General features: G+C 42.9%; 5 protein-coding genes across 12 annotated transcripts in view; 3 read left to right on the forward strand and 2 right to left on the reverse strand.

Moving 5' to 3' along the window:
* The window catches only part of ctdspla (CTD (carboxy-terminal domain, RNA polymerase II, polypeptide A) small phosphatase-like a), a 40644-nt gene extending 40293 nt beyond the window's left edge, over positions 1-351 (reverse strand). The window contains exon 1 of one of the 3 annotated variants that reach the window (XM_012816288.3): positions 1-351. This exon is cut by the window's left edge and continues 392 nt beyond it. The gene's annotated coding sequence lies outside the window, so the exon portion shown is untranslated. The other 2 variants (XM_012816290.3, XM_012816289.3) reach the window with 2 other exon arrangements.
* A 5007-nt stretch (positions 352-5358) lies between these two features.
* Positions 5359-15431, forward strand: gars1 (glycyl-tRNA synthetase 1). Its single transcript, XM_012816265.3, has 17 exons — positions 5359-5641; positions 6190-6291; positions 6550-6652; positions 7915-8056; positions 8583-8671; positions 9562-9638; positions 9865-10010; positions 10339-10488; positions 10812-10974; positions 12098-12262; positions 12560-12667; positions 13085-13230; positions 13478-13563; positions 13668-13777; positions 13899-13992; positions 14308-14498; positions 14875-15431. Exons 1-17 carry the CDS (start codon positions 5399-5401, stop codon positions 14998-15000), a joined length of 2241 nt encoding a protein of 746 aa, XP_012671719.1. The 5' UTR covers positions 5359-5398; the 3' UTR covers positions 15001-15431.
* A 2165-nt stretch (positions 15432-17596) lies between these two features.
* hhatlb (hedgehog acyltransferase like, b) lies at positions 17597-25823 on the forward strand. Of its 4 annotated transcripts, none has more exons than XM_031583528.2 (12): positions 17597-17705; positions 19093-19200; positions 20548-20615; positions 20739-20852; positions 21736-21930; positions 22489-22698; positions 23230-23401; positions 23691-23835; positions 23961-23996; positions 24146-24347; positions 24620-24761; positions 25077-25823. In XM_031583528.2, exons 2-12 carry the CDS (start codon positions 19095-19097, stop codon positions 25280-25282), a joined length of 1596 nt encoding a protein of 531 aa, XP_031439388.1. In that variant the 5' UTR covers positions 17597-17705; positions 19093-19094; the 3' UTR covers positions 25283-25823. The 4 variants fall into 4 exon arrangements, with proteins under 4 accessions (XP_031439388.1, XP_031439386.1, XP_031439387.1 ...); XM_031583526.2 differs by having other exon boundaries at positions 17598-17705; positions 19056-19200; XM_031583527.2 differs by lacking the exon at positions 17597-17705 and adding an exon at positions 17909-18179.
* Positions 25824-27141: 1318 nt separating this feature from the next.
* On the forward strand, positions 27142-31442 carry klhl40b (kelch-like family member 40b). Its single transcript, XM_012816283.3, has 6 exons — positions 27142-28619; positions 29094-29254; positions 29583-29690; positions 29828-30013; positions 30514-30663; positions 30841-31442. Exons 1-6 carry the CDS (start codon positions 27477-27479, stop codon positions 30950-30952), a joined length of 1860 nt encoding a protein of 619 aa, XP_012671737.1. The 5' UTR covers positions 27142-27476; the 3' UTR covers positions 30953-31442.
* A 156-nt stretch (positions 31443-31598) lies between these two features.
* zbtb47b (zinc finger and BTB domain containing 47b) lies at positions 31599-60564 on the reverse strand. Of its 3 annotated transcripts, none has more exons than XM_031583522.2 (7): positions 60541-60564; positions 41969-43240; positions 41453-41644; positions 40404-40551; positions 39188-39303; positions 38167-38311; positions 31599-37658 (listed from the first exon to the last, which is right to left on the reverse strand). In XM_031583522.2, exons 1-7 carry the CDS (start codon positions 60544-60546, stop codon positions 37228-37230), a joined length of 2310 nt encoding a protein of 769 aa, XP_031439382.1. In that variant the 5' UTR covers positions 60547-60564; the 3' UTR covers positions 31599-37227. The 3 variants fall into 3 exon arrangements, with proteins under 3 accessions (XP_031439382.1, XP_031439383.1, XP_031439384.1); XM_031583523.2 differs by lacking the exon at positions 60541-60564 and adding an exon at positions 58677-58878; XM_031583524.1 differs by lacking the exon at positions 60541-60564 and adding an exon at positions 51594-51679.
* Between the last annotated feature and the right edge of the window lie 5742 nt (positions 60565-66306).

Here is a 66306-nt window from a genome sequence, read left to right on the forward strand (position 1 = left end):
AGCCTCCGCCTCGGTCGATGCATCAATGCTAGGTCAAGGCGCTCGATAATGTTATCTTTCTTTTCGATTTTTATTGTCTTGTCAAATATTGTGTTTTTGCTGTGTCCTGTTTTCCCAATAGAGATGCACGCGTCCAAAATTTCTGCTCCACTCCAAAGTAGGGTAGCCTACCTTGGAAAGCGCTGTACGGCAGGCTTGAACTCGTCAACTAGAGCAGTCTCCTACCCTACGCGAAATGGACTACTGCTGCTGTGTTGAGCGAGCGTTAACTGCCCCTGTAAGAAAACGGATGGTTTGTGGTAGCTGGTCCGATGCTTTTGCGAGGGCTCCAAAGGTACCACAGTATACAGTGACTACTGTAGACAGCAAGCCGAACACGTTGAATCTTAGTGGTGTTGTTGACTGTTATTATGAAACGACACAAGGTTTTATGTACATGAACATACACTCAGGGCTTAAATAATAGTTGCCCTGGTGGGAAAATTGAGCGCCATAAACAGTGTTGTATGTTGTGGGCCTACAGTAATGTATGAAATACATTCATTTATTGTAAATTAAATTCTCAGTGGCTACTGAGATACTGTTAGTATTTCTACACCAATTTGCATTTCAGGTGGTTCTGAAATAAGTATAATATAAGTAGAGGTAATTAATATAGCCTACCATTGTCCTAGATGGCCAAAGCAATTCTAAACACATTTTACAAATTCCCTTAGTTTTTTCCATAGTTACATACAAAAAGTGATTGTTTTCATTTAATATTTTGAAGAGTAAACAAACAAGTGATATGATCTTGCTGAGACAAGTGACCCTAGAAGACAATTACTTTTCATATAAAACTTACTCTAACAATATACAAATTGACAATGATTGACAGAGTAGTCATTTTAGTTTGGCTGGAAGGTCAGGTCTATTCTGTGCAATATCAGCTTAATTTTATTGTAGCCTGCTTCTGATACCAAGCTTGCAGAGTTTGTCATCTGGCATCCAGGACTTCTTCACAGGTTACAGGAGGGCCCTTAGGCGATGTGTTAACAATGTGGGTCACTGCTGTTCCTGAGCTTAACCTGATGAGTACTTTCGTGGCAGACACTATTGGGTTTCCCAACCAATTCACAATCTTGTTACCCCACTTTAGAAACCGTTTCAGATTTCTGTCAAGACTCTCCACCTGACCCAGGGAGACTGAGTATAATTTAAGATTGCAGGGCAAGGGTAAGAACAAAGACAAAAGTCCCCTACAGTATAGCATGGCAAAGTATTTCTCGATTTCATGCTCATATTCCCCAAAATGTCTTGGATAATTTATAACTTGAATATATTTCTTCTAATTGATTTTTTTTAATCTATAAGGGTAAATTAGAGATAAAGTTTGTTCTTTCTTGCTATTTAATTTCAAAAGAGAACAGAAGCAAAGTACCCAGTGGGTGGCTTCTCATCTGTTGTTATTGAGCAGCTCTGCAGAGGCAGGAGAAAGGAAAATGCTGTTTTCTTATTACTCTGAGGAATTGTGCTTTATTGGATTTTTCTGAATGTCACATTAGTTTCCATCAGCCTTTTAAGGTTCAAAAATGAATATGAGCTGGGGGGTCTTGCGTAAGCCTGCTTTTATATTAGCTCATACAATATGGGGTTTTATTTAAATGATCGTATTTCCTGCAGTGGTGAAGGACTTTCAGCAAACCATGCCCAATAGAATGTTTTCGTATTGAAAAAATAGGAAACATTTTTATATATTTCCTCACTCCAGCTATTCTTGCTAGCCTTTAACCTGAAATACATGGGCTGACCAACATTCTATTTAAGAAGTTTGAAGGTCATTAGTTTGCAAAACAAAATGATTAGTGAACTTGATGAAATACAAACAAGCTAACTCTGTCTCTATGTTTTTACAAAAAAAACCTACAACCAGATCTGTAAAAGGAGAGCAGGTTTTTCCCCCCTGCATGGTTCCCACACAAAGACTTTGCCATTAATAAGTCATATAAATAATGCATAAAACATGACAACACCCAGTAAAGCAGTAATATATATATACACACGTAAAAATGGCAGGCAACGCACTGGTATGAGCCACAACCACCATCAAAAAAGGGATAACAAATGTTAAAACTGGTATGAAGCAAAAGAAAAACATTTAAACCGCTGATGTTTAGCAGTAGTCAGGGGCAAGCTTTAAAGGTACAGAATGTCGTAATAGTCTGTCTGAGCACGGTCAATTTTTTTTTTTTTAGAAACTTCACAGCTGCGGACTTGTGGGTGCCTTTCCAATCCCCTTGTCCCCTAAAAATAAGGCTCACATTGACACGGTGCACACTCAAATGAAAAATAAACATAGACAACGTGACCCGCTCCTGGAAAGGGGGAAGAAAAATATTACATAACACTTCCAACTGGGCCTCCCCCTCGGTTTTTATAGCCACATGTTTGTGGTACTTTGGATATCACTGTCAGGCATTTTTCCTCACAGCATATAAATCACTGTCAAGTCTGAGCCCCCAACGAATGTGCTGGCTGTTTGATCAGCGTAATCACATCATCATTCTAGAGTGTGGCCTGGGGTCGCGGCTTTGTTGTGGGTATGACAGCCAACGCTGAGAAGAACCTCCACTGCCTGTGGATTTTTACTTTGATGTCTTTTCTGTAAGGGTTGTGAGCTTCCTCTCTCTCTCTCTCTCTCTCTCTCTCTCTCTCTTTCACAACAAGGGAGTTCCCAAAACACAAAACATCTATAAAAACACACCCCAAAGAACGCTGAGACTATAAAATCATTATGCAGACTGCTGGAGAGCCATTTTGTAATTGATCCAGTGACAGCAATAAGTCCAATGGATTTTGCTGCGGTTTAGGTTGAAAGACAGAAAACACTGCGACAGAAAGCCATGGAATAGTCACTTTAGGGTGGTATCCACTTACACTTTTTCCTAGAACCAATGCATTCTACACTGGCATGCTGATGCACATATCTGGTTGACACTATGTGGCTGGGCAGTAGTTTTCCCCTCTATTAAGAGATCATATAGCAACTGTCAGAGATATGTATACATTCTCTCTCATATATATATATATTATTCATTCATACATATATTATTCAAATCTATCTTTATTTAAATTCTTTGTTTACACTGAGGTATGAAAGAGAGCTTTTTTGTTTTACCATTTTTGTGCAGGCTAAAGTATCATAATATATAATAAGTGTAATTTGCATTATTACGAATAAAGATGAAATTGATGAAAATGCAATTCTGTTTTTCATTGCTCTGCCACTGACTGAACTAAGATGAGGTGTGTTTGTCTGGGATGGAATTAAACTCTTTGTTTGTACTGCCATCTTGTGGTGGAGAAACATAGAAAAATACCATCACGTGTAAATATAGTCAGTTTTCAGTGCATGTTATAACATTTGAATTCATTTATTATGGATCGATATCATGACATCAAGGGTTTGTATGAAAGCTTGAATTACTGATTACACATCTGAGCAATTACATTTTTAAAAAGCATATTGAGCTATGCTGTTTTGAATGACATAAACCCAAGGCTTTGAATGAAACAATATTACTTCCTGTGAAAGTTCTAAAACCCATAAATGGTGATGTCATGCACTTTAGAATGATGACCTGCCTTTCATATGATCACATTCTACTTTGCAGTAGCACCATGGAAACGGGTTCTACTTTGTGCAATAAACATTCCAAAGTTTCAAAACTCACTTTGCTTTGTGGAGTGCAGTTGCTGTTTGAATTTGCTTGTGATTTATTTAGCTAATTTCTGCTCCAAATGGCTTTGAAGTGCCTCACCATCCTAGCGTGGGTGTGTGCTCTGTACTCTCTCATATCTGGGCTCATTGACTGGGATGTTGCAGTGCCCCCAATGGTGCCTAAGCAATGGGAAAGCACTCCAAGCGTTTCAGTTGACGCATTTAGTGCCCTGGGTCAACTCGCCCTGCAAATCACCACCAAGCAGTCTGCTGGATATGATGTTCAGAAAAGAGTCAGAGTCGCCCCTGTGAAACCCACAGCGGCTGAGCCCAGCATCACAGAGATCATACTTATCAGGAGAGGACCGGGCAAGCAGGTGAAGGTGCTGGTGCTGGAGGAAGTATACAGAGAAAATATCCTGGGACAACGCTTTCCACGTTTCACTGTGAAACAGAATGCCAAGGATGCCTTTAGGAGATCCAGAGTCAGCTTGCCCATCTGTGATGGACCCTGCAGCCCGGACCCCGAGCTGGAGAAAGAGGAGAAAGTGTCACTCCGAAGAAGAGGAGTGAGAAATGCTGTGGAGATGGAGACAGAGAGGACCGGCTTCGTCACTTGGGCTTTCTCTTTTCAGAGGCTCTGTTTGCTGGTGGTCATAGGGATCCTGGCCAGAATCACTATTGGGATGCTACTACAGGTAAAATCAACACTCACAGCCATGTTGTAAAAATAAGCCTGATTTAAGTCAGTTAAACCGGTATAGTCTTGGGTTTAAATTCCATGATCCTGTGTAAAAACTAAATATGTGAGTCATTGTTGCTGATGTTTTTATCGCATATGCCTCCCTCTTCTCACAGAAAACAGAAGCACTAGATGATGACTCCAAGGCTGAGGGAGAGAAAGGCAAGCTTAATTTGCCAGACCCCTGCCTCACCATCAGTCAAACCCAATACATGCCCAATCCTCATGCACCCACCACTAACAAAACAAGGAAGAAGAGCAGGGGACGCTAAGCTTCAGTTGCTGTCCATCAGTGTTGTTTTACAAGATTGTGTTTTGTGTAATTAATCAAAGTATGTGGTTTAGTGACTTTTAGGAGGTTCTTCTCTTTTGGAGGTTTACCATTTACTCTGAGTTAATTTACCCAGGTTTTCACTGAATAGGGAAACCCCCTTGTGTATTTTTTATTATTGTTCATAAACTTGTCATTTTACACTTGATAAACATTATTTTGTCCAAAATTGTTTCAAGAGTTTCTTTTTTTCTGAGAGGAAAAATAGAAGAGCAACAATAAATCATGAAGATATGTGTGAAATATTTTTTCTATAACACTCAACACTCATGGGTGCACAAGATGTTGCGAAAAATGCTGTTGAGCAACACTCCCATCTGATGGTCAGAGTGAAAAAATACATGTATGTGCACCGTTTTCTTTCAACCAGTAAATAGTTATAAGATAGACATCAAGTATAACATGTTATACATTTAAAAAAGATATCATATTATAATATTATAAACTATATGACAAGGGATCCTCAAATCACCACTGTTGTCATATTTAGGATATCAGTTGCTTTCACATGCTGCACTTGTCTTTGTCGAAAGTGCGAATCTCTACCTGACCATCAACTTACTTAGTACCAGAGATTTCATCATTCAGTTCCGCGCTTACATTTGTGGGAGCTTCTAGTCAGTCCATGCTTCGGAGAGCAGCATCAGCACTGCTGAAAACCAGCACTGAGCTTACCACCCTCCTCTCTGTGCCTCCTACCCCGAAGCCCCTCTTTAGTTTCCTTCTTATCAGGCCGTTCTCCCTCTCGGTCTGCTTGCGTAAGAAGAAGAAGCAGAATAGTCTTTGGTTGCAGTTGTCTGAAGGACAAAAGATGGATAGTAATATCGAAGAGGTGCTGGCTCCCTTGAGGCAATCTGTGAAGGAACAGGTAACATTAACGTTATCTACCTCTAAAAATCATGCTTGTTTGTCAGTCCGTATGGGAAATTCAACCATGGTATAGCTTCATAACTTCATTCATTTTTGTTAGCACAGTCTGAGCATGTGAAGACTGTTGGCTGCTATAGATGACAGCAGCGACAGACGTGACGTGAGAACTCCGCAACGATAGCTAGTTCTTTACAGCTAGCTATCAATGTGTGTTTTATAGTGGGTCCGCTATATAACATTATTTTAATCATCGTGTCTCAGTGTACAGGCGTTCTAGCATTTAACAGAAAAAGGGAAGCTCGCATAACTCCAGCTTGTACTCGTTTCCATGTTTTGCGAGTTGAGGTCTGCTTGTGCCACGTTTGAGCGAGCTACTGCTGAACCTCTCAGTTTTGCAAACTGATGGTCAGGGTGGAGACACCGCACTCTGTTATTTGAAGCCTCGTCTGGAAAGCTTGAGCAGCACAGCGCCAGTGGGACTGCTTTGAGAAAAAAAATGCATTGTCACACTTCACTTGAAAATATTTATTTGTCTTCCACTCTCAGGGCGAATTGGTTCGTCAGATGAAGGCCGATGGGGTTCCTGATGTGGATGTTGCCAAAGCAGTGGCGGAATTGAAGGCGCGGAAAAGAACCCTGGAAGCCAAGGTTAGGGTTCATAAGATACAAACTGATAAACTACAGTGCCTCTCCCATCACCATAAAATGAGTAATGGGCTTTGGCCACTTTCACTTTCACTCTGACTTCGACACCCTGCTTGTCTCTTTACCCTTACCCTGACCCTAGTATATAGACAGACATTTCATAGCCTGTTTATGGTACATGGTTTCGTATCAAACTACACTATCTGACAACAAAATAGTCTAAATGTAGGTCATGGTTGTGCTTCTGTGCTGTGATTGCAGGAACTTTCCCTTCAGCCCAAAGATGATATTGTGGACAGAACAAAGATGGAAGATACTCTGAAGAGGCGTTTCTTTTATGACCAGGCTTTCTCCATCTATGGTGGTAAGCTAGAGTGATACATATGTTAACGACATCCACCAGTAACATCTGGTAACTGGTAACCAGTATACTGATGGTGCAGTCGTTTTAAGGATCTTCAAATTGCTTTTTGAGGGTCTACATTTCACTCTGCTGATATTCTGTGTCTCTTGAACATGTTTGCGGGTTGTCAGGACCTGCCAATTGTTAGGGGGAAATAACTGAAAAGGTCTAGAGCAGTGTTTCTCAAACTTTTTCAGGCCAAGGACCACTTAGCCAATAAAAAAAAAACTCCCGGACCGTCTAACTAAATAGTATATCCCCGGAACAACAGGCCTCCTACCCAGACCTGGCACCAGACAATTGTTAGCGGCACGTGAATTTCGCGGGTGGGCACTCGGTAGGCTAGTTATAGATATGACAATGTGCTAGGCAAAGCATCTGGAATCCTGCTCCATGCGTGACTTGGTTAAGTTACAAACTATAGTTCGCTCACAGCCTCATACTCCCATCACACACTCAGACACGCCAATGTATCACTAAACACCAATAAACACAACGATGCGCATACCGACCACACGACCGCAGTAATTCACTACCAACTGTAGGCTAGCCGACTGGCATTAATATAGCCATCCTAGTAGTCAACTTTTCATAATTACGAGTTGTCATTATCCAACGTCACACAACACAGAATAAAGTTATCATCTTGCTGTCTCCGCAGCGGGAGAAAAAAAACGCTGTTTGAATGCAGCTCCGCGGCGGGAGTGACCCTTCTCCTTGTCTGTGTCAGAGGCATTCTCATTTAATTTATTTTTCATTGTCCCTGTCTTAAGCCACCAATCCATGACCTTCTTAATAGATTAGGCTTCTACTGACTGTGTTCTCTTCGTTCTGAGTTGTATGTTAGAAATGTCGCAATAATTTACTTGTGGCCGTCGCTGACCACTACGGGGCACTTGCGGACCACTCTTTGAGAACGACTGGTTTAGAGTGTGAGAATCCACTTAACTCTTCTGTTGAGGCACATGTGTGTCGGAAGAGTGAACATGAAGTTTTCATATTGAAGACTCCAGTGCCTGGAGTGGATGTTTATATGGAACTTTTAAGTGAAATTTTCCATGCTAAATAGCATTTATTTCCTTCTAACATTTACTTAATATAGCAATGAAGGTCTTCATTTCTGACTGTAATGAAGTTAGTAAGTGTAGCGATAAGGTCCTTATATTTCTGTTGAAATTAATCATTTTTCTTGTGTGTGTGTGTTTGTGTGCACGCATGCCCAGGTGTAAGTGGGCTGTATGACTTTGGGCCCGTCGGCTGTGCTCTGAAGAACAACATCCTGCAGGCATGGAGGCAACACTTCATCCAGGAGGAGCAGATCCTGGAGATCGACTGCACCATGCTCACCCCCGAGACTGTCCTCAAGTAGGTCATTCAGCCACTGTTTGTACTGCATCTATCCACACCTCTGCTTTTCTATACCGTCTAACACCTTGCCCCCGCCTCTTTATCTACTGGGGAAAAGATAAATAAACATTCATCCCTATTCCTAGACACTTGTGCTCCATCAGTACTTCCACTTGCTGTGTTAGGGCATCATTTCTTTTCAATAAGGCTTACTGTGTTAATAACGTGGTGTGAGTCTGCCAGGGCGTAGTTCTTCGTGGGCAAGATTTGGTGTCCCTGGATAAGACCATTTGTCTTCTGAAGAAGTTTCTGTAGTTATTTAAGGTTGGTCTGAGCCTGGGTTGGAGACCCGGTGCCTGGTGGTTGCCTAAAGGGAGCTTATCCTTGGGTTTAGATAGTTGCAGGCCAATACTTATCTCTCTGATCTTTAGCAAGAATGTTGCATTACCAGGTAGCTTCCATAGCTTGGTTTTTTGGTTCTGGTAATGCTGGAATTTTCACTCTGAAAGCAAACACTTCTTAAGTGTGGTTGTTTCTTGAACAGGACCTCTGGGCACGTGGACAAGTTTGCTGACTACATGGTGAAGGACGTCAAGAATGGGGAGTGCTTCCGTGCTGACCATCTTCTGAAAGGTAGTCCCATAGTCCAGCAGCCTTCTTTGATTTTTTTTCATTCCCTCTATCGCATTCTTCTCCTCTTTCTGTCTTTCCTCTCCAGGCATCATCTCCCACACTATTCTCTTCTTCTCTCTCCTCCCTTTACCTATATTCCTTCAATCATTTCTCTCCTTTTCACTTTCTCCTCTTATGTGTTCTCCTCACATATCCCCTTATAGGCCTCTGAGGTAGTGTGCTTGTTATGCCTCTGAGGTAGTGTGCTTGCTAGGCCTCTGAGCTAGTGTGCTTGTTATGCCTCTGAGGTAGTGTGCTTGCTAGGCCTCTGAGGTAGTGTGCTTGCTAGGCCTCTGAGGTAGTGTGCTTGCTAGGCCTCTGAGGTAGTGTGCTTGCTAGGCCTCTGAGGTAGTGTGCTTGTTATGCCTCAGAGGTAGTGTGCTTGCTAGGCCTCTGTTGTGCTTTATGGTTTCTAGGCACACTCATGTTATATTTGGCTATCGCTGCAGTGCCTGAGGGGAGGGGGAAGTATTTGGATCACAGAGGGCTTTACTGAGACGCCTGTACAAATGTTAGACAAAGAATACAAGTCTACAGATTCCCATTCAGTGTTGGGAGAGTTTTTGTCCTTTGGACAAAAGTTCAGAAGTAAAACCCATAAAATATGGTGTTATCTGTGGAAAAATGATATGCCTTGGATTTAAGGTGTCTTGGAGATAATTGGGGGTCAGAGGCTGGGTAGAACGGGTATTTCAGGTACATCTATGTATAGGAGCACCTGTGAAGCCCACATTAATGATTGATGTTCGTAGCGGTTCATTGTTTTAGTTTGTATGTGGACACCTGTGCACATAACCGGATAAGAAGAATGGGAATCAAGGAAGTAATGCTCTCTGTTTCACTAATCGCAGCGCATCTCCAGAAGCTGATGTCTGACAAGAAATGTGCTGCAGAGAAGAAGGCTGAAATGGATGATGTCATCACCCAGGTCTGGATGTTCTCAAACCTTACAAGCTTAGTTGTGATTGTGTAATATTCACAATGGAGGCCTAGGTTGAATGCGTTTCTATATGCGTGTCATATTGAAGTCGACTGTTTTAGAAAGCAACGCTAGGTTAGACCCCACTCATAAACATTATATAAACTGTAAAAGTAATGTATATGTTTGTTAATTTGTTTTAAAATAATTATTGTGTGTGTTTTGTGTTGTATAGATGGACAATTACACTCAGCAGGAGTTGACAGATCTGTTTGTCAAATACAACGTGAAGTCTCCGATCACAGGAAATGACCTCACACCTCCAATGTTATTCAATCTGATGTTCCAGACCTCTATTGGCCCTGGAGGAAACATGACCGGGTGAGAAATGGTGCACAAAGACCATAAAGATCAAATCTCCCAGCTCCAAATCATTTACCTAATAATAGCAAATAAACAGAAGTCTGCAAGTTTAGTTTGCAAGTTTAGTCAAGTAGCCTTGAACTAGCTCATGAACTAAGGCGATTCATTTCATGTTTCTGGGATTCTGGTAAAGAGATCCAGATGGTTCTACCAGTGTACTCGGGAGGACTTTCACTTTCTAACATGGATTATAGACTGGGGTCCTTAAACAATGACTTGGATGAACTGAAGAGCACACCTGTAATTCTCATGGTTGATTTTTTTTTTTTTTTTTTTTCTTTCCCAGCTACTTGAGGCCAGAAACTGCTCAGGGAATCTTCCTCAACTTCAAGCGTCTGCTGGAGTTTAACCAGGGCAAGCTACCGTTCGCTGCTGCTCAGATCGGAAACTCTTTCAGGAATGAGATCTCGCCTCGCTCTGGCCTCATCCGAGTCAGGTGTGTGAAATCGGACCTGGTTCTTGAGTTGACCCGTCTTCTCTTAATTACATTCAGAACCCGATGAGTTTGGATCTGTGACACACTGACACACATCACTTTTCTGTCATCCATTTAGCGGATAATTAAGTAACGGTTGTAACTAGCCATCTGAGCGACATTTTGCATGTTTAGTCTTGAGAGAAAAATCCCAGCAACACTGCAAGTGAATTCATAACTGCCTAATTGGGGTAAATTATCGATTCTGTACTGTCTTGCATCAGCAATTCCAGCGCTTTTATTTAAAGTGTGTGTGTGTACTCGTATCCTCTTGTGTCTCACAGAGAGTTTACCATGGCCGAGATTGAGCACTTTGTCGACCCAAATGAAAAGGTTCACCCCAAGTTCTCCAACGTGGCAGACCTGAATATCTTGCTGTACTCGTCCAAGGCACAGACCAGTGGGCAGTCTGCCTCTGTGATGAATCTGGGGGAAGCCGTGAAGCAGGTGAGGGGAGAAGGGTTAAGTGAGAGGGTAGTTATGTCTCGTCGTGGGGTAGATGGCCCCATAAATAAAACGTAATTAATTGAAGCTATCTATCTGCGGTAAGATGTATTACTGTAATTTCCTATTAACTGAAGTTTATACATTGATTTTGTAGAATTTCTGCAGCCCTGTCGTTAATACTCGGTGCAGCCTATAAATGCGAATGCATTTATTTTTCCAACTGGTAGTTGGTCACAAATAGATAGATAACACATTTTCATTCACACTCTGACTCACACTCACAATATGAACTGAATATGGTGTTTTGTTAATATGAAGCTGCACAGGCACACAGAGGGTTTGTACCTATCATAGCTTTTTAACTATCCTAGTTATCTCTAGCTTAGGGAACCATCTTAAGCGTTGGGAGCTGCTAGCATGTGTTAATATGTGTGAAAAGGGACTTGTGTTAATGAAGCTGTGCAGAAACCCTCAGGGGTCCTACCTTAATTGAGGAGACTGTTACATCAGCTAGATAACTAGCTATCATTTCATGCAAATTTTTGCTCGAAATGCCCATCCCTACTTCATAGCCGACAACTTTTAAATGGCTTGTGGCGCTCGAACCACAACTACATGGCGATTTTAGTTTTACATGACGTTGAATAAACTGCGGTGTGGTCAATACACAGGTTTGTTTTTATAAACTTGCATAAAATACTGTAGTGCGGTTTATATTTGATGCGTTTAATAGACTGGCAAATCCGGTATCTAGTGTGGGGCACTGGCCCTCTGCTTGTTGCTGACTATTGAAGTTACAATGGGAAATCTAATCCCTGTTGTGTGTCCGAGCTGTTAGCACAGCATAATCAAAGGGCCATTATGCCACACTATAGTGCCCAGATTAATATTCGCTTTACAAGTGGATACTTTCTCATGTCCATGTCCTGGCATGTGCAGTGTGTACAAACTCTGGCAATTTTCCCAGAAATGGCTTTATTTATCTGAAATATGGGTTTTGCTGCTTGTTCAAGCTTTTATTTACACTCTCTCTCTCTCACTCAATCACTTTTGCTCTCTCACTCTCTCTCTCACTCACTCAATCACCCTTGCTCTCCCTTCCCTCCTTCCTCCACCGCCGTAGGGAGTGATCAACAACTCCGTCCTGGGCTACTTCATCGGGAGGATCTACCTCTACCTGACCAAAGTGGGCGTGGCCAGTGATAAGCTACGCTTCCGTCAGCACATGGACAACGAGATGGCCCACTACGCCTGTGACTGCTGGGATGCCGAGACCAAAACCTCTTACGTGCGTCCTGCTCCTTGCCATCCCTCGCTCGCTAGCTAGCAAGTGTTTTACTGGGCTGCTCATAAAAGCACCTTTCCCTCAGGCATGCAGTACACAATTAATTATGACACTTGGAAAGATTTTAAGTCAAATAATTTAGTTAGTAGGTTTTCACGATTCCAATTGATGATCTAACACCCTTAGCTCAGAGGGGCTTATACTTGGCTTTTATATTAGAAACCTCTTCAAGAGCACATCCCAGATTTGAGCCTGTAAAAGACCGTTCACACTAGATTTTGATTTGTTATTCTTCCTCAGGGCTGGATTGAGATTGTGGGCTGTGCTGACCGCTCTTGCTTTGACCTGACATGTCACGCAAAAGCGACTAAGGTCTCCCTGGCAGCTGAGAAACCACTGAAGGAACCCATATCCTTTCACACACCCAGGAACTGTACTGATCGCCAGTCAGCCTTTGGCTGGTGTCGGAAGTGGTCTTGGCTCAGACAGGACTAAGTAATGTAATGCCAAGACCAGTTCACATATCTGACCGTCTGAAAGGCCTTTTTTTCAAAGGCTTTAATGTGCTTGGAGCCCACAATGTAGCAGCAATGTGTTTCAGCATTCTGCAACAGAAACATAACTTTGAATGCTACAAGAAGAAATGACATCAGTATGTATTTTCCCATCATGCGTGTTCACATCTGATGCCTTTTAGGAGGTATTTTCCCCCCACAGACTCCACTGTAAACATGAAGGTAAAGATGAGGTTTATTTCTAAGTGACACAACTTGTAGTCAGTTCTCTGCCTAAGTTCTCTGTCAATTAGCCTTAACCGCATTGCACAAAGTTGTAAATGTCGTCCAGTTTGAGCCAAATAAGGCAGCCATTGGCAAAGCCTACAAGAAGGAAGCCAAGTTGGCCATGGAGTACCTGGCCGCCTGCGATGAGTGCTACATCACAGACCAGGAAAAGCTGCTCAGTGAGAATGGGTGAGTAGCTGAGCGTGGCCATCAGCCAGTTACCGGGTAGATTTATCCAGGACTATGTAAAGAAATACAGTGAATAGGGTGTGAATGCCCACCTCTGCAGAGACGGTACTCTCAAAGAACTCCATGTCTGACCCGAGGGGTTTGCCCGCATCATGCCAGCTGCAGCGCTCTAGAAGTGGAACACCATGACATGACATGACATGACATCAGTAGCTCTAACAGAATGCCACTTATTGCCTCGTTTTAGTGAGTTTACCGTCGAGACGGAGGGAAAGACTTTCAAAATCACCAAGGACATGGTTGCCATCAAGAGGTTCCAGAAGACCCTGCATGGTAAGGACATGTACCATATGAGGCTTAATCATTGGCAAATATCTTGATTGATGACAGCGCAGTTTTGTGAACACATTTTAACTATACGTATTGTGTTTTCTTAGTGGAAGAGGTCGTTCCCAATGTCATTGAGCCGTCCTTTGGCATCGGCCGAATCATGTACTCCATCTTCGAGCACACATTCCACACCAGAGGTGGCGACGAACAAAGAACAGTAAGCCCACCCACCAGAACACATATGTATCTCTCTCTCTCTCTCTCTCTCACCCACACTAGGGGTTGACTAGTAGGCCATAATAGTTGTGTAATAATGGATTGTGTTCTCTGATATTCAGTATTTCAGTTTTCCTGCCACTGTGGCTCCCTACAAATGCTCCGTCCTTCCACTCAGCCAAAATCAGGAATTCGTGCCGTTTGTCCGGGAATTATGTGAGTGGACCGTTTGTGATCATAAACATCAAGCACTGTCACTCTCACACACACACACAGTGCATAAGCTATGCACATTGGATTTAAATGTGAATTGAAACTTGCCAATTTGCTAGTCAAGTTTTTCTCCACATTTATTCATTGAGCAGACCCAACTGATTTATAATAGTTCTGTATCATATCAGTATGTAGGCTCCATGTTATTTAAGCCCTTTGGTGTTTTCAGCACCTTGCTTTACTGACTGAGCTTTAGTAGCACCCGTTGAGCAACAGCGCCATCTTGTGTCTTCTAACCCTCTCCTCTCCATCTTGCAGCTGAAGCCTTGACCAAAAACGGCGTGTCCTACAAGGTGGACGACTCCGCAGGGTCGATCGGTAGGCGCTACGCCAGGACGGACGAAATCGGCGTGGCCTTCGGCATCACCATCGACTTCGATACGGTTAACAAGACGCCCCACACCGCCACGCTGAGAGACAGGGACTCAATGAGGCAGATCAGAGCAGAGGTGAGTCACCCATCCGCCTCAAGAGTCTATGGTGGGAGGCAGCAGCTGAGTCATGAGTCAGCAGCTGAGTCATGAGTCACCCCTCCGCCTCAAGAGTCTATGGTGGGAGTCAGCAGCTGAGTCATGAGTCAGCAGCTGAGTCAGCGCAAACAGCCCTCAATAGCTATCAGTGGGCCTGAGGATTTTTAGTTGGTACTTACTTACAGTAAGCTAGCTGTTTTTGTTTTGGACTCCAAATGCATATGGGATGGGGCCATTTTAAGGTGACACACGGGTTGCCTATTGTTTTATATAGTCGCTAATTCATTAGAGTCAATATTATGTCAAAAAAAAAAATATGCAGATTTATTGACACGATACTTCTTCTCTGCCATAGGTGAGCGAGCTGCCCAACATCATCCGTGACCTCGCCAATGGGGCGACCACATGGGTGGAGATAGAGAGAAAGTACCCCATTTTCGAGGGTCAGGAGACGAGCAAGAAGGACACGACGGAGGAGTAGAGTGCCCCCGCCCTTTCTCATCTGCCGCCCCTCCAAACCCCCACCCCATCACTCCCCCTATGGACAGTTTTACACTTGCCTCAATAGGAACAATTTTACTGCAACTGTAATGTACAAAAAAAAACGATCAAGAATGCACCATTTGTTCTACACGAATTGCAACCACTTGAAAAATCAATCACAAAATGAAACAACATGTAAGCTTGTTATTCTCAGTCTGTAACTGAAGCAGACATTTATATCTGTAGTCCCTCTCCCTGTTGCACATATGCAAAGGTTTGACATTTAACTGGGGGGGGAAAAAGGGAGAAAGCGACTAATTTGGTTGCCATGGTGTGAGGAAAAAGTGGTTTTCGCCATTCCAACTTCTGGGCAGATAAAATTATGTTATGGAAAGCATCTTCGGTTCAATAAATGGAGCCAGCACTTTCTGAGCTTGTATGATTTTTTTTTTTTTGCTTTAACAAAGGAACATCGTGATGGAAGCTCACCCACATTATGCAACATGTTATGTTTTTATAACATGACACTCATATACATAACATATAGATCATGTTTTATGATATACAACTTTTATTTGTGGCCCCTTGTGAAAGCTGAAACTGGTTAAAGAAATGAAAGGGCTTCTGCACTGATATCCCACATGGGAAAGTGCATAAATGGATGAACTGTAAAATCTACCACAAGGTGGCATAGGTTTCCCAAAACAGTCCATGAGAAGAAAAAAAACGATGTTTGAGTGTGTCTCTTGTTAGATGTTCATGTTAAATAACCCCTTGAGACTGCACATTGGTCAGCTGTTATTGAACAATTAATTATTTTAAAGTTAAGGTTAACAGTGTCATTGAAGTTTATGGATCAAGTCTTGCTGATGCTCAACACATGAATTATCTTGGAAATTTACAGAATGATCCATTATATAAAAACTGGTAGGGTTCAATACCAATCAAAAGATTTGTTCAGCTATACTACATATAAAAAAATCATCAACATGTGAACTTATACCCCACCCATTTTCCTGAAGTTTAAAGGTGATGCATGGGGCAACTTTTTGAGCAATGTTGCAGGGCAATCACATGACTGGTTCCTAATGTTCTGATTGGATGATTGTGACCAAGTTGCCTACTGTTGATTAGAGTTCTCCAGATATCAATGGAAAAGTGCCCAAACTACATCGCTCTGCCACGTTGCTCAAAAAGGGGTCCTGTGCATCGTGATCTTAACACTGCTTCTTTTAGGCTGGTGTGAATACAGAGAATGGTGAAAAAAGCCAGTACCTGAATGCAAGGTAGACTGATATATTTGACTAATTTCATGTTAAACAGGATTAACAGGAGTGGAGAGTCCCCTGGGCTAATTCCAGGCTAACTCCAGACTGATAAGATGCGCATTATCTGCTGTACACCAGGTGTGCTGAGGCTAGACAGAAGCATACCCAGCAGAACAGAATCTGATACTGAAGGAAATCTTAAACAGATGCCAAATCAGCAGCTCCACAAGCAAAAATGAGTTCTCAATAGCCACCTAATGAATTAAGGGGAACCACTCTGGACAGTGTTTGTGAATGTATGTGAAGATCCGGGAGCTGAAAACAAACACACTCCCCGGTGACTTTTATTTAGTCAGGCAAAGCGTCTCCTTAGCAACAGGCTCTCTAATGAGGAACCCTTGTGGATTTACCGCTAGGCTGGTTGAGAGTGAGAGTGCCATGGCCCATAAAAAGTAAGACAAATCTTAAACTGAGTGCCTCATGACAACATTTAATTGTGGAGATGGTTTATTTTAAATACAAAGTCAACTTTAGAGATTGAATGGTAAAATGTGGCCTTAAGTATTGAAGACATTGCCTCTCACAGTGTCACGCTATGGTAGGCATTTTCAGCAACCTTGTTTTTCAAAGGCTGTCATTTTGTAACCTTGTGTCATGGATGGGTGTATATACAAACTGCACACCTTTTAACACCCCACTGCACTGTCTTGTCAGCTCTGCAATCTGAAGCAGATAGGATCACCTCTATCTGATGTATAGTCTGAACCAACTTTCCCCTACCCCATGGCTTTATTTCAGCATCTCAGGCAATTCAACTTTAGAAGTGATGTGCAGTTCAAATATTTGAGCAGAATAATTTCATATCCATCAGTGTCTGTTTTAACTTGATATGCCTGTCACCAGCAGGTCCAAAGATTATTCCATTTATGAGGCCTGCACTATGGATGGCCAGTGTTGAGCCCCTGCCAAGAATGACTACATGATTAGACACTCCAGAAACAGATCTGGCAAAGCTTGAAGAGAGAGAGAGAGAGCAAGGATGAGATAGCTTTGATAAAGTTTAATTAAATGTTTTGACAAGCATACACTATTGTGATGAAGGATCACCAATTGCAGCTGTTCGTCATAAAATAACTTTATGGAGGCTGAGAAAAAATGAATATGTACATTTTGAGTCTTGACATCTATTAAATCAAGCAACAAAACCATTTTTGTTTTGTGCTCAGATTATTTTTTTCTGGTAAATTCAAGCACCAAACTTTCTCGGTGAAATGGTCGCAGGTAAATGTCTGCACCTGATACTGATACTTCCCATTGGATAACACCCTGGACCGCTTTCTCTCTGTGTTCTGGCTTCAGCCAAGCAAATGAACAAAGCCACCGTTCTTCAGACATCAGCAGCTCTCCCTGGGAACTGGCCTTGCGCATATTTCAGGTAAACCGGAATAATCTTATTCTAAAATGTAAATACATTTATAAGAAATAACTTTACCATTTAAATAGTTACTTTTTAATTTGCATTTAGCATAGTTTCCCTACGTCACTGGATTAATGTCAATAACTAAAAACTGAAAATAACTAAGATGAGTGATCTTAACTACCTTTTACAGCACAGTTGAACGTGCCATCTTTGTTTGGGAAAGCTACAATTGCGTGGCATGCGTTTTGCTTCTGACTTGGAAACAAAGGATCCGCCCCCCATGTGCATGCCGCCTGTCAAAATTATAAATACATCCCCAGTTCACCTTTTACTGTTCGCAACTGCCCTATCGGCAGTTGTTGCGTTCCACTCGTCGCCCCAGCCTTGCCAACGGATGCAAAAAGAACCACTAGCTCCCTTTGTTTTAAAAAACTAATTTCAGAGGGATCGCTGACTCACTGGGTTTACAACTGCATTGCCACGCTCAAGGTTAGTGCAACAGGTGTTCCAAGGTTCCTTCGACAGCCATATCCTTATGGTGCATGACCCTTAACATTTATTCATCACTAACATCAAAGGGCGAAGCGCTGGAGATGGGTCTACAATATTACGTTTTTTATAAGATATTATTTAAGTATCAAGGCATATTCGTCTCTCTAACAGCGTTTGTTTTCTGTAAAACAGAAAAACGCAAATGTTTAAAAACATCTAACATGAACTAAACTGGAACCAGTTAGTTTGCATAATGCACAATCACAGTCATTGTCAATCACAATCAGATTCAAAATGGGTATGTGATTGGCAAGCACAGGCTGCAAAACCCCCAAAGACTTTAAGCTTCTAATCAGTGGAAGTGTGTACTTTCACCCTATCTTTACCAGATAATAGTGCCATGCATAACCAACCATTGATAAAGTCTCCTGTGGTGATTTTCTGAAGTGGAATGTCTTTGGCTGTATCAAGTAACATTAGTTGTATAATTATTCATAAACAACTTAACAACACAGTAAGTGTATTGGGAAAACCTTAGTCCCAGCCAAAGTTTTGTAATAGATTTCAGAACTGAATCAGAACTTCAAAGTCCTAAACTTCACATTATCTTAGTCTTATCAACACTGTAGAACTGCTGGAGTGACCTACCATAAAAACAGTAGTTCACAGGTTTAGAAAACTGCCTAGCAAACATTTAGCTGCTACCCAACTCAATGTCTATGATGGAGACACACATGGTTGTCCATCATTATAATGCATGTAGTATTATTTCAGTGACACTTGTCAGTGAATGTTTTAAGCATTACTAACTGAGATTTCACCGATTTGTGCTTGAATGTTAAAGTCAAAGTGCTATGTATACTGCCTCTGTAGGTACTTCACGTGTGGTGGTTGGTGGTTGTCTTTGCAGTAATGGGGGTCAAGGCTGCCCTTCCGAAGTACGAGCTCTACTTCTACAATGTTGTGCTCTACATGGCAATGCTGTGGGCTGCAAGCTGGATCTATGACGTGTCCAGCAGTGAGTATACATAGCCAGGGTTGGAAAGGTTTATTTTGAAATGCAATAGGTTCATTTCGTTATCCTGTCAAAAATGTAATCAGTAATGTCACTATTTTAATTACTTTGTCAAAGTAATGTAAGTTATTACATTTGATTACTTTTTGATTGGCAGACGAGAGGCAGTGCAAACAAGAGAACCAATCAAAAACAACGCTCAAAATGTACTGCCAAATGAATGGAGGCTGTCTAAATGGCGTAGATATGCAAAGCAGCAGAATTAATGTTAAATGCTACATAGAACCTTTAAAGCTTTTAACTAAAAAAATATATATTCAGATGCAACCCCTTTGTGATCAGTAACTGTAATGGATTACAATTACATTTATTTTGTAATCGCATTACATAACTCTGTTACATGTAACTAGTTACTCCCCAACCCTGTACGAGTGCACACACACACACACACACACACACACACACACACATACACACACTCTTTCCTCTCACTCTGTCCCTCTCTCTCTCTCTCTCTTTTGCTTTCTCTCATTCCCTCTAAGGCAAACACTAGGAATGACTGAAATTGTTGTAGGACAGGATTGTTGCATAGCTGACTATCAGGTTCCACCTAGACCACTCAGCATGACCCGTCTGACCTCTCCGTCCTCGTCGTCGTCGGAAATCGTTTGCTTTGTGCAGAATGAGAATGGTCTCCGTTTCTATCCATTTATAAACCTCTCTCATGGCAGTTTATTTTTGGGCCATGGGGGGGGGTGTGGAGGGGCTACTGTATTGTCTCAGTGGAAGGGCAGAGGTGGGGGCGTTCCACTGGGCCAGAGCCAGAAGAGCAGCTATGCGGACCATGTAGCACGGATCAGGTGTCTGTATTAATATCAGAGAGGGGAGAGAGAAATAGGGCCACTTGGGTGTGCTTTTATGAGTCACCCCCATAACAAGAGCTACAGCAAAATGTATGGCATTCTCAAGGGCACAAGGGAAAACAAACAATCAAACACGCACACAAACAACAGCAGAAAAAATGCCATGCTGACACTTGCATAAATACATGGTCAAACATGATATCCGTTTTTGTCAATCGTCCGAGCAACAAATATTTAATGGCCAGGTGGAATGGTTGAATGGATTTGTAATTAATTAATATTTTTTATTTTGTAGTAGTCTCCTTTGTACGTCGCTTTGTATAAAAGCGTCTGCTAAATGACTAAATGTAAATTTACTTTAACTTTCTAAGAAGTTAGATGAATGGTGATTCCAGAATGTACATGTAATATGCCAGAGAACAGGAATCAGGAAGATGTTGCATGAATGAAAAGCATCCATATATGTACTGTGATTTACATTCCGCAGCAAACGTCAACCGCAAAGCCTTCAAACCCAGCGTGAAGCCAGGATGGTACTATGTCGGTCGGAAAATGGTGAGAACTGTCTCTCATCAACAACAGTCAAATTCACACACTTTCAGCACACTTTCATGAGTGACAAACCAGTTAAGATGCCCACTTCTACTGTGTTTGTTTGTTTGGTCCCTTTAAATCCAGGACACTGCAGACTCTGAATGGGTGATGTGGTTCTCCATGTTTTGGGAGCACATTCTCTTCGCCCTGTCTGGCCACATCATTTTCGCCAAGATCAGCTCTCTGCTGGCCGCACAGGTGTGTCCACTGTGTTTCAGAGGGACATCTACGTCCACACGGACGTCATGTAGATCTGTATCTGATTGGAGGCCTGTGTTCTCCTCATATACTTGGTCAGAAGAAATGCTGTATAATTGGGCGTTATGGGAATCTGGTATTATAATGCTTCATGAGTAAACATATATTGTTCCTTAAGATGGTAGATCCTATTCACTTGTTGTGAGCAATAATATGCAAGTCAAAAGAATAGAAATGGTAAATATTATGGTTCCTGAGATTTTTTTGGGAATTTATTTACGGAAACTTAGATTTCCTTAAAGCCTGCCATAGTAGCTTTTAACTTAGTCAGTGATTTGAGGGGAGATGACAGGTGTTAGAAAGACAGGATGCTATGTTTAGACAGACATGGGGACTGTGTTTGACTGTATTGGCTGGCCCGTATCCACGGCAGCTGAGAATCTAAATGTACTGTATCTTTCCAGAGGTCTAATTCATGAGTAACTTACTCGATTGAATTGTAATACACAATAAGTTTCACAACAAGGCAACTCAGCAAACCTAGTCAGTGCACTTGTTTAACATCTCTGCTACTGAAAATAGCTTTCACTTCAAAAATGGTGAACATATAGGAAATCTATCAGAAATAAGTGAGTTCAGTTCGCAGATCCCCTTCAGTTGGTAATGATAAGAGTTTAGTATAAAGAGTTTGATAAGCTCTCTCAGTGCACAGATTCCCTTCATTTGACACAATGATAAAAATTGACATAAACCTTTGCTAATTGGCTGACCTTAACTGAATTTTGAACTTAACGACAGTTCTGAATTTAAATGAGCTCACTAGCACATTACGGTGCCTCTGTAACATGTAGTCCGTTCTCACTCTGCCTCTCCTCTCCCACAGTACAGGTCCTTGGTGTTCATGGTGTACGGCATGCTGGCCGTCTTCACCAGCATGGGCTGGGCCTACCTCACGCTGATCCTGTCCCACTGCGTGCTGCTCTACAGCATCTCCCTGGTCAAGCTCCGCTGGCTCTGTTTCACCGCCGGACTCGCCACACTGGCTACCTTCAAAATGGAGCCCTTCCTGTCCTGGCAGGTGTGTGTGGAAGAGATGCCAGTGTGTCAGGGAGAGTGTTTGTTTGTGTGTGGATGTGGAGGTTTTGTTGTTTGCGTTGCTTGTCTGGCTGAACAAGCTAATGTCTTGCGTGTGCTGATTTCTGTGCTAGAGGACCCACTGTTGAGCAATCAATGTTGACACAATGTTGACTTTTTAGTATGTTGGTCCAGGGAGGCATTATTTACAGAGATTATATGGATGATTTGACTGTTGAGTCTATCCGCAAACATTCTGCACAGCCTTCACTTGGTGCATCACTTGAACCAACGACACAAACTGTGCCGATAATCTCCATGTATTTTTCCACAGGCCACCCTGATGGTACTGTACATATTTCACTCGAGTGACTATATGATGAATATACATGAGTAAATATAAACCATGAGGAACAGAGACAAAGCCACTATTGCCCCCTTAATCACTATTGCCCCTTGACATGATTTTTGACCAGGATTTTTCTAATTTCACCTAACCTTCTTCTATGAAAGTACAATGCAAATACCCTGCACCAACCCTGTTACTATTGATGCACTGAAGGGAGGCTTTGTGACGGGGAACTTTGAGCTTCGCCACGTCTTTTTCTATGGTGGTTGTGGCTTCACCATCATGAGGTGCATGAGTTTCGCCCTGGAGAACTGCGAGAGGAGGGAGGGCAACTTCAGCTTCCTGGAGCTGCTCAAGTACAACTTCTACTTCCCCTTCTTCTACTTCGGACCCATCATGACTTTCGATAAGTTCTTCGTCCAGGTGAGGAGGCCGAAGACAAGAATCTACGGGACTAGGGCCCCTTGGGTCCAATTCCAGTGGGCCAGGGCCATAATCCATCAGTTATAATAGAACATAACTATGTGTACAGACTGCTTTGACACCTGGCTTAGTACCTAGTCTCTAAACAGTACTAAAACTACAGTGGTATGACTTATCAGTGAGACTTATCAGTGAGACTTATCAGTGAGACTGCGGCTCAGCAGCGACTGTGTAATATTCCATCCCAGTTATTCGTTATTTTAAGAGGATTGGACCAGACGGATCCATAGAGTCCATGATCCCCCGGGCCTGAAAATAATGAAGGACTCCAGCTGTAATAATTTTGGTCAAGCAGTTTGTCACCTTTGATAAAATCATGGCAATAAATATGAATATCTTACATGTTTTAAGATTTATTCAGGCTGGATAATGCCCCTAACCATAGACCTGACTGTGTGGTGATCCATCTGTGGCCGGTGCAGTGTGTGGTCTCTGATTGTGAAAACGGTGTGTTCCTCCTGCCCCCTACAGGCCAACAACCCCAATCGCACCAGGAAGGAGAGCGAGATGTGGAACATCTCTCTACAGGCCCTCCTCAACCTGGCGGTCATCTTGGTGGTGGACGTTCTCTTCCACTTCATGTACATCCTGACCATACCCGCCGACGCCAAGCTCCTCAAGCAGCTCTCCGACTGGGCTCTAAGTATGTGTCATCTTTACATTTACAGAACACTGGGGGGGGGGGGGGGCTGTGAAGTTATCCTTCTTTACCATTGGCTTTTATAAAGTTTACTTATTACCTGTGTGTATGTAATGTAGCTAATGTGTTTATATTTACACTAATGTGAAATATGAAGTTGTCTTTTTTCATATCTTATTTCTCTTCTGTTCTGTTTATGGATTTGTGTGTATATGCATAATTTACAAATTTAAGGCTTATGTTTTGATTTTGACTCCTTCTAAAAATTCTCTTCTGTTGTTCTTTGTTCTAGTTGGTTTGGCATACATGAACCTGGTCTATGATTGGGTGAAGGCAGCTGTCATGTTTGGCGTCATAAACACGGTTTCCAGGCTGGACCACCTAGACCCGCCCCAACCGCCCAAGTGCATCACAAACCTCTATATGTTCTCTGAGACGTAAGGACCGACACCAGAACAACACCAAGCAGCATGCCGAACCTACACAGCTACTGCCGTTAATTTCATAATCAGCATAAAAGCAGTCAAAGTTTAAATAACTTTTGTCTTGATTTCCTTCACAGGCATTTTGACAGGGGGATTAATGACTGGCTTTGCAAGTATGATATTCATATGGCTTAAATGTATGGCACGATTATGAACAGCAATTAAGATAATCATATAATAATGTGACATATCAGACTCGACATTAAATATTTGCTCTCCAATTCGATCAATCGCCTAGCAAATGTATCTGTCTTTGACTCAGGTATGTGTATAACTACCTGGGTGGAAAGCATGAGAATGTGCTGGAGGAGCTGATAGCGACCCTCTGTACCTACGGGGTCACTCTGCTGTGGCTGGGCCCAGGCTGGGTGGTGCTTCTCTGGGCTTTCCTCAACTGCTTTGGCCTCAACTTTGAACTCTGGACCACCCAGCTCTTCGCCATGGAGCCTTTTGCATCTATTGAGGTATTGGATGGTTTCGGATGGAACACAGAGCAAAAATAAACAACCCTATTATTGTCAGCGCAGAGAATTACCCATAACCTCTTTAAGGTTCAAATGTTTTAATTATGGCAAGATCTTTTTTATGTCTACATTGATTTCTAATACTGTCTCAACTCAATATTACAGTGTTATTAGGAGAACCATCTTATTCTGTGCTGAAGAGTGAAAGATTTTTAAATGGTGTGTGTGTGTCTGTGTGTGTGTGTTTGTGTGTGTGTGTGTCATCCCCACAGATGTCCATGTCTGCTGCTATGTCGCGGAGGATCCGGGCCCTGTTCAGCACTTTTAACTACTGGACAATCGTCCTCTACAACATTTTGGCTCTGAACAGCCTTGACTTTGCCAAGATGGTAGCCAAGAGATTGTTCCTCAAAGGTAGGCCGTTCTACTAAAGAAAGTTTAATAGGCTGGTTAACTTGTCATGCTGTATTATTGTTTAAACATGCTGTTTATTGTTTAAATTATACAATTGTGTACAAATGTATATTTGTTTGTTATTTTTTTCTACGGTTTTATATACATATATATATATATGTAATCTAAATTTCAAATTATTTTGAAAATGCAATGTATGTACTTTTGCATACTTTTGCATACTTGCATGTATACATTTGCATACTTTTAAGATCCTGTGTGTATTAGAAAGCGAGTCGTGTGTGTAGGTCCATTCATGAATCATGTCTTCCCCAGGCTTCCCCTTGACCACCATCATGGTGATGTTTGTCACCTACTGCCTGGTCCAGCTGATAAAGGAGAGTGAGAGGAGGCAGGCTCTGATCGACGACCCCGACCCCATCCCTCCTCCCCCACCCGCCCCTCCAGCCGCAGACCCCGCCCTGGATGCTGACGCTGACGCCACTGCTCCCGTGGATCCCAGCAAGGAGAAGGCAGAGTAGAGAAGAAGACTGGGACAAGATGGAGATTACTTCTAATGGTTTTAAGATTGACTCCTGCTGTCTGTCTATTGGTCAAGAGTTACACTTCACATGCCTAAAAGGGTCAAAGGAAATGACTCGACTGGAATGGTGTTTATGATAGGGATATTGATTACTGATGTTACTTTTATTCAAGGGTAATGTTATACATGAATGCAAATGAAACCATGTTAAAGGGATGAAATATGTTGGAAAGCATTTTCTCTGAAAGTTCTCTGATACGCCTTAGCTATGCCGTTTACACAATATGCTGCCTGTAGAGTTTTATATCACATTTTTGAATCAAACATACTGTTTATCATCTGTAAATAATCCTCGCTACTGACCTAGATTACCATCAATGGGGAAATAATCGGGTTTTAAACCAAAGGAAAGAATGTTTTTTGGACTAGGCCAAATATTCTCTGTCTACTGAGGTATCTATAGTTCATTAAACCACTAAGTGTGTATGTGATCCTTCTATGAGTGTTTTCTTGCCAATAAAGAGCTCTGCCAAATTGTACTTCAAAAGAATACTTCTCCTACTTGACATGTCTGTCTTGTCTGTATGGACACTGCCTTTGGTCTTTGGTCCTTCTACACACTGAGGTGGTTCGTGACGTTTGAGATTGCCTGCCATGTTTTCCCTCCCAGCACTGCTCAGAAGGAGCTGAGCGGCCACAGTGTTTTGCTGTTTGTGCTCTGTGACACACTGGCTCACAGGCTCAGATTAGTTTCTGAAAGCGGATAAAACTCCCTCCCATAAATTTGGGCCGGTCACTTTGAGCTCCCTGTTGTTATTAAGCCCCTGCTAGAGAGTTGAGTATTTCTGTGGAGTTACGTAAGCACCCAGGCCCTCTGCTCCCGAATGACGTCCCCCAGAGAACTCAGCTGCCCTGGAAAAACTTTGAACAATCTTTTACATTGCTGTCAACACAAGGACTGTGCTCTTAATCCTACCCATGGGTAAGGAGGGTGTTTTGAATGAACAGGTATTATTGACATCAGAGTCAAAAATAACTTTAAAAATGAACATACACACTGTTTTAGTGTTCCTTTCAATTAACTACTGACGTTAACCTTTCTTTCTTTCTTTTATACAATACTAGCTAGGATTACAAGGTCAGGCATAGCAGTACAAAACCTTCCTATTTAATTGTAAAAAAAAGAAGATTCAGGAATCTTTATGTCTTTTAAAATATATATTTCAGCATTGGATGTTGTTTTTTTCTTGACTAATATAAATATATAATGGATATCTTATGCATTTAAATATCTTGTCTAGAATTGAATTATTTAAAAAAAGCACCCTCTCATTCAGTCATGATACAGCTTCACGAATGGAAGTTGTTCTGAAATACAACAAATTACTATATATGATCCATAATATGTATCAGTACATATTAACATATTACATATTAATGTTGAATATGTAGAATATGTACATCAAAAGTCAGTCATTTAAGATGAATAATATCTGAACTAGACAGCTTTACAGTCTGATAATTAAGAGAGAAAAAAGTGTAGTTTTAGAATTGTTAGAGAGAAAAACATTTAGTGTTCCGTTGAAAATTCTAACATGTTTCAAAAACATTAACCAATAGAAGCGAGATGGGCATTCACAGACATTAACAAGAAATACTGACACTGCACTCCATCTGCAATAAATTACCAGGTGATCCATAAATGTTCATGCAGTGACTCAGTCTGCCAACAGGGGGCTCCATTTGTAGCTTCTGATCTCACCAGGCCTCAATGCTCATGACTCAGGACAAACCTCCAGGGGCAGTGTGTCAGCTGTTGCTGCTGGTGACTGGGGGGTGGGGGGGTGGTATTATATTTCACATGTACCAGTATGGATTCCACAGCTTTGTGCTGGCCTGCCCTATAAATAGAGAACCAGTTGGAGATCATTTGAAGAGTTGTAGCAGCTGACAAGGCCAACTGCCCTGACAGAAATACCGGTGACCCGGCCCTGCTGCTTCTCTCTGGTCTGGGGCAGAGAGTCAGAGAGAGAGAGAGAGAGAGAGAGAGAGAGAGAGAGAGAAAAAGAGAGAGAGAGAGAGAGAGCCTGTGCAAGAGCCTGATCTGGGACAGTGGTGCGGAGAGGAGTGACTAGCAGTGACTGCCGTTTTCCCTGAATCCAAAGCACCAGAAGGTCTTCCAGCCGGGCAAGATGTCGCAGCCGATAGACCCGTTAGAGGAGCCTCGCATGTACCAGCAGACCCTGCTGCAGGACGGCCTCTGTGATCTGCTGGAGAATGACAAGTTTGTGGACTGTGTGCTGAAGATCAAAGGGAAAGAGTTCCCCTGTCACAGGCTAGTGCTGGCCGCCTGCAGCTCCTACTTCAGGGCCTTCTTCCAGTCTGAGGAGGACGAGAGCAAGAAGCGGGAGATCGTCCTGGACGAGGTGGAGCCCGGCGTGATGGGGTTGATCCTGAGGTACCTGTACACTTCCAACATCAATGTGACGGAACAGAACGTCCAGGACGTGTTCGCCGTGGCTAACATGCTCCAGATCCCCTCCATCTTCACGGTGTGCGTGTCCTTCCTGCAGAAACGCCTCAGTCTGAGCAACTGCTTGGCCATTTTCCGGCTGGGGCTGATGCTCGACTCTCCGAGGTTAGCAATAGCTGCTCGCAACTATGCCTGCGAGCGTTTCCATCTCATCTCTCGTGACGAGGAGTTCTTTCAGCTGAGCGCCAGTGAATTGGCGGCCATCCTCTCGGCTGACAGCCTCAACGTGGAGATGGAGCAGACTGTGTTCGAGTGTGTCCTCAAATGGGTGGCCAAAGACGAAAAAAAACGCCTTGAGGACTTACCAGGCTTGTTGGACTGCGTCCGGTTCCGCTTGGTTCCTCAGGAGTACTTCAAGGAGAGGGTAGAGAGTCACAAATGGCTGTCCAACAACCAGGAGGTGGCTAACAAGCTCCAACTAATCAGGGATGCGCATGTCGGAAAACTCCCAGAACCGGAGAAGATCAAAAGCAAGAAGACTGCACTGAAAGAGGATGGGGAAAAGAAGGAGGAGGAACAGGAAGAGGAAGAGGAAGAACAGGAGATCAGCCTTTTCCCTGGTATCCTGAACGATAACCTGCGGTTCGGTATGTTCCTCAGAGACCTGTTCTTCATGATCAATGAGGCTGGCTCAGTGGCCTACAATCCCGTAGGAAATGACTGTTTTGTGGCAGCCATATCCACCCAGATCCCTAAGAACCACTGCAGCCTGGTCACAAAGGAGAACCAGATCTTTGTCGCTGGAGGGATTTTCTATGACGAGCAGAACAAAGAGGAGCCGCTCCACTCCTACTTTTTACAGGTAACCACCTGTCCTACCCATTCGCCACTGTGCATTTCTACAGGTAACCTACCTGTCCAGCCCATTTGCCACTGACCATTTTTACTGACAAGGCTTTGCTCTGGTTACTTCATTAACGTCAGGGCTTGGAGATATGGTTTACATTATTAGTGTACAATCACATGAAAAAGACTTTATTATTTCAAATGTTTGTATTCTGAGCACTTGATAATCAATAATAATGTTTATATTTCATCCAAGTTAAGACTATTAAGACTAACTATTGGGATAAGACATTGGACTGGATAAAACTGGACTGGATAAGAATTTCCGTTCAATTAATGTTGCATAGTGTTAACAACGGTATCAGCAATTTCATTGAATTGTGTTACTAGAGCGCTAGATTTGATCTCAGTGGATTGTTCCTATTCGTGTTTTTCATAAATTGCACATTGAAATGATCTCACAATGACCTTTGCCCCCCACCCTCCACAGTATGACCCCATGACCTCAGACTGGTTGGGCATGCCCCCTTTTCCCTCCCCACGATTCCTCTTCACCATGGGCGAGGCTGAGAACTCGATATTTGTGATTGGAGGAAAAGAACTCAAGGAAGGAGAGCACATTCTGGACTCTGTTATGGTTTACGACAGACAGTAAGTTTTCCGGTAATGAAGAGTACATTTAAAATGAATAGTAGATTCATTCAGGTTTTGATATAGTGATTCAATTACAGTCATAGAACTTAAGATTAGTGGAAATTATGGGACTTGCTATTATACATATAATATTTGCTAATTACATATAATAATATAATAGGGATTTGAAACACACCCAGAATCAGTCACAGAGCAAACGTTTAATGTAGAACACTACTAATAGCAACATATTAGCTGGTATGAACTGTTGTGGATTTCTCTTGAATGATTATGATTCCTTTCTGGATTTCCCTTGAATGATTCACCGCTCCATCTTGCCTCACAGGTCTTTCAAGTGGGGGGAGTCAGACCCTCTACCATACCAAGTGTATGGCCATGCTACAGTGTCTCACGATGATGTTGTCTATGTGCTAGGAGGGAAGGGAGAGAACAAGTGGGTCTCAAATATCACACACATGCATGTGTACACACACACACACACACACGAACAACTTTCTTAACATCTTCATCAGGATAATCAAGTGGAGGATTGCCATGCTAACACTGTGACTGTGACTGCTATGTGCGCAGACAATGCTTGAAGAGGGTGTGTGCCTACGACGCCAAGAAGTTTGAGTGGAAGGAGCTGGCTCCCATGACAACGGCTCGCTCCCTCTGTGGTGCCACCGTCTACCGTAACAAGATTTACGTGGCAACTGGGGTCACAGACTCAGGCCTCACCGACACGGTGGAGGTCTATGACATCGCCACCAACAAGTGAGTACAGCTTTGTACAAGCGGAGCCACTCAATGCAAGGACAATGTTTGTAGTTAATGCTTGAAGTTATGTATGACACCATTCATACGCGGTAAGCTACATCCAGTGATACCTTGCTTACTGTGACATGGGTCCCAGGTAGTGAGATGTTATAGAACCTATTAACAGAAAGCCAACATCTGACACCTGTCATAGTGTAAACAGAAGCAGGCCTAATCAGCACATTACACACGTAATGACAAGAACCAGAACCATGCTGTTTGGAATCTTTAAGAGATCTTTAGCTTCTATTCATAGAAGTTTAAATATCGTAAATAAATGTTCTAAAAGTTTCAACTTTGTGCACTTCAGTGTTCTAACTTCAGCCCTTAAGGATTCCTTGAGTTGACATAAAAACCCTAAAAAACCTTAAATGCTTGTAGAGAAGACTTTTGTATGTATAGAACATTTAATGAAACACCAAGAGACTAAATAGTGCTGGACTGTATCACTGTTTCAGGTGGTCAGACTTCCTGGAGTTCCCTCAGGAGAGAAGCTCGACCTCTCTAGTCGTCCACGATGACAATCTGTATGCTGTGGGAGGATTTGCCATGATACCCAAGGAGGACGCTGAAGAGCTGAAGCCCACAGAGATGACGGACATCTGGAGGTGAGCCACAGGGCTGTTTTATTAGCCACATTTATAAAAGAATAAAAGTATGAGAACATGTTTGAGAAAGAGTTGAGAGAGTAAGTCACCCTTCCATTACAAATTAACTCCATGAACTTTTTACATGTTTTTTTTTTCCCCCCTTTTTTGTGACCTATTCAAATTGTCATACCGTAGGTATGAGGAGAGCGAGAGGAAGTGGAAAGGCATACTGAGAGAGATCCGCTACGCGTCAGGAGCAACCATCCTCGGTGTGCGCCTGAACACTATGCGCCTTACCAAGATGTGATGCAAAATGGCGCCCTCTGGTGGAAAATAATATTGTTGCCGGACCCGGCAGCACAGAGAAACTCATTCATGGTAACTGAACTTCCTCTTTCCCCACCACTCCATTGATGCTGTTTCACAGAACTCATTCCGCATTGAAGACTGAATCCCTTAGGACTACCAGCTAGCATTCAAGAATCCTCTTCTGGGGTTTCATACACCAACTCTACCAGCCTTTGAACCTGTGACTTTGGTTTTATCTTTTCATTTGCAATGAATATTTACTTTTGGTAGAAGAGGTCTTCTAGGTGAACAGCTATATTGTTTCCTGTGTCCCCCATGTGACAAAATATCAAAGTGAGGCCTTATCTGAAAGTGAGGCAAACCAGCGAGGATGCCTTCCGCTTGATAGCAGGGAGCTTCAGACCCGACCTGGCCAGGAGAGAGTGGCCTCTAATATGACTGAATGGTAACACATTTTTCCCTGGTTCATGTGTGCTTCTGTACACTCCGTGGGTCTGATGGAAATGTTACATTTTGGGCCAAACCACAGAACCTAAATATGACAGCACACACACAAAATAAAGTTGTTTTTTTTTTCAGTTTTCACTTTCTCTTGGTGAATATCATTTTCATTTGATGTATCTTTAAGACACTGGAATACCCTGTTGATGAATAGGCAAATACTGTATTTGTATGGCCAGGTTTGCAGCATGTCACAAAACAACCTATATCAATATCTTACACATAAATCGGACCACATTGTAAAATTACATTTTAAGTTCTCCATTCCATTGAGCGATGTCCCACTGACAATAGTTGAGAAAAAAATCATTCACACAATAACAATCAAACAGGGCAATACAGAACCATTTACAATTGTCATTTTGATCTTGTAAACAAAAAGCAGTATTGCCCATTAATGCCCAATAATCCCTTTTAGAGTCAGTATGGACAGTCAGGGGCCACCATGAGAATTCATTGGGGGTGCATGTTAATAATCTGGTGCGGTAACTACACATTGCACAGAGAAATAAAACACAATAAATCCATTTGACATAAATGGTTTAGTCCGCTATTGAAATTATCTGTTTATTTAGCTTGCGCGTGTTACAGACAGTAAACACTAACCAATACGATAAATGACAGAAAATACAGTCTATTATGTTAATGGCACCTCTAGAAACTATTGTCTTGGTATTGTTTTAGTATTCTCTTTCATATAACCAACACAGCTACTGTCTACACGTGTTGTTTGTACACTGGAGTTAACTAAGTTAACTACATTGGGTTTATATATTAAAGTACAGAGTTAAACATAAGGACAGCTACACACATGATTGGCTTACTACGTTAGAAGGACAGGTACATAGGGTATATGATGTTTGGAACCTTTTGATTTTTGAAGCGCTAAAACAAAATGGATTATATCACTGATTCCGATTTCAAATCAGTTGCCATAGATACTATGCAATAAGCAGGCTTCTTCCAAAAAGGTACGAATGACTACACATTGTGACCCAAGGTTTAGTGTGCAAATCCACCTGTCTTGAGAAAACCAACTTAAACAGAAGAAACCAATTTCAGTTCCATTATTAAAATATTATCTCAACATACGCATGAATGACCTTCTGTACATTACATCTTTCAAATTCACCAAGGTTCATATTCAAAAGAATGAACCTCTGAATCCAAGGCCACAACACCACGACCCTTGACCCACTAGCAGCAAATCAGGAACTATAAGTCCACACTCACTTTGTGAGAAAAAAGATACAGTGCGCTAATATACACTAACACCATTTAACCCTTAAGCACAATCAATATATGTCTTGGGCAAAACAAACATGTTTATGCCCAAGCACAATCAAAACCTAAGTACATATTCGGTCTTATACCCTCCGTTAAGAAGCTACGACATCAACAGTCATTTCGAACCATATTCTCATTGAAACTCAAACTATGATTTGGTCATGTGCTCTGAGACATAAAGAAAAGAAAAATACTCAACTGACGATGCTTAGAGAGTAGCAACCATTAGCACTGAAACTGCAAACATATTTTATGTGGAGCTTAATAAGGTGCAATACCTTTTCATGTTTGGAGTTCAGGAAGAACAGATGTATTACTATTCTATATTCTATCATCTCTAATGCAAACCCTCCAAAGATGCAAAAATCCCAAACTCTATAAAGTGCTTCTGAAAATGAAAAGCTTCATTTTTAGTTTAGTTAGTAAGACCAAAATCAAGTGCCTCTTGCTCTCCCTAACTCCTATGAAACTGAGGAACTTCAAAAACTATTTGGATTCTTGTTCAACAGTGCATACTCCCAGTCTCCCCAGCATGTACTAACTATTCTTTGACTGATCTACTTAAATCGTTTTGGGAGCTCCCAACAAGTCTGTGAAAAAAAAAAAAAATAGGGATAAAATAAAAAAACACTCAAATGACAACCAATATAAAATAAGGTGCTTTAAGAAATATACGGAATGACAAAACAACAAAGAAAATTTTACAACAAGTTGTGGGAAGGGTCCACACACTCCCAGTATGCTCTCCAGGCCTCACTCCTGGCACTAAACATTTATTGCAACAGACTCCTCCACATGTCAAAATAATCTACCTCTTTTACCCATTACAACCATTGTGATAGTCTAAACCAAAGTGCTGAGCTTATTAGACACACCGTCACCGCTCCCTCTAAGTCGATTATCAAACATCCATCACCTTTAGCTTTTTTTTTTTAACCAAAACATTCACTATAAGGGCATAGCCACTCCTTACGGACACTTAAGGCAACATTAGGTAAGACTTAAGTACCAAACTGACAGACACCCCCTACAGTCTCAACACAACACCACTCTGAGGTACTTCAAGCTTGTGGTACTACATACATAAGGGGTTCTCCTAAAATGAAACCAAACTAGATCTAATCCTATGACCACTTCTCTATCAAGTCCTACTGTTTACTTTACTGTCAGAAGAAGGACTGGCTATGAATACCGAAGGGTTGTAGTAATCTACAATGACTCGTGAAAGTGCGTGGCATGTCAAGGTCAGCCCTCCTGTCTCTTTCTAAAATATTATGACCAATTCAGAACTTCCAGCAGACATCAAGCATTTAGACCGCATTACCTATCCAAAGGGGTGCTTTGAGCACAGAACAATGACACTGGAATGGACTGGCTGGAATGGACAGTGGATGCTGTATGTGGGTATAGCTACAATTAGCGATATATCACATTGGAACAGGAACCTTCATTGTAATACAAATATAGGACAGGAGACCTATGAACAGATGATGTGTCACTTGATGAATTATAAGTGTGGTGTCCTATTGAGTACATAACATAATACGTGAAGCATCTACAGTTTCATACAAGGGACCATTCAAACCGTCCCCTGCAGCGAACCTTACAAATATCTAAGGACGATTACATTGGCAATGGACGCAAAAAAACAAACCAATCAACTAAAATAAAAAAATAAAAAGTACCATGGTGAAGAAAAATTTGGTAATCACTAACTAACCAAATTCCAATAATTAAACACACTTCTGTCCATCTTTAAAGTAGCTGGGACATATAAGCTTGTCCATCATATTTAGTATGATAAGGTGCCTAGGCTTTCCATGTAAGAAAGGAAACACAGCACAGCTTAGTGTAACAGATACAACAGCTTATCCACGACTTTCAAAGTCTTTCTTCTGCATTAGCCAATTTGGAGAACTCCATTCTACTTCCTCTCGGTACACATAGACATGGGGGCTGGTCATACCAGAAATGATAGGAACATTATACATTTACAATATATTTCTATAGTGCTATACAATATTTCACCCAGAGTAAACATTGCTTCTTTTCTAGTCCAATATTCAGAATTAAACTTTTTCCATAAACCTTAAGTCTCTACAGGTTATTTGCTGGCAATTGCCCACATTTGGTTTAAAGCACTCATTTCGAATCTCAGTGACAACAGTAAAAAGTGCACTATAAATCCAAATTGCACATTTTCTAATCCAAAACAACTTTTAAAAGAACAAAATGTTTCAATTGTTTCAAAACAAATGTTTTCCTTGAAAGTACATCTGCAATTGACAATTGTGACTTTTTAAGAATTGCATTATAATGCAGAAATGAAAATAAATTGAAATTAAATAATTCATAGGGATTCTCACATAATGGAATAAGTCTCTTGTTGAAACTTGAATCTTGCCATATATGTGTAATACTGGGGGAAATTGTCGGTCACACAACTTGAATATATTACTGTTTAAATTCATACATCAGATGGCATCAAATACAGGTGAAGGCTGAAAATAATATTGACACAGAGTGGCTATATAACATGATTTTGTTATGGGTCCATAGACCAGAGTGGGGGCCTAGCTATAAACTGTGGGTTTCCCTCAAAACCCTCAACCGCTCAGAGTTCCTGTTCAGTGCTAGATCTCTTCAGCCATTCTTTTGTGGACCTTTTCATTACGTTGAAGAACAGTAATGGAAGAATGGTGTGAGGCAGACTTATGAATGTGTGGAAGACACACAAATGATCTTAGACCAGTCACCACTATAGGACAGCTGTATCACCCTTTACACATTCAGGGCCATGATAAAAATACTTCATTGGGCACTGATTGGGACCATGTATGACATTACTAACATAAGTATGATTTTACAGGAGGATAGACCTCATTTCTGATTAGTTAATTATTAATTCCACATGGTTCTGATTCTCCCACAGCTCTGTAGAAGCTAACGCCATGAGCAAAGTGCCATTTTTTATAACAACAACAAAACAGAGTAGAAACAAAACAGTTTGCTTAACATAAGCAAAATTCAGTTGGGGGCAATAGTTAGGCTGAACAGGAAATCTCTTTGCCAACCTGTCTGGGGAACACTAGCGTGTGATTGGCTATTTTAGGGTCACATGACCAGATTAAGCGGAGCTCTTGCTCTCCATAAGACCTTTTCACATTTCCTCTCTTTCTTTCTTTCTTTCTCTCTCTCTCTCTCTCTCTCTCTTTCTCACACACTCACACACACACACACACACAAACACGCACGTACACATATATAATTCCATTCTAACCTATGCACTGCACAGGGTTCCTCAAAGAACTTTTCCAAAGCCTTTAGCATGGCATAATGTACCGTAATGTTACAAAAAGTCATTCAACTCTCGAGAACACAAATAAAGAACAGTATAAATATCACTAGGGTTAAAAATAAGGTGCAGGGTAGATTATAAATGTCATATCATATATGTAGAAGTAGTAGTAGGCGAGCTCACAGGATTTGGTTATTGCAATGCGGTAGGCCTATACAGAATACAAGTTCTGACAAATCACAATTTGGTTATCACTATAGAACAGACACTGCTACTTCATTGTTGAAATGCTGAAGGTGGCTGCCGGGACCCATTCCTGTCTACCGTCTTCACTCGTCTCCATGTGTGAGTGATGTCTGGGTGACACTGAGTGAGAGTTCAGATTCAGGACACATTCAAAGTTCCTTTTTTCCCCCCCATCACCATGTTCCCTGTATGGTTCCTCTGCGGGGCCAGTGAGAAACTCCCACAGGCCTCCTCAGACATGACTGGAAGTGACGGAGATGGAGGTACGACGACGACGACGACAGACGACAACAGTCAAATGAGAAGTGAAGCTCCACCGGCAGACCCGGCAGATCCTGACGTTCTGTGTCTGAGGGGTGGGGTGGGGCGGGGGGGTGGGTGAGGTAAACAAGCATGCCTAGTACCATGATCTGAAAAACCAGCATTCATTCCACAAACCGCCCCTTTGGCTCTTCCTGTGGTTACCTAAGGTGCACAACTGCTGAAAGTCACCAAATCCCCAACTTGTTTCTTTGAAACCATCTGGTTGCTTATGGGAAGAATATAACCAAAAAACAAGCTTAGCTTGTTGGCAAAAAGAGACAAGCTGTGCAAATGACAATGAATGATTACAAAGAAGAGAGTAAGACATACGTAAGGACCTTTAAAGGGTATGTGGAGCTTAGGTTGTTAGTATATAGTAAAAATATGCTGTGTATGTATTGGAGTTAAACACCTGGAAGATATATAGCTGTGCTTCCTTGAGCAGTTTCTGAATTCCTTTGAAAATATATTGTTGTTATGTTCTGTAGTTACCAAAGACTCTTATCTTTGGGGAAAGACCACCTGACCTGGAGGTCTACTGTAGGTAACGTTAGAAAAAAAGTAAACCGAGGGAAAAAAAACAAGGGATTTTCACACGCTACTTGTACTGTGAATATTAGCCTGTTGTGGCTAGTAAGCTAGTTGTTGCTAGAGTTTATCCTTCCTGCAGAGAAGAGGGGAGGCGGGGGTGGCAGGTTTGGGGGCGGGTGCAGCCCCCCAATGGAGTGGAGGAGGGGCAGGGTGAGGGGGGTGCCATGGAGGGGACTGGAGGTGCCCCCCCCAGCTGAGGTCACAGATGGGGCGGGCAGTGCCAGCTGCGCTTCCACCGAGTCACCACCAAGGGGAGCAATTGAGTCCAGGCCAAGAGGGTTGCTCTCGGAGAGCATGGGGTTGCTGACCCGGAAGCACTTCTCCTTGTGGGCCTTGAGCATGTTGGAGAAGCGGAAGCGCTGGCCGCAAACGTCGCAGGGGTATGGCTTCTCGCCAGTGTGCGTGCGGCGGTGCCGCTTCATGTTGGGCCGGCTGGTGAAGCTCTTGCCACAGATCTCACAAATGTACGGCTTCTCTCCTGCACACAGCAGGGAAACACACAGCACACTGTAAGAAACAATCTACATCCTACAAGGGCCCTGCCTTTTGTCTATATTAAATGAGGCCTTACAATTCTAACATGATCCTCTACTAAAAAGGTTGTTTTAAAGAATTCTATCAGAGTGTACCAAGACATCCATCAGCGTGCTCCTGCCATGATATAGTTGTGGCACAATTATGTCAATCCTATGACAGAGGGGTTCAGGTAAAGCGGTTACACGAGACCTTTTGTAGACCTTTACACAATAATTCCTGCTCAGAGAGTTAATTCTAAGTACAGCTGACTATAAATCAGGTGCATGTCTCTCTCACCAGTGTGGGTCTTCGTGTGTGTGTGTGTGTGTGTGTGTGTGTGTGTGTGTGTGTGTGTGTGTCACCAGTGTGAGTCTTCGTGTGAGTGTGAGTGTGTGTGTGTGTGTGTGTGTGTCACCAGTGTGTGTCTTCGTGTGTGTGTGTGTGTGTGTGTGTGTGTGTGTGTGTCTCACCTGTGTGAGTCTTCATGTGCTCGTCGAAGTACTGCTTCATGTTGAAGTCCTTTCCACACCACTGGCACATGAACTGCTTGTGGCCGATGTGGATGCTCATGTGGGAGCGCAGCTGGTACTTATACTGGAAGCGCTCGCTGCAGTTCTGTCAAACACACATGCATTACATTTACATCTCTACAATCTCCTTAAGGGTTGTGTGTGTGTGTGCGCGCCGCGCATGGGTTTGGTTGTATGTTAGGGCGAGTCTCTTTGTGTGTGTGTGTGTGTGTGTGTGTGTGTGTGTGAGGGGGGGGTTGTGTTTTTGTATGCATGTGGGTGTGTGTGTTGTATAGTTATGCATGCATGTGCATTTGCATCTGTCTGTCTATCTCTCTGTGTGGGTGTGGGTGTGGGTGTGTGTGTGTGTGTGTGTGTGTGTGTGTGTGTGTGTGTGTGTCTCTACAAACAGCTCCATATGTTCCCTGTCAAAGCCTTTTCTGCACTTGGCCGAGGCTACTCAGTTCTTTGGGGTCCAGTGGAACAAGAGACAAATTGCAAGACTTGCATATCTACGCCGCAGTCTAAATTAAACCCACCGGGTATTTGACAGCCTACAAATATTTTCATAATGCAAGTCTGACATCAGGACCAATTTACAAAATGCTGATATCCAAAACTTTTGAGCGTTTCCTTATGTAAGAGGTTGCTTTCAGAACGGGATTCTCATCTCTGCTCTGCTAGGCCCTTCACCCTTGCATATCTGGTATCTATTCCAGATCCAAGCGCAACTGATTAAAGTCAATGTAATTATACGGTTCTTGATTAGCTAAATCAGGTGCGTTCAGCTAATCAAGAGTGCCTCTTGCACCTGCAGAGGTAGATGGGAAACATACAGAGACGGGTTTCCACCGGGGAAGCACTGATTTAAGACCACACAAGCCTGTATCTCTATAGCATGAAACACATATGTAGGGTTCAACGATTAATACAGAAATATACGGAATGATGCAGTGAGGTGAAACGTTTCTGTTAGCCTTACCTCACATTTGAAGGGCTTCTCTCCAGAGTGTTGCAGGGAGTGCACCTTCAGAGACATGCTGCGCTTAAAGGACTTTCCACAGGTCTCACATGTGAAGGGCATGTCTTTAGTGTGGGCTGAGGAGATGTATGAGAGGGAACCAATTAATACACACACACACACACACACACACACACACACACACACACACACACACACACACACACATATTCACACGCATGCATACACACACACACACACACACACACACACACACACACACACATATATTCACACGCATGCATACACACACACACACACACACACACACACACACACACACATGCATACACACACATACGCATACACATGCATACACACACACACACGCATACACATATACACATGGGATCAGTGATAATTAGACGCTCCACTAATCCCAAAGGAAATTATAATTAAACTCATATGTTTACTCTTTAAATAGAAACTCATTAATAGAAAGACCATCAATCATCATTTAGCAATCCGGAAAGAAAATGGTTGTGAGTCTGATTGTGATTGCAGGATCCCTGTGCAATGTTTGCTCACAATAAACATGGCAATATAAACAACAACAAAACTGGCCATTGTCCTACTGAAAAAAAATTGAAAATATATAAAATATACTGATGTGTAAGTTGAATATATACATAAATAAACTATACATTTTAGTGTAAGCGCAATACTGTATACATCTGAAATGTACTGTATATTTATATGTGTAAAAATTACACTATACACTACAAATATTTTTCTGCTAGCATAATTTTATATCCTAAACAATGAGACCCTGTGTGCCTAACCCTAGATGAATTAGTGCTACTTGTCACTCCAGGGGCATAGTGCTCTCAGGCCTCTGCTGGAAGGAAGCACTTCCAGATAAGATATTTCAATGCAAGCCTTGTCCCGGCGTCCGCATACTGCCACGTTCTGTGAAAAACAGCAACATTTGGGGAGACTATGGCCCCACAGACTTGAGATGGTCTGAAGAGACTCATAAAAGTCCCCTTGTTAGTTTGTGCCAATGGCCCTTAGAGACCTCATCAGAGCAGATAATGGTTTGTATGATTCTCACAGTTGTTTATGAAGCCAGGGCGGTCCACAGAAGTGCTGAAGCGCTGAAGAGATAACATTCTAGAACCTTCTGGACCCATTCTGATGTCATGAGTCTGATGTGAGTGACCCGAGCAGAACTCACCGACCATGTGCTTCCGGACGTGAGCCATGGTGTAGAACTTCTTCTCACAGATCTCGCAGGAGAATTTCTTCTCGGCGTAACCATGCACAATCTTGTTGTGCTCGTGCAGCGACCAGAGCTTCTTGAAGGCTTTTCCGCAAGTCACACACTGGAAAGAAAGACACAGTTGAGCCTTGTGCGATGGCTGCAAAATGCATGTGGGAACAGAAAAGGGTCTCACTGAGACTATGAACATTTTCTTTGCTGGGAGTGAATCAACATTATGAGGTAATTTGTCATTTTATGTGAATTGTGGGTAGTGAAAATCTGACAGAGCCACAAATCCATCACAGTGAGTGTTTATGCTCTCAAACTACATACTTAAAATTCAGTCCTTTGTCTTGTTAATGGAATTTTCACGGACGCTATTTTACAACTGCACACTCCAACAATTCTGCAAAGTACAGTATAAACTTTGCGCTTGTGTGCCTTAATGCGCTTGTTGAATCAATTAACTACACATTAAATCAAATTAAGACCGAAGCGAAACAAGCAAAAGGCCGGTTTTTAAAGCGAGTGCTTGTCAGTGAAGAGAATGCCATTTGAATCCATAGGCAGCATTTCTTCCACCATAACCCTCTATTTGTAATAATAACATGAGGGGGAAAAACTGGAAAGGAAATGAATTGGCAGTGTGTCTGTGTTCCAGAGAGCCAGCTGCTCCCTGAAGTATGTCTGCGTACAGGCGCACAGATTACTGCCATCCCTCACGCCAACCTTGTCATTCCCTTTGCATTGGAACAAATGAATGGCTTCCATTGCAGAAGGGAAGCTGGAGCTGAATACAAATAGCTCAGACTGCTGAACAACAACATACGTCCAGCCCTGGGACAGTGCTGTCATTCAACCTACCACATTTTCAATACACAAAGCAATCAGCTATAGAATGTAATTAATCTCCTTAAATATATTTGTCAGACTTGTCCTATATGTTTTCTCTCAGCTCAGCAGCATTAGTTTCTCTAGTTCACTGTATACCGGTGTGTGTGTGTGTGTGTGTGTGTGTGTACCTGTATGCTCTTCTCACAGTTGGTCTGGTGATGCAGCAGCAGCTCACTCTCCAGCAGGAAGCGTTTGCCACACTTGGTGCAGATCTGCATGCGGTTGTGCGTCACATTCATGTGCTTCTCCAGGTACCAGCGGTTGTTGAAGACGCGCGGGCACTTCTTACAGGGGAAGTGCTGCTTCTCCTCCAGCCTCACCTGAACCACAACAAGCACAGCTAAATAGCCCCTCTAACGCCTCTCTATAGTCTCTCTAAGGCATGATGGATACATCTTGAAATATACTCACCAAATCACTACATTCAATTATTCATTCACAATAAATGTCATTTTAGACTGTATACATTTATAATATAGTACAGTAGGTATATATGAGTAGGATATGGGAACTTAAAAAAATAAATGACAGAACACAATCCTATAGAAATATACAGTAACTAATGTAGTACTAAAGTACAGTAATACAGTACCCAAATATTATTGGTGCTATACATTTGTTATTGGTATCTGCCAAACCTCTACCTTCTGTCCCATGCTCTCCTGTTCCTGTTTCCCACTCTTTCTCCCCTTCTGTCGGTCGGCCAGCATGGCATCACCCAATCTCTGGCGCATGGAAATGGTTGCCGCCGCAATTGCAGCGGTCCTGGTGCCACGGCGCAGCCTCCCTGCCACGCCCATCTCGTCCCCTGGAATGTTATGGTCGTTTTCCTCTTCCTCATAATCGTCGTCTTCGTCATTGTCATCATTGTCATCATCACTGCTATTGGCCAAGAGTGCATCTTTCTGGTTTTCGGCCTCCTCCCTTCCACCAATATCTGCGTCGTCTGCGTCATTGTCATCCTCCTCTTCCTCCTCCTCCGAATCGGGCCGGTTGTCGTGGCGGCGGCGGCCCAGCAGAACAGCGGCATCCGTGGAACAGCTCTTGCCCTCCGACCCCTTGGACACGTTCAGCGTCTGGTTGTTGAGGTTCACCTCCACAATTATCTGGTCGCGGTTGAAGGAGGCGTGTCCGTCGTGAGGCCCCACCCCCTCCGTCTCCAGCCCATCCTCCATCCCACAGAGGCCCTTTCCCACCTCGTCCTTCTTAAAGAAGTGCTTGACCTGCGGGCTTGAGCCGTGGCCCTGGGCCAATGGACTGACGTGGTGCACCTGTGCTGCCATGTGGTGTTGCGCTCTCCCCCCTCCCCCTCCACCCTCCACCCTCACTGAAAACGGACTTCCCCCTTCTCGCGTGTACAGCTTCCCGAGCTCCGCCTCCTGTTTGATCTCGCGGTACAGCTGGGTGGGGCTCGCAGTCAGTCCTGGCTCTCCCCGGCCCTCCCGATTGGCCATGCCGGCCGGTGTAAGGCCCAGAGATTGGCAGCCGATGAGCTCGTGGCACGAGGCTGCAATGTCGCTCATCTGTAGCAAGGTGGCGGCGTTGAGCACGTCCCTCACCGTGCCGCCGCTCACCAGCAGCCTGGAGGTGTAGATGAAGTTAAGGATCTGGGTGAGGCCCTGGCTGGTGAGTGCCTCCAGGGACAGGTCCACGCGCCGCAACTCCTGGTACTGCTGCTGCTGCTGCTTGCCCTGCGTGAAGAGCGCCTGGAAGAAGGGGCTGTGGGCGGCCAGCACCCCCTTGTGGGCAGGGAATGTACTGCGCTGGCGCACCAGCACGAGGTCCACGTCGCACAGGTCCGGCTGGAACAGGCGCTGCTTGTTCAGCCTGTCCATCAAACGCGCAAAGTGCTGGGCCGCATCCTCCGCCAGGGAGAACTCCTCAGAGGGGTAGTCAGTAGTCTTCTCCACGATGAGCTGCAGACAAACAAACAAACAAACAAACAAACAAACAAACAAATAAATAAACAAACAAACAAATAAATAAACACAAGGTCAATGTGAGCTGCAGTCACAGCAAAACATCTACATGAAGTCCTCTAATTCCAATAATCCAGTTCATACATTTTTTGTAGGATTGGTGTTTGTGTGAGCATGTCCTATTTACAGAACAGATGTAACGTCTGCTGATCAGTTTATAGTTTTTACCGAACTCTCATGGTTAATGCGATGCAATAGGACTGTTTAACTTAAATACTACTAATACAAGTTATTTCAATACTTCCCTTTGTCTAGCACACGGTCACCTTGTAAAGACAAAACAACATTGTCAGTGTCAGTTTTCCTATTTAGATCATCTGTAGCAGGCCTATGTTTTACACATACGCAAATGTTTTGCAAGTATGGTTTGTTTCTTACTTCTTGTTGCGTTTCTATTATTATACATATATTATGAAATAGGACATAAGAATATAAATAGCAATATACAAAGAAACAATATATAGCACATAGATTACAAACTTTCAGCAACTTTAATCTCTGCATTTCATATATTACAATTACAGAAGGCATCCCAAGCATTACAAGCACGCAGTGAAGTACAGCGCAGACACAGGGGCAGCGGGCGACACTGAAAACTGCAGATTGCTCAATCCAATACCCATCCCCCCTCCATCTCCCTCTCTCTCTCTCTCTCTCTCACTCCCTGGCTCTCAAGGTGGGTTTATTTTAGCACAGGAAGGGCAAGGTTTCGATCTCCGCTGGATCTGCACGTCTGGGCTCCACAGAACAGACAACCCCTCTCTCGTCCATTCACTTGCTCTTTCCACAAGGAGGAGAGGAGGTGGGCGATTTGTATGCAATACCGCCCTTCAGCCCTTAACTCCCCACAAACACCTTTCTCCATCACTACCTCTCTCTCAATCTCGCCCTCACTCCATCTATTTCTATCACTTCTCCCTTTCTCTTTCTCTCCCTCCTTCTCTTTCCTTTTCTATCTGTAATGCTCTTTCTCTCTCTCTCTCTCTCCGTCTGTCTCTTTCTCATGACTCCCTTTCCCTTTCCCTCTGCCTCTGCCTTTCCCTCTCCTCCCTCCCTCTCTCTCTCCTTGCATGAGGGCTTCATCATTATGCTGAAGACAAAGCATGCAGGCATATAAACTATTAGGAAAAGCAGGCGGGCAAATAAAGAACTGCTCTCTGAACAATTAGGTCCACTCTAACTGTGTAAGCATGGTACAAAAAAAACACTGCTACTTTCAGGAGAACTCACTTCAACAATCAGTTTCAGCTGACGTCTTTCTATAACAATGGAGTCGTCAAAGAAAGGCAACGTGAAAGTCAATGAGAACAAGGAGGGGCAAGGCAAAAATCAATCTCTGAGAACCACTTCAGTGACAACTAAACCGTATTTTTTAAGATAAGAACTTAAAAAGATATGATGATGCCACACAACAAAGATGTATGTTAGTGTTTGTAATATCTTGTGCGCTGCTGAAGATCCACTGAAATCCTTTTATGAAAATTTGCGGCAGAAACATATTGATGTCTCTGCTCGGTGCGTAGTGTGACAGCTCTCTTTCATGATGATGAGAGTCCCTGCATTCAAACACTGGCAAATTGATTCTTATCTCGTTGTTAACCTTGGGAGATGCGACGGTCTGAAGATTTCAATTACAGTTTTATCTTCGCCCAGATTTCTCCTGAGCTTTATGTCTGTCACATGCGCTCGAACAGGCCCTGGGATTGTGTTCCAGTTGGACTGAACAATAGCACGCACACACACACACACACACACACACACACACACACACACACACACACACACACACACACACACACACACACACACACACACACACACACACACACACACACACACACACACACACACACACACACACACACACACCTGAAGGGCTAACAACTGCAAGTAAACCAGGACCAAGTGATGAGACCAAGGACTAAGGACTAGGACCAAGAAGTGAATTCTCTGGACTGAAAGATTCCTAGCAGGATGTACACCAAAAATGGATGCACACTGTAGGCATTAACTTAATGATGATGATCAGATAATTAATGATCCACATAAATAATTTACTTCATGTGGTGGGATGTAGATATTTGATATTTGACACTGATATTTGACTGTAAATAATAAATGATAACATACTTTATGATCTTTCAGTCATACGCTTTTCTCTGGCTTAGTCAGAAATGAACACTTGGTATGGCTGGTAGATCAGGCTGAACATACATTGTCTATGGTAAACAATCTGTTGTGTTTGCTCTTCACCCTCACTGAAATGTCAGAGGTCTGTCTGTTCACCAGCCAAGCAAACAGTGCCACTAACCACAGCTCAATCAGGAGCCTGCACATGCATTATTTATTAAAGCACAGCCCTAAACAAGCACACAGGAGTCACTGACATGCCAAGCCAGCGGTATCATTTCAGCAAAAATCTCTCTCTCTCTCTCTCTCTCTCTCTCTCTGCTTTCTCTATCCAACTCTCTCTCTCTTCCACGTCCTGCTGCAGTCTGATTCTTTCTATTCATTCCTATTCCATCTCTCAGATGCTCAGTTCAGGGTCCTTCTTTGGGCTTCTGTTGGTTCCATTTGATACTAATACTGCTATTAGCAAACCACCCGACTCTTCAGTTCTACAAGTTTTAGGTCAAGAGTCCACACAGCAACACCCGTACCTGAACATCCATCCTGTGCCCCGCAGCATACATCTCCCAGCATCCTCTCTGGTATTAACGCAAGTTCCACATCACTGTCCAAATAGACAGCATCAAGTCTGTCTTTCTTTCCCACAGGCACCAGCACAAGTGGCAGCAGGCCAGGCAGGGTGGTATGCACTTGGCCAGGGCAAGCCGTTTCAAAGGCCAGGCAGGGCACAACCACAAAGCCCTGCCTGAAGAAGAATGAAATTCCACCCCCAACCCCTAACTCTTAATTTGACTTTCACTTGTGAAAGTGCTGCAGCACTCGGGGAGCGTTTACTAGGCCATAAAAACACAGCATTTCCCACGTTTACGGCTGCTTCCAGCCAGGCTCTTAACGCAAGGTCTCTCCTGAGAGCACTGCCTTTAAAGAACCACTGGGCCATTCGGAGACCTGGATGAGACTACGGCCAGAGGAGCTAAAATGTCTGATTTGACTCTGGTGCAGGGGAGGACATGAGGACAGAGTGGGTGGATGGGAGCAGAGGGGGGGGGGGGGGGCAGAGGGTGGGGAGAGAGAAATTGACTGAGAATGTGTGATTGAGAAAGTGAAAAAAGGAGATGGTGAGAGAGTGACAAGGAGAAATGGAGAGAGTTAGGGATTGATTGAGGGAGAGAGAGAGAGAGAGAGAGAGAGAGAGAGAGACAGAGACACACTCATACAGTAAGAGAGAAAAAGGAGTTAGTGCAAAAGAGGGAGAGAGAGAGCAAGAAAGAGAGAGAGAGAGAGAAGGACAGCAGTTCATTAAGTTTGACTTCCCCCTGCTTATAAGGACCCTGTAAGCCAGTGGTAGTTGATCAAGCTGTCTAACAAATCCCCCAGCTTCTAAAATGTCAGTCGAGAGTCCACCACATGGGCATAGCACTTCATGAACTCAAAACACAGACACAACCCTGAAACACATTTTATAGTTTACTAACATACATGCTACACTTAAAAGTTAAATGACGAAAAAAAATACTAAGATAACTGGTGATCTGCAGTACATACAAAATGTACAGTATCATTTTATAAATGCACCACTCATGGTTAACATTGTATTTTTATATTGCAGGACGTTCCAAAGAAAATCAGAAGAGTAAAGTGTTGCACACGAAATTAACTATTCAAATATTCAACAATATAAAAAAATGGCTGTATTGGTGAAGTACATGATGTCAAAGTCACCACGGACTGCTGATGTAGCACGGTGCAGCTGGTCTAATTCACTTTTTCACAATCAGTCTGTTCCTGATGTACTGTATGTATACTGTAAGATTTATTTATATTCATGTGGGGTAATCCTGTACTTGACACTAAGACCCCCCCCCCCTCTCCAGTACAGTGGTGTGTGTGTGTGTATGTGTGTATGTGTGTGTGTGTGTGTGTGTGTGTGTGTGTGTATGTGTGTATGTGGTGTGTGTGTGTATGTGTGTGTGTGTGTGTGTGTGTGGGGGGGGGGGGGTTCTGGCATCTCAGGGGAAGAGCCCAAGAGCTGATCTGCCTGGGGAGGGAAGTACCCAGTCAGCATTCCCCCCTCTGTCCAGCAAAGCGCTCCTGACAGGAGCCCTGGGTGGCGATGGCACGGTGACTGGCACTCACAGCGAGCGGAGTGGGCATCGCGTCAACTCCCATCACCCTCAGCAGGACACAGAGACGGGACGAGGGGAGGGGAGGGGAGGGACAGTAGGGCGGGGGAGCGGAGGACAGGAGCTGTCACCAGACGGGCCGGGAGAGAGTGACCCGACCAAGAGTAAACACACACACACACACACACACACACACACACACAGGATGGCCAGGAGTCATCAACTCATCAACACACCTCATAGGGAGCCTGATGTCGACAGGCCTTATGCTCATAATGAAGTACCAGGAAGTAAAGTATACAATATAACTGCATTAACCGAGCCATCATATGGCTGTCTATTTACATGTGATTTTATATGTACACCCATGTCAATGCATGCACACAGTATATAAACAGGCAGATGCCCCCCAACAGAGGAACAGTGTGCACTATGTCTACATACTATACAGAATTTAGTACATGTATGACATGACATTCATGTTCTATACTTGGGACATAACTAATTAGAATGGTAAGAATTGGTAATCATAAAAGATTTACACTGTAATCAGAATGAGAAATGCCAATAGCATCTATGCCAGCATCAAACCCATTGACAGTCATATGGCATACCTATCTACAGTGAATGTGTATGTAAGCGTGTTTCCAGCTCCCCCCCCCACCCCTCTTGAAAACATCAGGGGAATCCAAAGAAGGCACAAGAATTTGAAGTTTTAGGTGTGGCACAGTAGCTTGAGATTTGATTCTTCTAATGCAAACCCCATGTCAGTAAAAATCTAATCTAAAAATCTGACAGACTCTGACCTGACATTATAAAAAGATGTCCAGTCCCAGCAGGATGCCCTTTTGCACTCCTGTTCCTCCTTTGTGGCCTCCTGTGCCAACATGCTGTAAGAATGTATCAGCTAGCCTGGCACAGACGACGGACAGACCCACGAGTAAGAATCGTGATTCGCCACGGAGCGTTAGCGCCACAGTCTCACAGCGTTACCTGATCGGCCACGGCCGGCCGGCTAGCTCTTTCCTGCCCCATGAAAAAGCCCTCTGTCCTCCCCTAATATGCAGCCTACAGGAAACGGGCCAAGTCGACACAGAAAACCACACTGATGACCTCCTGTGAAAGGCCGCTATAAAAGGATTCCAGTGATGCTTCAGTGAATCGAGACGATCAGGATTCAGATACGCACAGAGAGAGACTGCAGTAGGCCTGCGCTGCAAATACAAAATACCTTCATTAAGGCCCAAACCCACAAACCCATGGAGAGATAAAACACTAGTGCTGGTCTAAACATTGACACATCACATGACTTTAGTTACATATATCAGATGGCCATGTGTCAGGAGTTTAAAGACTAGCCTTTTTCAAGTAAGAAACTCAGCCATCTTGTTTGAGGTCTGTAACTGAGACACAACAGGAGAGAGGGACCTCCCAGCAGACCTATTAGGTGCTTCTCAGTAGTTCTGTCTCAGGCTCGTTTGTTCTGCTGCTGCAGGACAGTCCCCTGTGTGTCTCCCCTCCCAAACAAGCCAAGGTTGAGCTGAGTTGAGAGAGAGAGAGAGAGAGAACAAGTGAGAGAGAGCCGGGTTGAGAGAGAAAGAGAGAGCAAGTGAGAGAGAGCTGAGTTGAACGAGAAAGAGAGAGAGCAAGTGAGAGAGAAAGAGAGAGCAAGTGAGAGAGAGCTGAGTTGAGAGAGAGCAAGTGAGAGAGAGCTGAGTTGAGAGAGAAAGAGAGAGAGAGCAAGAGAGAGAGAGAGAGAGAGAGAGAGAGAGACAGAGAGAGCAAGTGAGAGAGAAAGAGAGAGCAAGTGAGAGAGAGCGATGCAGGAAAGGAGAGAGCAGGATGGCCAGGATGGGGAGGAGAAAAGGTGGGTCGTCTGGACGGTGTGTGTGTGTGTGTGTGTGAATTTGTGAATGTGTGTGTGTGTGGGGGGGGGGGGGGGATGTGCGTGCCTGTGAGTATGTGTGCATGAGTATGTGTGCATGAGTATGTATGCCACCCCTTGAACAAACACACACACACACATGCACAAACACGCAGACACCAGTGAACACACACACACACACACACACACACACACACACCACACACACACACACACATATAGTCACAATCCAATCAGGACACACTCTGAGCACTGACCTTGAGAAGGGAGGGAGGGTGAAGCACAGATGCACAGAGGCCCCTGTAGGATCCACAGAAATAACAGCCCTGCTCCGCTACAGTATGACTTATAGCCTGAGCACACATGCTCCCACTGCACACCACTCTCAGTCTGGAGACATAGCCTGCGTCTGCATGTGTGTGGACTCTTGAAAGCTGACGTTAGTGAGCGTGTGGCAATGTGTGTGTGTGTGTGTGTGTGTGTGTGTGTGTGTGTGTGTGTGTGTGTGTGTGTGTGTGTGTGTGTGTGTGTGTGTGTGTGTGTGTGTGTGTGTGTGAGAGAGTGAGTGAGTGTGTGGCAATGTGTGTGAGTGTGTGCATGCGCGTGTGTGTGTGTGTCTTGGTATGATGACAGAATGACAATATGTTGACAATATGTTTTTGTAGGTATTGGAGGGTATGATGTGAGAGTCATGAGAGAATATGTGTGTACATCAGTGTGGCTATCTGTTTTATAATGTGTGTGTGTGTGTGTGTGTGTGTGTGTGTGTGTGTGTGTGTGTGTGTGTGTAGGTATGTCTGTGCCACTCACAGACCAGACAGTCTGAGTCACGTACTGAAGAGCCATTGAATGCTGATGAGAAGACTGCAATAAAACATGCTAATAAAAATCATTGCTAATGACAGGTGCAAGGCCTCCAGCCACTGACGGCCCCTTACGTCTGTTTAAGGTCACGTATCTGCAGCCTGTAGTCCTGTCTCCCTGTCTCCCACTCAGCACCAGCTAAATGACAAAGCTGATTAGCTAACACACTTAAGCCAGTCAGCTAACTAACACAGCCACTTGGGTAATGAACCTGTCCAGTGAGCGAATAACTTAGCCATGATTTGCTTTGTCTTTTAACAACAGCAACGTTTTTTTTTTTATTATTCTAGATGTTAGGATTGGTTAATATGGCAAATCAGCAAAGCAACTATGGCCTTTACCCAAAGATAATACAGTCTGAGCGTACAGAACCTAGTACACATAGTGGTATACAGTCATTTAATAGTACATATAATCAGTAACGAGAGCATATAATCAGGCAGTTATTAAAAGCTAGCACCCTCACAGTTTACTAGTCAGCCACAGCCAACCAGCAAATGAACACTGAGAAAGCCAATCTGCCACATAACACAGTGAGTGTGTTAACACTTCTCATCATCTCTCACAGTCTCAGCAGCACCATGATCTGCGGGCACCCTGTAAAGATGCCAGATCCTCCAGAAGGAGAGACAGCAGCTACGGCACCACAACGACTTACTTTCAGCTACATACAACGCTAGGCTACATCATGGACTATGCACAAAAAAACGATGAGGATTGCTTTGGTCACACTTTATTTGGATGGCCCCCTATAGACCATCTGCAGATAAACAAACCATCGGTTGAAACTACAGTTGATTTAAGGTTAGGGATTTGGTTTGATTAAGGTGATTAAGGTTCGGTGAACAATTAGAAAGACTGAACTTGAATTTCAACAAACCATTTGTGAAGTCTCTGTAGGTAAATTATCCAATTAAAGTGTTACCGTCACTTTTATTTAGAATGGCCTACAGTATTTTCCAGATATACATTTTTCATCAGTATGTGTGCACCCTTGGGGCTGAACCCATGATCTTGGTGTTGTTAGCATCTTGCTATAATAGCTTAGCTGCAGGAACACTGAATAATATCATGACTCAAATGAATCATACAGCCAACCAAGTGAGCACTAGCACTAAAGGAGCAGGTACTCAAGTGAGCGCTAGCACTAACGGATCAGATACTCAACACTGGGCTGCAGCAAAGGACTGCCTTGAAAATAACTGTAACTATTCTAAGTGGTGGCTTGTGTGTAATTAAGTGGCTCAAATGCTTCAGCTGAGAAGACATTGAACTCGGGGTCACTCACCTGTCCAACAGATTTAGCAAAGCTGAGGGGCACACCTTGAGTAAATGGAAAAGGTTCTCTCTGCCCAGCAAAGAAAGCACGACCTCCTCAATGGCACGGACTGTGAGATAAAATTCACAGGAATTAATATAACAAACAGACCAACAGAGTTGTATTTCTCTCTAAGAAGGACTGGGAAGACTGAAATTCAGCTGTCTTCATCTGATATTCATCTGATATTCATCATATGTCTCTTTCATGAGTCTGCTGTCTGAAATGTATTGAGGGACATGGAAAATATTCTGAAGCTTAACTGTCCATAAATATTATGACAGCAATGAAAGGGCTAATCTGATTAGCATTGCTATGGATCTGGCCCCACAACTATTCTATATCAATAATCACAGTCTTCAGAGAAAGCACAGCAATTTCTCACGGACTGCACCGTCGATAGAACGCAAGATATTATTTAGGAGTGTGTAACGTTTTAATCTATATGTTAATGCCACTGTACGAGTAACAGGTTCCTCCCTCAGAAACATCCTGTGGCTACTGGTGCGCGAAATTGCTACACAGACACAATAAACAGATTTTACTTATCGTGCCTCTGGGTCTAATTCGGAGGCCCTCCATTTATATCCCGAAGCAAGCAACACTGTGGCAATTGAATTTCCACAAACATATCAAGCCCCGTCCACATGTAGGGCTGATAAGGAGTAAATCAAGGCCTATTTTCCACCAAGGTATGACCAGTGGCCTTGATGTATGGGATCAAAGCAGACTGTAAGTTGAGGGAGGACACTAAGCCCTACCTGAACTTAAATTTACCAGGGGACCACAGTAACAGGACGCCAGAGCAAACAGACATTCTTTCCCTCTCCCTCCCTCTGCATTTACTTTCTTGACTCTCTCGATCCCTTTCTCTCTTTCCCAACCACTTTTTTTCCTTTCAATCTTTGTCTCGCTCCATCTCTTTCTCTGGCTATCCTGCTTCTCTTTCTTTCCATCCCTCTTTCTCTCTCTCCTTCTGTACCTGTACCTCTCTCTCTCTCTCTCTCTCTCTCTCTCTCTCTCTCTCTCTCCTCTCTCTCTCTCTCTCTCTCTCTCTCTCTCTCTCTCTCTCTCTCTCTCTCTCTCTCTCTCTCCGTCTCTGCGAGAGGTTGGAGGGTTTGCTCAGCTCTTGGCGGCTGCTGCCAGGAAGTTTCTGCCTGGCCTGGTGAGCTATGTGACTAAGAGCTGAGTCAGGAGTGCTGGCCAAGAGAGGAGCCTGTGGAGCTGGCATCTCCTCCCCTGCTCATAAAACACAAACACAACAGACCCAAGCACCATGTGTGCAGGCACGGACAGTCACGCACGCATACACACATATGCAAATACACACGCAGGCAAGCACACACAGACACACACACGTATGCAAAGACACACATGCACAGACATGCAAACACACAAAACCAAAACAGGCACAGACAGAACAGAACATTCACATATAAACACACTAGGGATGGGCATAATTAATCGACGATCGATTAATTGATCATTAAGAATTTCCTCGATGAAATCATTTTTTCATCGATTAAAACTAATGCATGTTCTGTTGCGTAGTGTGCGTGTAATTTATTTATTTTAGGGCTGTCAAAGTTAACACGTTACTCTATGAGATTATTGTGGCCGAGATTAATGCAATAAAATATTTGAACGCAGTTAACGCAACTTTTGTTTAACTTCCGGTGCGCAGTTGACCCATGGCACGAAACTGCCGCGTGTCCTGCAGTCAATTTAGATAGAAGAGACCGAGACGGTAGTTGAAGATGGAGAGAGCTGGAGGGATTGTTGGGCGGAAAGTTTCTGTTTAAGAGGCAAAATGACAGAAACAATCGACAAAACTAAAGTTGTATGTAGCATTTGTCGAGCTGAAATGTAGCTATTACAGAAAGCAGCTCGTCTTTAAGTTATCACCTTAATGCAAAGCACCCCGACAGAAAGCAGTCCCAGGTTAGGATGGTCGCCCAACCCACACTCCACGACTTCTCTAGGAAATGAACTAGACCAGTCCGTGAAAAGGTTACCAACGCTGTAACAGTTTTGGTTGCCGATGACTGTCGGCCCATCAACATAGTTGAAGACGGTGGGCTGACTGAGGTGATTCGAATTGCTTCAGGGGACAATTCTTACGATTTACCGTCGAGGGGCACCATTGTGTCTCGCATATATTTCCTTGTATGACGGCGAGAGAGCACGAAAAAAAATACAATTAAACAACAGTGTCTAAAATACACGCTGTTGAAGTGATTACTCGTCTGTCTGAAGATTTAGTCTCGAGAAGGAAAACAAACTTTTAATCACGATAAATCTAGATGAATGAATTTCAAAATGTGAGATTAATTAGTTAGAGAGAGAGAAAAAAAGTTGTGTTTATGAGCACCGGCTTCTAGCTGTCGGCTCCGCTGCTTAAGAGTACAGCAGCGCATATTTTCAAGTGTAACCATTGAACGGATCCCGTTTAACTGCCACAAGAGTTGTCCATCTTGTAAGTTTAACTGCCACAAGAGTTGTTCATCTTGTAACAAAAGATCTCAATGAGGAAACACGCTGTGTTTTTTTCTATTTTCACTGCATTTTAATATAGCCTATAAATAGTGAATTTTAATATAAAAATATTAATGATTAATCGAAAATCGATCGTTAATTCTCCCGACGATCGATTAAGACAATTTAATGGAATGCCCATCCCTAAAACACACACATGCACACACACACACATATACACAGAAAGACAAGAGAACATTCACATGCGAACACACTAATGAAAACACACTCACATGCAAGCACACACATGCGTACATGAAAACCAGTGCACACACAAATAAAGACCAATGTCCACACAAGGACACTCACACACACTGACAAACGCATGTACACCTTAAAACAAACACACACAAGGATAGACTCTGAAGAAGTGCACAGGTTAACACTAATGCATGCACACACACAAAACAGATGTAAGTATAAGAAACACACACAGGAATAAACACCTCTGTCAAAAGATCACACACAGAACGCTACCCATACACTCACACAAAGTTACACCAAAAGCAAACACACACACACACACACACACACAAAACACACTGACACGGAAACCATGCACATTCAGACACACAGCAGCACAGACACCCTCTCACAAATGCCTGCAATCCTCATAGACACAGAGCCAGTGTTGTTCCTACGGGGGTAGAGCAACCCAACCTTAAGAAATCCACAACATGATAAAAAAAAACCTGTCAGATAATGAGAGGCTGACAGAGGCTGTTGCCAAGGGTGAAGGTAAAAGATTATAGGCTCACCTCTTAAAGCCTCCAAACTGCTTTTCTGCAAAGCATCACATACGGCAACTAAGGTGCTGGTATATTTGATAAATTGTCACATGAAGTTCCAACACTTTGATAATTCAGTAACAGTAGGACAGAGGATCCTACTGAAAAACAATGGCTTCTGAAACAAGGACAATTACAGCCAGGTAGAATCCAGAAGGGCCAGATGGAATCCCCCCAAGTAAAAGACATAAAGAACCATCAGCCGGAATCAAATGCATCATCTCTAGAAAGGCTGTAAATCTTCAGAGGCAGAAACTCTCCTGAGCTTATCTCTCTCTGCGCTCTTTCTGTAAAAGCAGCCCCTATCTGATTTCATATCTAACAGATCTTTAAACTAACTCCCTGCAGGGATCTGATAAGCATGAACAAAGGACAGGGGGCTTTTTTTCCCCTGCTAAGATACATGGATTTGATTTAACTCCAAAAACCACAGACTCTGCAGCACTGTAAGATTAAATTGACAGTGCACTCAGAGTGAACCACTGCAATTACTTTACAGAACTGAAAGCTAAAAATATGGAAGCAGGAGACGGAGAGGGGGTGGGGGGGGTGGTTCCTCTATGTCTCCCCATCTAAGCTGATCAAACAACAGATAATGTTTTTTTTTTAAGTAGAGAAAAACCATGCCACACACTGCATTATCATGAATGAGGCCAGTGCATAAAACAAACAAGATATAAGATTATCAGCGCAGCAGTTTAGAGAAGGCCAATTATCCAGCAACCTGCTGAGGCTCAAGCAAGCCCAGCATTTACATTTGCTGCAGAGCAATACATTCGGCCCAGGAGGGGATCTAGAGCTGTCACAGCACAGCACAGCACAGCACAGCACAGCACAGCGGCCCCCGAAAATAAGAGAATAATTACATAAGCTGAGTAGTTTGACCTTGTGGTCGGCAGTAGAGCTGTCGTCTGCGAATGCTATCCCTCGGACGCAAAATAGCAGCACCTATGCACTTGGTTTCCAGGGGGAGAGAGAGTCCATTTCCTGCTGGGGCTGGCGAGAGAGAAAGAGAGAGAGAGAGAGAGAGAGAGAGAGAGAGAGAGCATCTCATGTGGAGAGAGAGAGAGTGACAGAGAGAGAGAGAGAGAGAGAGAGAGAGAAAGAGAGCGAGCATCTCATGTGGCTCGCTCCTCAGAGCAGGAAGGGTTGCACTTGTCACAAGGACTACTGTGACCCTCTCTCCCTTGCTGAGCCGCTGAAAGACAGCAAAGCCTCAAAGTCGAGGGTGGGCAGGAATGTCCTGAATAGGCGGTTACATAAAAACCCCAGCATGCAGCCATAACTGGTCTCAGCTACAAAAGGGCCAACTAGGCTCTTAAATGCTGCAAGACTAGTGCTATGTATTATATGCAATTAGTGCGTGACTGTTTTTTTGTTTGTTTGTGTATGTGTGTGTGTGTGTGTGTAACAGATGGAAAAAGCATTATAACGAGATCCCATAATGATGGGACAGAGGGACTGAGATTGAAAACTATGATTGTTGATAGCACATCTTGAATTTACAGCATTTTATATCACATTTCCAACTACTTTGTTTCAACAATTCAGGTGAAATACTGTCATATTATGAATGTTCCATTACATTAAAGAAACATAGTTACGCTTAAGCATTTAAGCATAAGCAGCGTTTAAGCATTTCTGTCTAATTGCTTATGAGAGAGGGTGTTTGCTAATGGTTGTTAGATATCTTACAACATGTGTAATGTATTTTGGAACTGCCAAACACCAAACAAAACAATCTTTTAGGATTTTTTTTTTTATGGGGGATATTACTATATTATTCTCTTAACAGACCAACAGCCACACTCTGTCACTCTCTCTGTTTATGTGTGTGTGTGTGTGTGTGTGTGTGTGTGTGTGTGTGTGTGTGTGTGTGTGCCTGATGGAGCCTGCTCTGTCCGCTTATCACACAGCTTAGCCTCCTAAATGGTGAAGCGCCCATTTCTAAAATATCTTTACCCATCCGAGGCCAAAGCGAGAGCGGCCAGGGTCCCTCTGTCCACTCGTGACCTGACCCACATATTAACCCAGGCCTCCAGATGTGAACGGAGTGGACTGTGGGATTACTCCATCACTGCACCCAGTTCCACATGCTTTCTAAATGAGAGATCCCAAAACGACCCGTCCTTTTTGCCCCCACCCCCTACAAAAAAAAAAGCTTAACCCTCTCCATCATTCTGCTTCCATCCCTTGTTCACACACACACATGCACACGCACACACACACACACAAAATCAGGGCTTTTGAATGCACCCATTCATGTCAGACACGAAACACTATGGCCTAATGTATTTTCTACAAAAGCTAACACAGGAAGCTGTCGTTGCAGATAAGGCAGCTTGTCCTTGTTTTAGCAAATATCATTACATAGGTTGGAATAGTATGTGGCACTCAGACAATACTAATGTTCACAACAGAAATAATTGATATGTGTCGTTCCCTCATCTGCTGAGGAGGATTAACTGGAACTCTAAACAAAAAATGCATATTCTGGCTGCTCACTCTAAATCAGGAACTCTACTAACTGCAAAGAGAAGTATACAATCTGAAGAGCTATGAAGAGCTATGCAAGGAGTACAAACTAGTCTACAAAGTTGTTTTCCTCCTGTTGATTCTATTAGGGTTAACTGAATGAGACTGACTACATACCGTCACATAAAACAGGGTTCGGTTCTCCTAGGAGACCTGGGTCGTTAAGTACACTGTAAATAAAAATTACGCAGTTGTTTAGGATTATGTATAATCTGATTACCCCTCGACACTGTAAAACATACTGGACACAGAGCGAACACGATTAGATAAGTACAAGCACTAAAACAACGTTATAGGTCTTCATTTTCATCAGAGTTTGTATGACTTGTATGCCATGTCACTGTGGCCATAACGCAAAATGGTATTCAGAAATGCTTTACAATAAACAAACTTTACAATGAACAAATTCGAATTCAAATATTCCACAATTATATCATCGGTTTTTTTCAGGCTGTTCTTTTGCAGTAGCCTAGTAAACATTTTATCGTTAGACATTTCTTTGCCTATGTATTAAGAAAGAAAATTAACTTTTAGAAAAGGCTGCTGTAAACTGGCCAACGCACTGGACTAAAAGACAAATATAAATGCTGTGAAGATTCCAAAAACTAAACATGAATCGTTTGCGCAAATTTGTGCATGAAGCAGTCCCATCCTTCACACGCCGTTTGAGGTCATAACTTTTCACTCAGTCTTTGATGATAGTCACCTGCGACACGAACAGTCCTACGCCAAAATCTCAAAAACAAATTTAATTCACATCATCAGCACAATACTGTCGGTTGGGACGATTTCAACTTGGACCACTGTCCGAAGACAGAAGCCTCTTCAGCGCTCGCCGGCATTTAGACTGCACATCAATGTCAACAAATATGCACCAGTCACGACCTGATCCTTTCTGAAGCTCTGTGATATGACAGAATTTAACTCTTTGTGCAACAATGTAGCTATTGTAGCCATTGCATTCTTGTAAACTGTCCAATTTGGCATCTGTGTCGGCGCGTCATGCAAGTTACAAACTTCATTAGGGCGCAACATTTTCACCGCTGACAATTATGCCATCTGACGCTAAATTAAAACGAAACCACTCTGGGACAAAAACTAAGGCAAGTTTCATCGGCCTAGCCAAGTAGCTCAAATTTGGAAGAGATCAAGAAGGGACTGAAAAATAAACAAAAAATGCTCGCCTCTACTGTACCATTTTGATCCAAGATATTGCAGTGCAATGGAGTCCCCAGATAACTCCTTTTACGTCGGACTTCCGCTCGCCTCGAAAGTATAGGCTGGATTTTCACATTTCTTCAGTTTTTTCTTCCCCTCAGTCTTTTTCGCCGTGCTAGCATTCAGACAGACAAAAATGCAGAGGCTGCTTTTGCAAAAGGAACTGGTGATTGGAGCTCAGGGATCATATGGGCTTTTTGTCAGAAGTTTTAAAGGGACATTGCACTGTATTAAATAAAGCATATTCTCTGAATGTTTGGATGTTTCACATGTTTCTTTTATACTTGTAACTTTAGATGATTCACTTTAGACTCGTTTGAATATGTAACGGTAGTAGTAACTTGTACCTGACTAAATAAATTGTGAAACTCTGACCCACTGTGGCCTCTCCAGAAATTCTTAACTAGAAAAGTATTTCTAGGTAAAGGGTTTTTCCACAATGACTGGCTAGGATTTGTTTCAAACCGAATAGCAATATGTAAGTCTTGAAGACCTGGCAAATTAACTGGGCTAGACACGCTACAGGAGAACAGTTCATTGTATTATACAGCGGTGGATTGCTGATCAGCCTCTGCACTGGATTGAATGGTTACGGAGATCGTACAGCATCCAGGCGCCCGTCACTGAACCAAGTCGATCGAACAAGCTGCTAAACCCTGTAACAGCACTGTAGCTTTTGAGTTAGTCTCCAGAACTAGAAACAGGAATATGTCAAAAGATAAGAAATAGGCCGTGTCAAAATCCTGTGCGAAACTATTCCTAGAAGAAAAATGTTAGCTTTTTAAAAAGTAAGAGGGGTATTCGTCAAAAAAAAAGATTGTAAGTATCCAAAGAAATGACCCTAGGTCAGCCTACCTAACGGATAGCAATATACATTAAAAGCCAGGAGCTAAGGCTGAGTTACTAATTGAGTGGAGTCCGATTAATTAGGTTGGAGTCAGATTCATTATGGTCGTACAAAGAAGGCTGCTTTAATCAATTATATTTCAGCAAAGCGCATACACGTTGAAACCTTCGGACACCTATTCCGCCATTGGTTTGGGAGAATTGTTCTTTACACAGGCAGGACGTGCTACTATGACAACAGCGGCAAGTTATCTCATGATCCACTTACTGAGCTTACTAAACGACTGCTGGACACATTTATGAACATCCCATAATATCATAGCCAAGCTGATCTCTGAGCTGTCAGCATGTAGCAAACCTCTGGGGTAACTGAAGTTTATGCTGGGTTTCCACTCATTTAGATTTCATTGTTAGTTTAATTGTTAGACAGTGGAGGCTTATTAAAATTGACAGGTTTGTATGTTTACTGCAGTTTCTTGAAGAACAGAAGATGGATAATGGAATTTGGAATCTGAAATATCGGAACTGGAAGCTGAACCTGCTAGACTTCCTGACTAATCCTGTAAAGTGTGTAACTAAAACTCTCATGGACAAACACACACATACGCATTCACACACTTCAGGCAAGCAACAGTTGTGCAGTTTTGGCCAAACATCAAAATTGTCTGTGTCTGTTAATGTCCGTGGAGGCACTATGTTAATAACATCAACACCAGCTGAGTGGAGTTCTTTTCCCCTTGTTTGTGTCGTTCATGTGTGCTTCCTCCTCTGCTTTCACAGGTTGAGTTTTTACAGCACTACTCCGGTCCCTAAACACCAGCCCCTGTGTCCGTTCAGCTTTGGAGCGAACGATGGTGAGTTCTCCTCAGAGTGTCCAAGCTCTACCCATCAGCCTGCCCCCTCTACAGCCCACACAGACACAGCAGCGTCCACAGGAGCTGACCCAGCACCCGACTACCACACACCCCTAACTACCACACCACCAACCACCTTACCATCATAGGCTGACCGGCCAACCTTCAGAGGGCTCCAGGTCTCCAACACCTCCTCGTAAAGATTTGTCTGCTGTAAAGCTTCCTCTGGGATTTCATCCGAGTCCTTGTCGGCCTGATAAGGATGATGAAGAGGCGGATCTAGAGATGGATGCAGCCGATAGTTGTACTGACACAGGTAATGAACATCAATACCTGCCTTTGCACAAATACAGCTAGAAGATTACCTGCCAAATCTGAGATATTGTATAGTGCAGACTGTGCTCAAATTCTGAGAATTCAGGCATGTATTTACAGTCGTAAAGGTATATTTACCTGAACAGTCTACATTTAACTTCACCTCTGTTACATCTTGATCTGCAGGCACAGCAGGTTGACTTGATACCTCACCATAATTGAATGCTGTAGTGAGCCTAAATAAATCACCATTTAATCTATCCAAAACAGAAATCCTTGTTCATGACTACTTAAGCGAACATCATGGGACAGTCTTTCCTCACATATACAGTGCTGCTTGAAAGTATGTGAACCCCTTGAGCAGTTTAGAGTTTTCTGTTGTTTTACAATGATTTTCCTATTTTATCACCACCAGTTTTCCATATATGAAATGTCAGGTTTATGTTTATCAATTTGTTTAGAGGGAATTGTGTGAGTAGCCAAAAAACTACATGAAACATGGAATTAGTGTATGTGCAAAAGTAAGTGAACCCCCAGCTGCATTGGTAAAGTCAAGTAGATTCAGGTGAAACACATTTGGGTGCTTAATTAGTCAAAGTTCAAACGCGAAAGAAGTTTCCTCAAGGAGGAATTCAGCTTGGTTTAAACCAACGTGTTCTCCCGTGGTAAATCAGTTCAATAATGAAAAGGAAATTAAACCTGCGCGTCTTCTACCGCATGTACTGTCCACAAGATGGCAGTATTTATCTAGCTAGAGCTACTAAAGCTACTACATTTAAGCAGCGCATTTCTAAAGCAAGTGCAAGTGCAGACCAGATGCAAACAAGGATTTATTTTTACAAAAAAGTTAAAACTTAACAGTCAAAAGGCAAAAGATCCAGGCAAACTAAGAATTCCAAAAAGACAAAGCACAGAAGATCCTAACTTAGAAATCCAAAAAGGGTAAAGCACAAAAGATCAAACATGTACCCCACACAGGCAGAGTATCCACAGAAATGAGGCAGAGAAGTAATACGGCATCTGACAGAGAACACAAGACAGACTGAACTTAAATACCAGAGGGGAAACAGATAATTGGTGGAAAGCAAACAAAGGGCAGGAGAAACCAATCAGGATCACAAACAGGCTAATTAAACAGAACAGGTGTGGTAGACGGTGATGGGAAAATCCAGGAAGTGGCAGAAGGCAGGTGGGGGAGTTCAGGACAAAACAAGAGAACACATGGCATCACAAACAAACACAAGAAAGCACATAGCATAACAAACAAACACAAGAAAGCACATGGCGACCAGAGTCCCTTGGCTTAGCAGAGAGGATACTAACAATGTCAGTAAATGTACACTTCACAGCAAAACAAACAGACATCCAAATAAGGAACAGATCAAATAGGCTCTAACCTGCACTTCCTCTACCAGGTCACAGTGCACGACTCTTGGGATGACGGAGATGCGGAAGTGAAAGAGTTCTGACCCCCTTGAGAAAAAGAGGGAAGCCAGACAGAAACCAGTCATCAATTTAATATGATTCTGAAATATTCATGATCTGGCAGACCCTAAAACACGATGGATAGGTTTAAGGCCTTTTCATGTAGACTTTACATGTAAACTTAATTTACAGTTTTTTCCCGATCATTTTCACACTTACCTCAATACCATGTACACTTTTTCCAAACTCTTCACACAGTGTGCTTTACAGACGCACACCTCAGCATATCAGTTAACCTTTGGTGCAAAATGCACTACAACCACCAAAACACTTCATACTTCACCCAAAAGTGACTCATGCTGCCGTAACTTTAGCAAATGTTCTCTCACAGGAAGACTACTTTGTCACTCAAAGTACAATGACCTAAAAAACACAGACAACTTGAAGCATTGCAAAATGCATATATTATGTGTTGCTGTATCCTCTATTTTTGCACAGTTTAGTGTTGCATTGCAAAATAAAAGAAACATGTATGACACCTCGTACACTTAAAATATGTGATATAAAATGAAATACAATAGATATGAAATTCAGCTATATGCCTCAAGACAACTCCATGCTAAATTTCTGTGGTACACTATAGCACAAAAGAAGTGGGCAGAAACTTTTCTATTCCTAGTACAGTAAGTGAAACAACAACACATGAGACTAGCACTAGAAGTGTCCTGCAGCCCTAAGGCTGATCCGTGGTGACATTTTTATAAACTTAGAATTTACAGTACTGAACTCTCACTTGCCTTGAATCTTTAGAAAAAAATCTTTAGCACATCTTATCCACCCCTAAAATCCCCCATATACCACAAATATCTAGTTTTGTGTGGCAAGATTACCAGATGTGATCAGTGGTACAGTGTTTAGTGTTGTTGGCTAACAAGCAGCTGACATGGTTTCAATTCCTGGGCAATGCAAGATGCTATTGTAAGTAGGGATGGGTATCGTTTGGGTTTTTTCCGATACTGGTGCTAAACCGATACTTTTAAAATGATACCGGTGCCTAAACGGAGCCTGAACCGATACCCTTATTTTTTAAAGCACAAAGCGACGATTGACGACATTAAAGAAAGGCTTTTTTTATTGCTTTTTTTTCTTCAAATTGAACAATATATTAACTGTTTAAAGTATATTATAAATATAAATACATACAAAACACTTGGCTTCCAACTACAGCTTCAAACATTTTAACTTCAAACTATGAACATTATAGTAACTGTAAACAACAGTTTATAGTATACTTAAATAAATATAAATAAATACAAAAAACAGCTTCAAACTTCTTTAGCAAAACTATGAGCATATTTGCCTTTGGAGTCAAATTTTTTTATTTTGTTTGCATTTATTTCATGAAATTTCACCATTTTATGATTTGTTTATACCTATCTTTTCTATCTTGTTTATAGTTAAAACTGTTACTTGAACACACTGAGTACGAGACAATGTGTACTGCCCCTTTAAGAGACTACCGTTGGTATTTTAGCTGTCATCTCCGTTTATTTTTCAGTCTTCGGTTGCTGATCTGCCGTTGACTCTTGCCTTCTCTCCCCTCTTTTCACGCAATTATTTTGTTGCATTTGCTGCACGTCGCGATGTTTGAATCTTTTTGTGCGAAATACAGCCACACTTTTGACCGTTTACCTTTCGGTTTTTTTCTCTGTTAAAAGGTTGATGGCTAGTTCTGTTTGTGCTTGCCTGCGCTTCACTGTCATAAGACTGTTGCTATGAAAACACCAATGAGCGTGAGCGACACAGGACAAAGTTTACATTGGGAGCTGGGGCAGTTTTACATGTGCCCCACGGAATCTGCCTAGCGACCGTGTTCAATTGGCTCATGCACCGAAATGAAGCACCGAAATCTGCGTTGCATTTCGGTCCGGGTTGGTACCGGTTGTATTGGAACCGGTTCCATATTGGTACCGGTTCTCGGTACCCAACCCTAATTGTAAGTCACTTCGGATAGACATGTTTGTTGTAGTTGCCTTTTTGGGTCACTTTGTCACATTGATGGCCAATGACTTTCATATGCAGCAGTAATAGTGGGAATAGTCTTCAGCATCTTTCTATCTACAGTGATCTAAACTTTGTCTGGTTTTGAACTGAAAGTTAACTGTTTTGAACAGAGTATCTAATATCTGCAAAAAATGCTGTAGTTGCACAGTGTTTTGCTGGTGGTGAAAATTGACTGTGACATGTATCCATGAATTTCGAAGAAGTGGTCATTGACTGCATTTTGTATATAAGCAATGGGAAAAGTATCCACAGTTTAGTTCACATAGTCTACTGATATGCTGGATGTGTTGAGTGTTTTGAGAAAGTGTACATGGTATTGAACACAGTGTGAAAATGATTGGAAAAAAACTGTAGCATAAATTGCAGTAGTTCTGAAGTGCTACAAGGGTCAAAAAAGAGTTTGTTAAACAATTGCTTAAATGTACAATTTAATGTTACCATATTGCATTTATTATTTTCATGTGTAATGGTTGACTGCAGCACTGTGAAGCTTCGGAGAGTAACTTCCAAACCATGACCAGTAGACATGGCCTTACATAGCAACTGATCTGCAGGCCCTCAGGGGAGTGAGTTTGAATTACGTTTGGAATACAGCAAGACAAGAAAACGAATAACAAATAATGATAATAAGAAAAACAATACAAATAAACAAAATCGTCCCACTGCGAGCTTCGCTGGCTGCTTTCTGCACTTGAACAGTGGGAGACAGACAACTGTATGGGTAATAGTAGAGCGCTGAGTGGAGTGAAGTCACCGCACTGCTCTGGAGAACAGCTGTCTGCACAACCTAGAGGTGCTGTAGAAGGTGCACTGGAATTCCAATCCATTCCAATCATTACACCATACAGTGTAGATGTAAGCCATGACTCCAGGTGGTTTTAAGGTAGAAAATGTTACTATCATGGCGTGCAGTCAACATGGTGCACTGTTGCAGATGGACAGGCAGGGGCATTCCGTCAGGATGCTGCATTCATCCTAGATGCTGTTCACTGAACTCCAAAAGTTTAACTGTTCATGCTTAGTTTAATGCCTACAGCTGAGCTTTTTGTCACTGTTAAACAAATAACATCAAGATTAAACATTAATGAACGCTTCAGCAACTATATGAAGGAGTATTTTTCTCCTGTGACAGCCCAGCTGGTGCAGTTGTTGACCTCGGTCACCATGGCAAAATACGGTGAGCGCAGCGGTTGGTCTTGGTGGTTAGCGCGCCTGAGGAACAGCGTGATGTTGAAGTTGATCAGAGGATACATCGTTCTCAGAACCTAGGGAAGTTTAGAGGGAGACCAGCATGGGGTGGATTTTTCCGTCCCGTTTCTGCAAAAACATGTAATATTTCCCCACCCGCATTAATCCTGCAAGTGGACATTTACTTGGGATGGATTTTTCCGTCCCGCTCCTGTGAAAATGTTCAGTTTCTTCCCACCCCCACTCAGCCGTCAAAATTACTCCCACAATACTCCTGCGGGAGTGCAGGCCTCTACTCCAAGACAAGAAAGCCAAACTCCTTAGTGTGTCTATTCAGAGTATACGGTTAGGGGTTAAAACCTGTGGCTTTAAGTGTGTCTACTTACCCTCTTCCTGCAGTCAGAGTTGATGGCCAGGGGAGAGACCCTGAGAGCATTTGTGCAGCCGCACTCCGCCGCAGATGCCTTTCCAGCACACTGTTTTTATCGGCCGGTGTTCTGCACACACAGACACCAACACACACAGACACCAACACACATACACACCAACACAAACATACACACACAATAATTCAGACACAGCTAAACACATGAAACAAGAAGAGTACAACTGCTTGTTTCATCCCCCTACGCCCCCCCAAAACACACGCAACTACAGCGTCTAAAAACAGAGATTGGCTGGGGACTGGGCTTGTCTTGCGATGTAGGTGCGGCATCCCCTCACCTTGGACACGGCTGGCTGGGGTCTGCATTGTAGATTTGGTCTGAAGTAGGGATCAACACACCCAACTGGGACGGAGGCCTATAGTTGACCCGGGACGCCCAGACACGAAATACACTTAACTTGAACTAGTCCAGTCTAGTAAAACAGAGTTTAGACAAAATACATCTTTTAGGCTATATCAACAATCTTTTG

The sequence above is a fragment of the Clupea harengus genome, chromosome 17, assembly GCF_900700415.2.
Source record: "Clupea harengus chromosome 17, Ch_v2.0.2, whole genome shotgun sequence".
NCBI lineage: Eukaryota > Metazoa > Chordata > Actinopteri > Clupeiformes > Clupeidae > Clupea > Clupea harengus.

Coding starts and splice junctions, on each gene's coding strand:
- gars1 (XM_012816265.3), top strand. CDS start 5,399: ATGCTTCGGAGAGCAGCATCAGCACTGCTGAAAACCAGCACTGAGCTT. Junction 8,057..8,582: donor ACCCCCGAGACTGTCCTCAA/GTAGGTCATTCA, acceptor TTTCTTGAACAG/GACCTCTGGGCACGTGGACA. Junction 12,263..12,559: donor CCGAGACCAAAACCTCTTAC/GTGCGTCCTGCT, acceptor ATTCTTCCTCAG/GGCTGGATTGAGATTGTGGG.
- hhatlb (XM_031583528.2), top strand. CDS start 19,095: ATGGGGGTCAAGGCTGCCCTTCCGAAGTACGAGCTCTACTTCTACAAT. Junction 22,699..23,229: donor TCGATAAGTTCTTCGTCCAG/GTGAGGAGGCCG, acceptor TGCCCCCTACAG/GCCAACAACCCCAATCGCAC. Junction 23,997..24,145: donor ATTAATGACTGGCTTTGCAA/GTATGATATTCA, acceptor TCTTTGACTCAG/GTATGTGTATAACTACCTGG.
- klhl40b (XM_012816283.3), top strand. CDS start 27,477: ATGTCGCAGCCGATAGACCCGTTAGAGGAGCCTCGCATGTACCAGCAG. Junction 28,620..29,093: donor TCCACTCCTACTTTTTACAG/GTAACCACCTGT, acceptor CACCCTCCACAG/TATGACCCCATGACCTCAGA. Junction 30,664..30,840: donor GAGATGACGGACATCTGGAG/GTGAGCCACAGG, acceptor GTCATACCGTAG/GTATGAGGAGAGCGAGAGGA.
- zbtb47b (XM_031583522.2), bottom strand. Junction 40,552..41,452: donor ACTGTGAGAAGAGCATACAG/GTACACACACAC, acceptor CTTTCTTTCCAG/TGTGTGACTTGCGGAAAAGC. Junction 37,659..38,166: donor GCACATGAAGACTCACACAG/GTGAGACACACA, acceptor TGCTGTGTGCAG/GAGAGAAGCCGTACATTTGT.